Below are 71,728 nucleotides of genomic sequence, written 5' to 3' on the forward strand. Positions count from 1 at the left end.
CTGGCCTCAGTCTTTTCATCTTTACAGGTTAGAAAATGTCAGGGATTGCAAGGATTGGACGGAATGATACGCCAAATACACCCTCCGAAGGGCTCAAGTGATTGCAAAGATTGGATGGAATGTTACATTGACTACACCCTCCAAAGGGCTCAAGGGTTCTTTTGGTGAATACACCAAAAGGCCTATTTCTTCATCCTTGTTAAAACATTGGAAGTGTTAACTCACAACTCTCATAGTCTACCAGCACTTATCTGTAGCTACAGCTTCACCTCAATACATCAAACTCCATCAGGCCGGCAGCCCTCTGCGAGCTCCACAGTATGCATTTGAGAGAAATACAGTCAGTCAGTTCTGAGCTAATGACAATTGTCAATTTAATCTGATGGTAGCTTTTTCCAATAACTGTCAGAATATTTAAGATTTACAACATACTCCAATGACCTACCATAGCATTTCTGTTTAAAAGATTCAAGCAGTGAGAAAAACTGTAAAAGAAAAATTTTAACTATCATGTCTTGGGCCCAGACTTATTTTCATGCAACATTTTGAGAAAACTAAATATCATTTTCCTTTTTTATTTTTTCTTTTTTTTGAGACAGAGTGTCACTGTGTCATCCAGGCTCGAGTGCAGTGGCTCAATCTCAGCTCACTGCAACCTCCACCTCCTGGGTTCAAGCAACTTCCCTGCCTCAGCCTCCCGAGGAGCTGGGATTACAGGTGCCCACCACCATGCCCAGCTAATGTTTGTATTTGCAGTAGAGATGGGGTTTCACCATGTTGGCCAGGCTGGTCTCGAACTCCCGACCTCAAGAGATCCACACCCCGCCCCCCGGCCTCCTAAAGTGCTGGGATTACAGGCGTGAGCCACCATGCCTGGCAATTTTCTTTAAGTTATGCCCCATAGGCCAGGCGCGGTGGCTCAAGCCTGTAATCCCAGCACTTTGGGAGGCCGAGACGGGCGGATGACGAGGTCAGGAAATCGAGACCATCCTGGCTAACACAGTGAAACCCCGTCTCTACTAAAAAATACAAAAAAAAAAAAAATTAGCCGGGCACGGTGGTGGGCGCCTGTAGTCCCAGCTACTTGGGAGGCTGAGGCAGGAGAATGGCGTAAACCCAGGAGGCAGAGCTTGCAGTGAGCTGAGATCTGGCCACTGCACTCCAGCCTGGGCGACAGAGCGAGACTCCGTCTCAAAAAAAAAAAAAAAAAGTTATGCCCCATTTCCTTTTCACAACAATGAACTCCCCCTCCCCTCAAAGTGCTCAATTTGTACAGGGAACCAGTACAGGTTTTTGAAATTTTCCTTTCCTTCATGAAGAATCTGACATTTCTACTATATCAATAACAATAGCAGCAAAGAGTTTACCCCGTATTTGCATAATTAGTTAGAAAGACAAGAATTTCCGTGGCCTCTGAAAAAGGAGCTCTGCATCTTTAAGACTCTGCGAGGCTCCCTGCCCTCCGCGCAGACCGAGCAGACTCTGCCGCAGCGACTCATCCTATCGATAAGGTTCAGTTAGCCAAGGTGGAGGATGGGAAAAGAATGGAACTGTCCCAGCTACTCAATGAGATCAGGGCAAACTATGAAAAGATCCTCACCAGAAATCAGATAGAGACGGTGCTCTCAACAAGGATCCAGGTAATGATTTCATACAGACAGGCACCTTCCAGAATAAGGAGACAGTCCATGTCTACCCAATTCCTGTCCCGGCCTCTCTGAGGTACAGTATTTCCTTTTCGATGCAGCATCTATTGGGGAAGGAATTTAGCTTCTACTGCAATGTGACTGGGACTACAGGGGGAAATACTGTGATTATATTGTTAAATTGCCATTAAATAAGCATTGATTGATGCACTTGATTTTTATATAAATTGTGAGGTTCCTATCATTAACATGGGGTCAACATACAATAAAATGGTGCACTCTAACCTCTTACAGACAATATTCAGGAAGGAAGCATTCCAAATACCCTTCAAAGATATTATGGAGTTATTTACAGAGATAATTTAAATAATATCTTTAAAATGTAAAACCTTTAAGTAAGATTTATTAGCATGTACACTTTCTAGAGATAAATATTTCTAAAAGGTTTCTATCATCTTTTTAACGAGTTCCGTTTTATACCAGATTGTTATAAATAGAAATTATCTGAGTGTGTGAACATGGCATTCAGAAACAATGATATAAATTATGACCATCGAAATTCCCCAAATTGGTAACGATTCTCCACTAAGATTTTTGCTTCTGTACTATAAGATGAGAAACGTTTCTTTCCATTACAAAGCTTGTAATATTTAAGCATTTAAAAAAGAGAAAGAAAGCCAACTTGGATAAGGACTAAATCCTAATTTCATAGATTTAGTTTTAAACTAACAATCACTTTCAGCAATTAAGGTCTCAAGTCTTTAAACAAATTTACAAACAAATATTTTAGAAACAAAGATTAAGAAATTTAGGGGATTTTTTAGTTTACCTATCATATATGGGTTCAAGGTATCTTCCAAGCCCTGAAATACAGCAAAAAGTTTACTTAAGAATATCACCCAAAAGAAAAAAGAAAAAATTAGTAGAAAAATCTCAGGGCTTTATTCCATTAGCAACTCATTTTTAGTTCCATTGTAAATTTCACCTCTAGGTAACATTTTTAGTCTTCATAAAGAATGATCAACATCTTAGATTAAGCAAAGTCACTGGTACATGTAAGCATTGGGATAGTTCATTCACCTTTACAAACAGAAGAAAAAAATAGATGACAACTTCTAAAAACTGTAAACAAAACACTTACCTTTGCAGTAGTAGAAATATGAGTTTAGTTTACAAGTCACGGGGCCAAAATGAGTAAATTCAAATGAAAAGACTACAGTAAAGTTTTGTTTAAAGTGTCTTTTAACTTGAAATTACTTTGGAGGATTTTCTTCCAAATAACTCAGAAAGTCAGCTGAATTAAATTCAAGACAGCCTGATTGTTTAGTTATTTTTTTAAAATTTCTAAATAAGCTATTTTAGTTACAGATTGTTGTATAACACCCCCAAAACTCAGCTGGGACGTCAATCGTCTTGGGGTATGACTGGGTTCACTCGTGTCTGGCACTTTGGCAGGGCATTGCCAAAAGGCTGGCTCTGCTGGGACTTCCTCTCTCACTCCATGTAGCCTCAGGGTCTCTCTCCATCTGGCCTTTCTACAAGATCTCTCCAACAGGGCATCCAGACTTCTTACATATTGGCCCAGGGCTCCCAAAAGCACAGAAGTGGAAGTTATCAGGCTTCCTAAGACTTAGGCCTAGAAGTGGCACAGCATTCCTTGTGCCTCATTCTACTGGTTAAAGCAAGACCCAGGTCAGCCCAGAGTCAACGGAGAAGGGGATCACCCTAGGACTCATCTTGGGAGATGATAGAGTTCCTTAGGGGCCATCTTGGGACGGTAGTTACCAAACAAGATTAGCTGCCAGTTCCATTTTCGAAAGCCACAAGACCAGCAGACACCAGCATTTTTCGGTTTTCTTTTTTCCAAAATTCTTTACTTTATCTTCTGTAGTTGCTCTGGTAGGTGTTGCTTGCTGCATGACTTTGCCAAGTTAACACTAAGAACAGATTTTCAACAAACCAAAAGAAATGTACGAATTTTGTTCTCAAATACCTTGCCCTAAACTTTATTCATAAACTTTCATTTACTTCGTTTCCTTTAAAAAATCTATTGTATAATAAAATTAAATTTTTTAATGTTAAAATGCTTTTTTATAAGAATATTAAAAGTTATAAATTTTGCTTCAAAATACTATAATCAATTCTATACATTGTTCTCACTGTTCCTGGGGCCAAATGTTAAAAATTCTGTCAACAGATACTTTCTTTTAATTTCAACATCAACATAAAAACATTTAAAGCTAAATATAAAAATTTTACTTTTTTTAATATGAGAATATTTAGAAAATAATCCTTAGAGAAGTCATTTTTATTATTTATTCATTTTATTACCCAGATACCCAAAATTAATATGCCTTTTTAAAAAATCATCCTGAAAAAGGTAAATCAACAGATTTTCTTAATAGGGAAGTCTATTTGCGAGCCTTATTGCCTATAGTAACTTAATTCTCTAAATTACCAGTAATGTACTTACTAGCAGAATTTACTCCTGTCCCTACACCTGGCCCCAGGATTGATTAGTTTTGGGGGGTACAACTGTTTATCTGCTTCTGCAAAGCAGCCTACAAGAAAATGTGGGGGGAAATAGCAAATTTTCAATCCTTCCTCCTAATGATCCATAAATAATGAAAAGTTAAGAATCAGAGATCACAAATCTTGGTCCTACAAACTGTTTTCATTCATATAAATGTATTTTTCCTTATTTCATAGATTGTCATAATTGGAAGAGAGTTGTTGAAATCATTTTACATAGAAGAAAATGGGCTAAGAACGCAATGGACTTGCTCACATATTTAATTAGTTAACTAGGCACTAGAACACACATTATAATCTAACAAGTTAAGGAAAAATGTTTTGATTCCTATACAATTTTTCTATAATTGCTCTTACACATCTCATTTTCAGAAGCACTCCTTGTTTTTTGTTTGTTATTGTTGCTGTTGGCTTTCTTATAGCTAGAAGAAGACATAAGCAAAAAAATGGACAAAGATGAAGAGGCTTTGAAGGCAGCTCAAGCAGAACTCAAGGAGGCCCGACGCCAGTGGCACCACCTGCAAGTGGAAATTGAATCTCTCCATGCTGTGGTGAGAATGATCTCAAAAGTAACTGACCCATCGAGTCCTCAGACGTGATTTGATTAAGAGAGGGGGAAGGATGCATGTCCGTTTATTAACCATGAGAAACTGGAAATCAAGGCCACTGAATTCTATCCCTGATCCTAGTTTAATTACTCACCCCTCCCCCCATTGTGGCAGTGGCTGTTATCAACTCACTCAAGGTTTAGTTCAGACCTGTAAAAATGAAGAAATCCTTTCTTATTACCTTGGGATTCTCTAGTTGCTGAAGTTGGGGAATAGAGCATGTGTTATTATCCAAAGTCTTCACAGTGGGGATTCTTTTATCCATGCCACTGAGACATCTAATAAAAAATATTTAGGCCGACACTGTGGCTCACACCTGTAATCCCAGCAATTTGGGAGGCTGAGGTGGGCTGACTGCCTGAGCTCAGGAGTTTGAGACCAGCCTGAGCAACATGGTGAAACCCCGTCTCTATTAAATACAAAATATTAGCTGAGCATGGTGGCACACGCCTGTAGTCCCAGCAACTTAGGAGGCTGAGGCAAGAGAATTGCTTGAACCTGGGAGGCAGAGGTTGCAGTGAGCCAAGATCATGCCACTGCACTCCAGCCTGGGTGACAGAGTGAGACTCTGTCTCCAAAAAAGAAAAAGAAAATATGTTTGGCTTGCGGTTGCTTATGCCTGTAATCCTAGCACTTTGGGAGGCCAAGGCAGGTGGATCACTTTAGGCCAGAAGTTTGAACCAGCCTAGGCAACATGGCGAAACCATCTCCTATACTAAAAATACAAAAAAATTAGCTGGGTGTGGTGGCACACGCCTGTAATCCCAGCTACTCGGGAGGCTGAGGCATGAAAATCACTTGAACCCAGGAGGCAGAGGCTGTAGTGAGCTGAGATCACACCACTGCACTCCAGCCTGAGAGACATAGTGAGACTGTCTCAAACAAACAAACAAAAAGTATTTAAGCATGTTCCTAAATGCCTTTTATGAGCAGTCTGCTCTGGCTTTGATATTCAATATACTATATTTTCTTTCTTTTGTTTTACAAAGCAAAGCCTACCTCTGAAGTATACTTTCCATAATTTAAAAATCAGATAATTCAGAGTGATAATAAGTTAATCACGCTGCAGAAGTTTGTGTTTTTTTGGCAGTAAGAATTATCACAAGATGTCTTTGAAATATAGTAAGATCTCTAGTTAGGTACATAAAATATAATTTTTAAAACATTAGGGGTCACACACAAAGCTGTAAGGAAACACACCTCTTGCATAGGTATAATACAATTATTGCAATCTTTTTAAAGAAAAAAATGGAACATAAAAGAATGAAGACAGCCAGGCACAGTGGCTCAAGCCTGTCATCCCAGCACTTTGGGAGGCCAAGGCGGGCGGATCACGAGGTCAGGAGTTCGAGACCAGCCTGGCCAACATGGTGAAGCCTCGTCACTACTAAAGATAAAAAAAATTAGCCGGGCGTGGTGGCACACGCCTGTAATCCTAGCTACTTGAGAGGCTGAGGCAGGAGAATCACTTGAACCCAGGAGGTGGAGGTTGCAGTGAACCGAGATCGTGCCATTGCACTCCACCCTGGGCAACAGGGCGAGAATCCGTCTCAAAAAAAAAAAAAAAAAAAAAAAAGATGAAGATATTGCAAATCAGATTTCAGAAACACATTCTGTGTTACTGATTCACTGATGAAAATCTATATAAAACAGGAAAGGGGCCTTGAAAACTCCCTACATGCCAGCGAGCAGCATTACCAGATGCAGCTGCAAGACCTAGAGGCTGTGATTGAAGGACTAGAAAAAGAGCTACAGGAAGTAAGGCGCGGCATCGAAAAGCAGCTTCAAGAGCACGAGATGCTTCTCAACACGAAGATGAGGCTGGAACAAGAAATAGCAACGTATCGCCGCCTCCTAGAAAAAGAAGAAATCAGGTACCTAAATCCATTTAGTTAATGACAAGGGGCCAGAAATACAGAGCCACTTATGCCATTGTTGATGTAGTCAGAGAAATTAAATCCAAAAAACCCATCATCATCTTGGTGTATTCGCTGAGTTCATACAATAAGGTATGCACTGCAAATAATATATGAAAGAACCATTTCTAGACTTCCAAAATTAGGAACCAAATAGCCAAAGTCAGCTAGAACAAAATGTAAACAATTCTAGATTACTACAAAAATGATCTTGTAGTCTTGGCCGGCTGCAGTGGCTCACTCCTGTAATCCCAGCACTTTGGGAGGCTGAGGCAGGAGGATTACTACAGTTCAGGAGTTCTAGACCAGCTTGAGCAATATAGTGAGACCTCATCTCTATAAAAAAATTTAAAATTTGCTGAGCATGGTGGCACACACCTGTAGTCCCAGCTACTTGGGAGGCTAAGGTGGGAGGATTGCTTAAGCCCAGGAGTCTGGGATTATAATGAGCTAATCATGAAAAAGACCTTTCCTCAGCTGGGTGTGGTGGCTCACACCTGTAATCTCAGCACTTTGGGAGGCCAAGGTGGGAGGATCACCTGAGGTCAGGAGTTCAAGATCAGCCTGGCCAACATGGAGAAACCCTGTCTCTACTAAAATAATAACAATAATAATAATACAAAAACTAGCCGGGCATGGTGGTGCATGCCTGTAATCCCAGCTACTAGGGAGGCTGAGACAGGAGAATCACTTGAATCCAGGAGAGGCAGGTTGCAGTGAGCCAAGACCACGCCACTGCACTCCAGCCCAGGCGACACAGTGAGACTCCATCTCAAAAAAAAAAAAAAAAAGAAAGAGAGAGAGAGAGAGAGAGACCTTTCCTTTCTCACTTCCTTGCCATTCATCTCTTCTAGGATTAGTCTGTGCCTTCTAAGGATCACCCACAATGAAAGCCTGGAAAATTCAGAATCACCACAATCCCCCTGACCAAGGGCTCACCCTATACCACACATCAAACCCCAAAACAATAATAATTACTATAATGTCATTATATTACAACCATGGAAAGCAATATTATTTTGAGTCATGATTTAAAAGACTACCAGATGTCCTGATAAGAAAAGATATCAAGAGGAATTCTTATTAATTCATACATCATAATCTGTAATGACTTATAAGGTCATATTGCTTTGAGCATGACATAACCTCCAATTCTCCATGAAGAAATCTTTATTCTTGCTTATTTCCAAATTATAAGTCCTTTATAAAACTAGATGAAAACTAGGTGAAACAACTTTAGCCTATAATAAATCCTGATATTTATTAAATCTTTGAAAAAACAGAAACTGAATTAAAAATATACCACTTACTAGCTGAGTGACCTTGGGCAAGTTACTTAACCTCTGTGTACCTCAGTTTTCTCATCTGTAAAATGGGAATACTACTACTACCTACCTCATAGGATTGCTGTGAGGATTAAATGAGTTAATGTTTGTAAAGTGGTTAAAACAATACCTGGCACATTGTAAGTGCTATGTAAATGTGTGTGTGTATATATATCATGTATATACATATATGTATATGTATATATGTAACTATATAGTTAAATGGTTATAAATTTTAATTCCTAATCATTCCAGATCCTATATACATGTAACTATATAATTGTTAAATAAAATGAATGGTTGTGAATTTTATTTAATTCCTAATCATTCAAGATATTGATCAAATAGTCTTTAATATTTCCATAGTAAAACTTTAAAAAAAATTAGGCTACATTTAAGATATACAAGAAAATTTCATAAAAATACAATGACCACCTCTGTACCCACTTCCCCCAGTTTAAAAAGTAAAATAGTTCAAAAAAAAAAAAAAGAATAAAATGTTTCCAATGTTGTTGAACTTCCCTGGACACCTAAGCCACATCCCCCAATCTCATGCTCCTCCCTCTACCTGACCTGGCTTCTGAATTTGATGCTTATTAGTCTCATACATTTATTTATAGTAATATGTATGTATTTCTACAAAGTGTGAAATTGTTTTGCATATTATTCTAAACTTTATAAAACTATAAAACTTTTTTCACTCAATATTATTCTTAGGTGATCCATCCGTAAACATACAGTGTAGCCTTAGTTCATTTCTTTTTAGTTAAATAGTGTTTCTATTGCATGAATATACAATTTATCCATTCTTCTGTTTGTTTTAATTATTTGCTAATACAATATTGCTCTTAAAATATAATTATTTCCGATTTCAGATATTATGGTTGTATCCAAGGTGAGAAAAAAGACAAAAAGCCTACCACAAGTAAAGTTGGTTTTGTTTTACCATCAGGTGAGTTTCTGACATAAACAAACTCATTTGAAAAGTGAAGTACTATTTACGGGGATTATTTTATATGGAAGTTAAACACTCTAAAGTAGCAAAAAAAAAAGCAAGCAATATTTGAATAAAAGTTTGAATATAATTTGTGAACAGTAATTCAATATTGTAATTTAATATATCATAAATAATATTTTCACAGCCATTATAAATGAAATATCTTTTACTACAAAAGTCCCACAAAAGTATGAGAATGAAAACGTAGAAACAGTGACCAAACAGGCAATCTTAAATGGGAGTATCGTTAAGGAGAGCACTGAAGCTCATGGCACTATCCAGTAAGTAAAGAAACTTTGACTAAGAAATAATAATAAATATATGTAAAGAAATTAACTTTGAGTAATCCCAGTAATTACTCTTCTTTGTTTAAATGTTTCCAAACATAGTTTTAGTATACTGTGATTTTTTTTTTTTTTTTTTTTTTTGAGACAGAGTCTCGCTCTGTTGCCAGAGTGGAGTGCAGTGGCACAATCTTGGCTTACTGCAACCTCCACCTCCCGAGTTCAAGAGATTCTTCTGCTGAGTATCTGAGAATAGTAGCTGAGAATACAGGTGCGTGCCACTACACTCAGCTATTTTTTTGTATTTTTAGTAGAGATGGGGTTTTACCATGTTGGCCAGGTTGGTCTCATTCTCCTGACCTCATGATCTGCCCGCCTCAGCTTCCCAAAGTGCTGGGATTACAGGTATGAGCCACCATACCCAGCCTATTCTGTGATTTTTAATCTGACATATATACATAAAAACTCATGGAAGAGTACTCAATCCTTAATTTGCCATTTTTTTCCAAAAATACAACCCAAACATGAGAATTCCTAAAGAGAAATTCCATAGAATTCCTTTGAAATTCTATTCATATGGTTGTTAAAGTAAGTACATTATAAATTCTGTACACTATAAATTATACAAATTTCTTGATTTTTCCATAGATATGAAATACATAATACATATTTTTAATAGACCCATACTTCATTATTAAAAGGTTATTTTATCATTTCAGGACAGAGAAAGTGGATGAAGTTATTAAAGAATGGGAAGGTTCTTTCTTTAAAGATAACCCTCGACTGAGGAAAAAATCTGTTTCTCTTCGATTTGATCTTCATTTAGCAGCCACTGATGAAGGGTGTTTACAGACTAAGCAGGATAATCTACCAGATATAGAAGTCAGGCTTATCATGAGAAGATCATGCAGTATTCCCTCTATCAAACCTCCATCAACAGCTGATTAATCCAAAGATAGTATTTGACTTGATTTGAAAATGTTAGGACGGACCAAGGTGGGCTATACCAACTCCCTCTGTCCCAAAATGTAAGTTATTACATATGTATGGAAAATGTTATGATCAATATGTGGTTCTCTTCAGAAGAAAAAACCAGTAAAGGACATTTCTCTGAATCTAATTATGGAGATAGACATATATGAATGAGAGGGAGTAGCTTAAAAATAAAATCACAAATTCAGTACAGTCTATTTCTTTATATTCTCCAAACAGTCTTCTTTTTCCCTTGAAACTTCATCAGAGACTGTAAGCATTTAACTGGTTTAGTGAAGTCTTTGTAATTTTTTTCAATGACTGAATATGCTAAGGAAAAAAGAATTGTTTAAATAAGATTGTATTATGTTAAGAGTCACACTGAGTTATTCACTGTTATTCAATGTGTGGTTAAATCTACAGTGTGTTCTGTTTTTCAAAAAGAACAATTATAAACAAGTTTTTAAAAGGGGATTCACTAGTCACTTAATGAGGATTCTTCTTCTTGAGATAATCATTTGTATACTGAAAGAAGTAAGAGTTATTTCCATGAGAAATTCTGAGCGAACTATGGAACACACCCCAAGGCTAATTTGAGATAAGTAAAATTAAGTTAATCTACATATTTCTAAAAGATTTTTTTTGTAATAAGTATCTGATTTCCAGAAGATTTACTTTACTCAAAGAACTTTAAAGGTTGTATCCCCCACCAAAAAAAGAAAAAAAAAATCAGAAGGCCAACTGCGCAAACATGAAAAGCGAATTGAAAAGGTATTACCATAGTTATCAGAACAGTTATCCACCATCCCAGGTTTTCCATCTGTAAAGCTAAATGTGATTAGAGTGTTTGCTATGAGCCGTAGATAAGATACTATATGAAGTATTATAAATATTTCTTGCAATCATTTATGTGAACTAAGATAATGGTATTGTTATCTAATGTGAACTAAGATAACGGTATTGTTATCTAAGCTAAGAGTATTTGCAGGATTTGTTTTTAAATTGTTCAAATTGTAATAAATATGGGTAGAAAATATATTTGTGAATAAGTGAGGTATTGTTGCAAAGTTTTTAAAATAACCTAATTTGTTTAATACAGGTATATTTAAGATCTTAATAAATACCTGTTTTAAGACATTAGAAATTTATAAGCTCTTAATTCTTTTCTAAGCAGAAAAAGTAGTTGAGTACAACTCACCAACTTTTTCCCAGCTAAAGTATCATCTAAGGGCTACAGCTATGTTAGCATTTTAGTACAGTCTTTAAAATGTTTCTCTCTCTCTCTCTTCCCTCTAGCTCTCTTTCTCTCCATATATATATAATATACATATAAAATTATATATATTTCAACCAGAAAAATGTATGTTTTAACCAGGAAAATATTATGTTAAATAATCTTTAACATAATACAAGGATATAAAATTTTTAATTTTCTTTCAATTATTTCAGATTCCTTTTAGTCTGGTTTATTCTATTTAGTGAAAAGGGATGATTTTGTTTTGTCAAGGATGTAACAGCATGTTAAGTGCTTATTCTTGCATAAGCATCTGACCTAAAATACATCCTATACATAAAAAATGTTTCATTCAATATTGCTAAATGCTACAAACTTTATTAAAGCTTTAAAAATGCAATCATATAAGTTATTGTACTAAAGTTACTGTACTAAGCAACAGTGATCATAATAAAGCAATATATCTAGCATAATCTATTGCAGTGTTAAAAAAAAAAAATTAGTACTGGGCGTCATGAATGTAACTGCTTGTAGTAATTCCAGTATGCATCTATTGGGTGTATAACATGTACATTTTAAAATACAGTACTTGAATTTATAATGAAGCTTTATTCGCTTTGGGGCATTTTAAATTGGGATATGAATTTACCAAGGTAATGATTTCAATACAATCTAAAAAATGAAACACGGCCAGGCACGGTGGCTCATGCCTGTAATCCCAGCACTTTGGGAGGCCAATGTGGGAGGATTGCTTGAGCCCAGGAGTTCAAGGCCAGCCTGGGCAATATAGCGAGACCCCCATCTCATAAAAAGTAAAAATAAATAAAAATTAAAAATTGAAAAAATTGGCCGGGCGCGGTGGCTCAAGCCTGTAGTCCCAGCACTTTGGGAGGCCGAGACGGGCGGATCACGAGGTCAGGAGATCGAGACCAGCCTGGCTAACACGGTGAAACCCCGTCTCTACCAAAAAAATACAAAAAACTAGCTGGGCGAGGTGGCGGGCACCTGTAGTCCCAGCTACTCTGGAGGCTGAGGCAGGAGAATGGCGTAAACCCGGGAGGCGGAGCTTGCAGTGAGCTGAGATCCAGCCACTGCACTCCAGCCTGGGCGACAGAGCGAGACTCCGTCTCAAAAAACAAAAATTGAAAAAATTGAAATATGAATGCTAAAGCTGCATTGTATGTGAGTTTGAATGCAGTCCTTTTAGTTCAAAAATATCTCCGCATGGTTAAATGAAACAAAGAACTAATTACTCCAATATGGTTAGTTCATTTGGGGAATAAAGAAAACTGCAATCACAGTAGATAGATAATAGTTTTTAACTTGTTTCACAAAAGAGTTAAGAATGGTATATCAATATTTTATTCTAGTTTTTTAAAAATCAAAATAATCACATAATCCCATAAATCTGGGAAAAGTTTAATAATGGCTGCACCATTTGCAAATCACTTACTCAGCTCTAGGCACTGTGTTTATCCGTAATAATCCCTAATCCTTCCTTACAACAATCCTACACAATGAATAATATTATCCTTGTTTTATACATGAGTAGAAATTAATATTCTTCAATCTCTCTGAAATGTTTCAAATGCATGCTTCCATAACAAAATACAAAAATAAAGAGTAATTCCAATTACTAACAATTGTAGGATCCTAGCCCTGGTTCTGTCACTAATTAACCATGTAATCAGGAGGGACTACTTTCAGTTCCTAGGCCTCAAGTTTTACACTTGAAAACAAAGGAAAAGGTAATGCTGGGTAATAATTCCTACTCTGCCTACCTTACAATTGTTTGAAATAATATACAAGCAAAAATATTTGGTAAAGCACTGCTCAGATATACAGTACTATTTGGAAGAAAATTGTCTTTAAAGAATTTGTGGGGGAAATTATAGCTGACAATGATTAAGTAATAGTTCAAAACACAACAGGTAAAGATACTATTTTTAATTTTTCAATTGCTGCCAGAAAAGTTATTCTTTCCCAGTGACTCACCCAATTTGAATTGTTCTGTCATGATAGATCTTAAAGCACAAAAATGTTCTCCATGCCAGGCACACTGTCTAAAGTACAAAAATGTTCTCTATGCCAGGCACGGTGGCTCACGCCTATAATCCCAGCACTTTGGGAGGCCTAAGCAGGATTGCTAGAGCTCAGGAGTTCAAGCCTAGCCTAGGCAATATAGTGAGGCCTTGTTTCTATTAAAAAATTTTAAATTAACCGAGCATGCTGACAGACCAGTAGTCCCAGCTACTCAGGAGGCTGAAGTGCAAGAATTGCTTGAGCCCAGGAGGTGGAAGGTACAGTGAGCCAAAATCACGCCACTGAACTCACAGAGTGAGACCCTGTGTCTCAAAAAAAAGAAAAAGTTTCTCTAAAGATAATAAGTGATTATTATTTTAAGCCACTAAATTTTGGGATAATTTGCTATGCAGAAATATGCGAATAATACTGCACATAAGCATATCTCTTATTCATTTGTTAGAGATCTTTGTATTGTCAAAGTTCAGTTTGTCCTTCAATTTGTTTTCTTATGGTTTTAGAATTTTTAAAAAATCTCTTGACCGGGCATGGTGGCTCACACCTCTAATCTCAACACTTACGGAGGCTGAGGCAGGAGGATCGCTTGAGCCCAGGAGTTTGAGACCAGCCTGGGCAACACAGTGAGCCCTTGTCTCAACCAAAAAAAAAAAAAAAATCAAAAAATTAACCCAGTGTGGTAGTGTGCACTTGTAGTCTGAACTACTCAGGAAGCTGAGGTGGGAGAATTGCCTGAACCCAGGAGATCGAGACTGCAGTGAGCCTAGATTGTACCACTCCAGCCTAGGCAATAGAGTGAGACCCTGTCTCAAAAACGAAAATAAAAATAAAAATCTCTGAAGTCAGAAAATGCTTTCATTAATTTGAAAGTTTCCCCATTGGAAATGTATTATGATACATGAGCTGAAATTAAATTTTAGATAAATAATATGCATACACATTACTCAAATTATCAACACATGAAATCAAAGGAAAGTTTGTCTGTCTACAGGGCAGAATTTGGTCCTATGTTTACAAGTTATGGCCGGCATGTACACACAGATTGCAGTATTTGTGGGCATATAACAAATAAAGGCTCTAAAATAAAGTATATGTGAAAATCAGTACAAGCGTTTCCAAGTTTCCCTCACATGCTTAGACTCTAGACCAGCCTTGGCAACCTGCTCCATTGAAGCCCAGGGAGCAAATATTTTAGGCTTTTCAGGCCGTAAGATCCCTGTAACAAGTATGCAACCCTTCCCTTGTAACCACAAGCAACCAAAGACAATATGTAAATAAATGGAGGTGCCTGTGTCCAAATAAGGGTTTATTACAAAAACAGGAAGCAGCCCAGATACGGCCTGCAACAATCTCGTTTGGCTACTCTGCCCTAGACTCCCAATATTATCAGTGGATAATAGACCCCACACCCCAGATTCTCCAGCTCTATCCTGTTTTCAGTGTTCATCCCTTTCCACACCATGTGGCAACACTCTTGTCCCAAATCCTCGAGGTTATTTTGAGGCCAACACAGAGGTTTCTAAAAGCAAACCGTGCTTTTTAAATTCTGTGAATCACTCTGTCCTGGAAAGCTGCTAAGCTTCAATATTTCACAACTATTTCCAGCTACAAAAAACACAATACCCATAACTCCTTCTGCTTTCACAGAAACAGCTAAGAAATTAGTTTGTTTCATCATTTTGTCTATAACCAGACTTTCATAGGCTATTTGGGTCAGGTAAAGTTTTGTTCTTGCTTTCCCTTGCTTAAGAAAAAAAAAATCCATTAAAAAAGCTTCCACAGACATACTACAAACTCCATGGCTCAGTGGTTGCTTCATAATCTTTCTTGAGTCACGCACCCCTTTGAAAATCTCATGGAAGAATTAACCTTCTATCAGGAAAAAAGCCCATAAGAATTGAGTATAACTTTAAAGGGTTCATAGACCACTGACAGCCTATTCACAGACTACTGGGTGTCCAAGGACTTCAGGTTTCTCCTTATTCTCTCTCATTTTCTCCTTTTTCTTCTTTCTTCTCAGTCCTACCCCTAATTCTGTCTCCATCACCAGTTTCTTCCCACAGCACAATGGAAAGAACTCAAAGATACCTGGGCTTGAACCTTAGCTTACTCACTTAGTTTTGGCTTCCCTGTCTTGGGGAAAGAAGAACCCCAAAAAAGTATGAGTAGTGTCTGGGGAAAGCAGGCCAACTTTCTGGATCTTGCTGCCAGAATGAAAACTAAGGCCTAAGTTAGGCCTTAATTGGGTCTAAGATTATCTCTGGGGTTAACCACTGGGCCCATGTGAGCGCTCCCAACGACCCTTATATTTAGTTTAAATAGTCATATTGATGCTGTATCCCAAGTTTTCTGGGAATAATCACAACTCCAAACATCTGTACTGTAGTTACCGAAATATCCTTCTAAAGGCAAGATCATATGTTCTGATATTTGCTTTAAGGGGAAAAAAACTCATAAGTAAAGTCCATCTTGCTAGATAGTTCACTCTTCAGTTTTAGTTTCTTCAGAACTAGGGAACAGATTATTTTTCTATTATCTCTTACCTATATCCTTCCTTCTTTTCTTTTTTTTTTCTTTTTTTTTTTAGAAAGGGCCTCTGTCACCCAGGGTGGAGTACAGTGGCATGATCACAGCTCACTGCAGCCTTGACCTCCCAGGCTCAAGCAATCCTCCCACCTCAGCGTCCCAAGTAACTGAGACCACACCTGGCTAATTTTTTTTTTTTTTTCTTTTAAGAGATGGGGTCTCCCTATGTTGCCAGGCTGGTGTTTCTTAATTTTTCAAATCTTTGATAAAGAAAGAACCAAGGGAAGAAAATGAGTCATTCATGTATTTACTCCACAAGTATTGAGCACCTAAATGTGCTGTGTACTGTTCCAAAAGTCAAACGTCTCCACTCTGATGGGAAAAAAAAGATGGCCGGGTGCAGTGTCTCACGCCTGTAATCCAGCACTTTGGGAGGCCGAGGCGGGTGGATCACTTGAGGTCAGGAGTCTAAGACCAGCCTGACCAATGGTGAAACCTCGTCTCTACTAAAAATACAAAATTAGCCAGCTGTGGTAGCACATGCTGTAATCCCAGCTACTTGGGAGGCTGAGGCAGGAGAATCACTTAAACCCCGGAGACGGAGATCACAGTGTGCCAAGATCGTGCCATTGCACTCCAGCCTGGACAACAAGAGCGAAACTCCGTCTCAAAAAAAATAAAAGAAAGAAAGAAAAGAAAAGAAGAAAATGAAAAAGACAAAATAAATTCATAAAATGTATAGTATGTTAGGTAGCGATAAGTACTACACAAAAAGTAAAGAACAGGCCATGAACAGACACTGGGGGTTGGGGAATGAGCTGCAATTTTAAAGAGGTCAGGAAACACCTACTAAGAAGGTGACATTTGAGCAGAAGCCCAGTGACAAAGTGTATCAGACAATGTCACTGCTCCACTTAGGTCCCCTCCTTTCCCTTTTCTCCGTTTGTGGGCCATCCCTTTCCTACTATGGTGTGCTTTATTCCTAACATTCAAAACCTGCAGTTTTTCTTCAGAAGACTGCCTGGGGACAACACACAGCACCTCCCCAGCACTGCACTTGCCCAGTCGCCCCACCATAATCTCAAAGGCAGGGAAGAAACCAGGTTGGACTTGCTGGGCAAAACCAGAAAAAGAATGTACTGGAATCCCTTCCGAGGACTTCGTGTATCGTACATTAATCCTTTACATGTCCCTGATGCATATATATATGTGTGTGTGTGTGTATATATGTGTGTATGTATATAGATATATATATATATATATATATTTTTTTTTTTTTTTGGAGACGGAGTCTCGCTCTGTCACCCAGGCTAGAGTGCAGTGGCGCCATCTCGGCTCACTGCAAGCTCCGCTTCTGGATTCATGCCATTCTCCTGCCTCAGTCTCCCCAATAGCTGGGACTACACGCGCCCGCCGCCACGCCCGGCTAATTTTGTTTTTGTAATTTTAGTAGAGACGAGATTTCACAGTGTTAGCCAGGATGGTCTCGATCTCCTGACCTCGTGATCCGCCCGCCTCGGCCTCCCAAAAGTGCTGGGACTACACGCGTGAATATTTTTAAAAAAGCAATTTCATGTACATTTTCTCAGGCACCACTCAAGCTGCCTGTCCAAAGGGCAGACGACCTCTCCTTTAGTCTTTCTCTTGAATATGCTCTTCAATTTCATTAATCTCTATTCATGAGTATAACAATATTGGAAAAATTGGACAGAGTAGCACTTGTTCCTGGCTTTGCAGACTAGAGATGCTTCTATTCCCTGTTGGCACACTCAGGATGAGGGCTAAGGGCAGCCCAAGAATTCAGCCTCTCTCTCTAAATGTCAACTGTTTTCAAGTAACGACAGGTCAGGGGTCCCATCTGTTCATTCTCCTCCACAGTGGCCCCACAATATCCGTCAGGTGTTTATGTATCCAAAGAGGAGGCTACTCACTCCATCTGGTAAACCAACATACTCATGATGTAGTGGAAAGAGCCCCGGAGTAGCACAGGGGGCTGCCTCAATACACACTTACTGAGCGTCTAACAGTGAATGAGTCAAGTCCTTCGCAGGCACTGGCAATGGGAAGATGACCAAAACAAACGGCTGAACCTTGCTTTCAAGGCCTTCATAAAGCACTGGAGATGACAAACACGGTCCGATACAAAGGGTCAGGTTCAGGACTCCAGTCACTATTATCAAAGAGCCACGGGAATACAAAGGAAGGATTTACTAGCGGGGGAAGTTCCTGGAGGGCATCACAAAGAGACCTCTGAGCTGGATCCGGAAGGACAGATGAGTTTAAGCTGAAAGTGGGGACGGTCGTTCCCGCTGGCGGGAACCGAAGGAGCCAAGGCAGCTTTGGGGCGGAGACCAGGTGGCACCCGCGTCGCTGCAAGGACACACAAGCTGTTGTAAGAGGGTCAACCTCTCCGGGCCTTGGCTCAGAAACCTGGGACGATTACACTCTAAAAGCGCTTGGAAAAACTGCAAAACTCGTACTGCTTTTCGCAAAAGCTACTACCGCGCCGCGAGCGCAGGAAGCCCTGCGAGGCGTCTGCGAGGACGCAAACGCCGCGAAACGAGTCCTCCACGCCTCCATCCCCGGCATAGTGAAGTGTAGTCCTCTGGCCCACAGCCGAAAGGAAAGACCCGGGTCGGGGAGGGCCCCTCCAGGGGCGGGCTCAGCCGGAGTCTGCCCGAGCTGCGCGCGGCCACGGTGGTTCCGCGGCCTGGCGCTAAGTGCCTCCCGCCGTCTCCCACTGCAGCCCCCACCGCCCCTCCGCAAGGCCCGGCGCCTCCCGCCACCTCCTCGGTTGCTGCGGCCGCTCCAGCTCCTCACAGCCGTTAAACCCAGGCCTATCCCGCGGTCGGTTCTCTTCGGCTCTCTTCGCCGTGACGAATCGGCGCCCGGCTAGGAAAGTATCCAAATTCGGGGAGTTTTGAGGAACCAATGGGGCCTGAAAAAAATCCCAGAGTGTGCTAAGCATCACCGCATCCTCACTAGAAGGTTTATTTTTTCCAAAGAGGGTCGGGTGGGGCCCGGAAAAAAAAAATTAAGAAGAGTGTGGAAAGTGCGAGTGCGGAAGCTCCGGACGCGAGGGGCGGGGCGTGCGCGGGACAAAGGGAAGCGAAGCCGGAGCTGCGGGCGCTTTTACTGCCCGCGGGTGAGTGTTTCCAAGTGGGCCGGACCGGGTCGGTGGGGGCAAGTCGTGGTGTCCCCGCTTGGCTGAACTCCGAGTTCCCGGGGGTTGCTGGGGTTCAGGCTTGGCCGTGGGGCCACAGCCGGGAGCCGGTTGCGGCCTCCTTGAGGCCTAGCAGAGCGAGGGTTGGAAGGGAGTCCCATCTGGGGCCCCCTCCTTGGAGGCAAGGCCGGTCACCCGAAATTGGTCAAAGCACCTGTGCATACCTTGTTTTAGGGGAGTTGCTAGTAAAGTACGTTCTCCGAGACAATGAGAGCGACCTCAGGAAGCCCGCGGGCGAGGCAAGTCCGTGGTTCTCACCCCCAGGAATAAGGTTCCCCCATTGGTTCAGGCAGCGACCTGAGGACTCAAGATGTGGCTTATGGAGACGAGCAGCGCTCTGAAATAGTTTGGCCTGGGTTTGAAACCCAACTCTGGCACTTCCTGGCTGCATATGGCTTCAGACAAGTTGTTTAGACTCTCCGAGACTCCCTTGTTTCATCTGTAAAATGGGGATAGCTGTACATATCAAGTACTTGTGACTGTTAAGCGAAATAGGGTCCTAAGCCTACCCCGTATAAAGTATTTCTTGAACAAATATTTATCGGGTATTTATTTTTATGCCAGGCACCAAGGATGGATCCAACGGTGGACAAATGTACAAGCCCACTCTTAAATTTTATGTTCTAGCAAAGGAGAACCCTAATTTTAAAGTATTAACAATGAAGTATAACGTACAAGGAGCTTATGGCAGTTGTCAGGGTCCCCTGCAGCGAGGCCTGCTGGATGTTGACAGCTCCCTTAATGTGAGCAGAAAGGAAATCTACACCAGAGTCAAAGGTTTCTGACTGTTCTTTGAAAGACTCAGGTTGGACCATTGAGAAAATGAACTGTTTCTTTCCACACCAGGACTCATTCCTTACGCTCCAGGGAATTTCCTTAAAATGAGTAATAGAAGTGAAAAATCGGATCTATTCCACATAACTTTGGATGCAAATACCTCCAATAGTCATAGAAGTTTATTTGCCTTCTTTCTAAAGATGAATTTTTGTCTTTTTGTACCTCACTATTTGTGATGTATGTTGATGTAAAGAACAAGCTCACATGGGCCTGATTATGTTGTGAGCTGGTAATACTAGGAAAAAATTTCCTAAGAATTGAGCTGGGTCCTGCCATGGTCCCTGTTTCCAAGTAGCATACAATCTAGCCATATTGACAAGTTAAAAAAACTTACAATAATATCATAGATCTGTGTAAACTGTATAGGAATACAGATGGGGAAGCAATTAATTCTGCCCAGGTAATGTATCAAGAAAGTTTCATTGAGAAGAAAAAATTTGAAATGGGCCGTGAAGGACGAGTAAGAATTTTTCAGGTAGACTCTCAAAATTTATTCCCAGCATTTATGAAGCTTTTTACCACTCTTAAGAGAATGTGAAGTTCATTGTCATACCAATTACCTTTTGCACTGCTTCCAGGAATAAAATGCTGCCAATTTTAATAAAAATTGTTATCCCAAAAACATAGTACAGTTGCTGATCAAGGAGCTGTCAGTATCTGGTAGGCCTTGTTGGGTTGGACTCTAATACATCACTTTGTATTCTCATCTTTGTATCAGTCCGATGAAATGTTTACATGGCGTCAGCAAAATGTTTTCCATACAAGAGGTAGCTTAGTATCCCAAGAAAAAACCTGAAAGTACATTTCTAAATATCCCCAGTACTTTATTTTAGTCATTTAATTCTAATCAACCAAATCTCCTATAAGAACTAGTTAAAATATGCAAAAGGCTTAATTACTAGGAATTAAGGTGAAGTAATTTTACTCAGAAATACCAATTAAATTACCCTATTCATTAGGAAAACATTCTCGTATGCTTGCTGAGTTTTGATTCTCTTTTTTTTTCCTTTTTTTTTTATTTTAGTGTCTCAGATTCATTCTTAAGGAACTGAGAACTTAATCTTCCAAAATGTCAAGTAAGTTTCAATTTTTATATTTATCAATCTATGTTAATAAGAGACTAATGCCCTAGCAAGTGGGAATTCCAAAATACTCTCATTTTTTTTTTCTTCAAAACAGGACCATTGGTAGTTTTGTTGCATAGTATTATATCTCAGTTGTTTACAAGAAGTTATTTATTTTCTTTCAAACAGAAAGACCATCTTATGCCCCACCTCCCACCCCAGCTCCTGCAACAGTAAGTTTTAATTTTCTTGTTAATGTAATAGCCAAGTCTGGCCTTGATACAAAAACCCAGATGTCTTCCAGTGACAGTCACTCAATCATCACAGCAACAGGATGAAATTCAGCTTAAAAGAAAAAAAAAAAAAAAAAAAAAAAAAAAAGCATTTCCTACTAAATAAAATAATTATTTGCATCTTTCCTTGAACCAACCCCAACATTTAAAGAAACAATACTGTAAAACTCCAACCTCCTATGCTCAGTTTGTTTTGTTTTTTTCTTTGCAAATGGGAAATAAGTGAAAGTTTTACCATTTCTTTCTTATTAATCTTCACTATTAAGAGTCTTTAAGTTGTTACTGAATGAATGCTCATTCTGGCTTTTTTGTTAAACCTAACCTTCAACTGGTTATGTTTTTCTCTCCTTTCTTGTCTCTCTATAAAATTGTCCTATTAAACGATAAAGCTTCTGAAACTATACTCATTGTAAGTATTTTCAAGCTGTTCAAGTAAAGATTTCGTTATCCATGGGTCAGATCTTGCTACTGAATCTTTTTCCACTCCATAAATTATATTTTATTGGTTTGGAAGTATGTATGTTTTGAGGTATTTAAAAAGTAGTTGTGAACATGTTTTTCACCCAGCAAGCTCTGGCCCAGCTTGGTCAGCATGTAAAATAATTTTCCAACCTACAAAACAGATTTAGCAGTAACTGTTCAGGTCTTGCTGAAATGGCTTCCTTGTTGGTTTTTTGGGAGGGGGGGTTTTGTTTGTTTTTTAAAAAACACTGTTAACATGACCAAATTCTACAAAATTAGTTATTTAATATTAATCCTTCCTTCCATACCCCCTACCACCTAAATTTCAGGCTAGTCTACTTTTTACTACTAATTAGGTCCTTGTGTAATTTTGTTTTCTCCGCTAGAAAACTATTCATATTTACTAACCCTCAGATGTATGTTTTAGTTACATTTATCGACAATTTGTTTTTCTTTAGTGAGATACTTTTAAAAAGAGATACTGTACCATATGTTCTCATTTCAATTTATATCATATACAGGCTCTAAAGTTAATTCCAGTAGACCGTAAAGTCCTGTGCTTGGTTTCTTTTCTTTCTTAAATCAAAGAACATTTGTTATGACCATCTCCATGGCATTCCGCTAGTGGCTATACAGGTGGAGCTGAACAATTGAGAGTCTGACCTCAAAGAGCTAACCATGTACTTCAGCTTTGGAAATGGTATAATTACAATGTTTTGCTTTCCATTTTTTTTTTTTTTAGTTCCCTTATTTTTATAACATTATTGCCTCATAATGTTGAACAGTGATTCTTATTATTTATGCAAACTTTGAAGGTGTCATTTTGACATAAATACTGCCTCTGACGATGTGTCATATCTTGAGGACAAACTTGATTTTTTGAGATTAAAATATTTCAAAAATGAAGTGTCCCCTTATAACTTACTATGCGTAAAAAGGATTTTTTTTGCCTTTAGTTATATTTTTGTGCCATTATAATTTCACATTAACACACAAAATATAGAAAACTAGGGATTAAAACATCCAACAGAATGGATACTAAATTAATTATTCTCCTTCCTTCTTTCCATTACTCCTACCACCACCACCATCACCACCACTACCAACACTATCACCACTATCACCTCCGCCACCCAAATGTACCACTCCAAGTAATATACACTTCTTTCATGCCTTTGATACTTCATCTGTGTTTTGCCTACTTAAATATGCTTAATTTGCGTCTTTTCTAACTGTATAGACTAGAAATTGATCAGCCGTTCTCTTTTCTCCTAAAGAGTATCAAATGTAATATCTGCTTAAATGTCTTTCTTTTGGGTACTAAGGATATGTGCAGCGGCATGTTTTAGGAAATTGTGTTTATTTTGTAACAGCTACAGCTTAGTTGGAATGTGTTAAGTGTATTTTACATTATACAATTAAGGACCGATATTGTTAATTGCATGTAAAAATGAAATTGTCACATATTTTGATTGAGCTTTACAAGGTAAAATACCCGAATTTTGGTCTCTCTCTACTATATTCTTTCTATACATTATGCCTTGGTTCTCATGAACATTGAGTGTCATTGTATTAGCCCCAAGGCCACTGCTATCTAAGAGCCCATTTGTGATTACATCAACACGTAATTCACAAAAACCAAGAGTTCTGTTGCTGAAATGAGCAGTTGTGTTTTGAAAGGGTGAGAGCTATCAGGAAAGTAGATGAAAAAAAATTCAAGTCTATCAACTAGAAAAGTAGTTCACATTGAGACTAAATGCAGAAATGTTTTCATGATTGACCTGTGGAAGATGGATCAAAGAAGAGATGGAAGAGAAATCCTATAAAAGAATGACCGGGTTAAAAAGATCAGATAGTACCCCAGAATGAAATCCATGCATTTCTTACAAGTCTTTGTTTTAAATCATGTATGTGACATCCATCAAATCCAGCATATGTTCTTTTCAATTGACAAATCCTGGCTTCCCGATTTGAGTCTCTTCTCATTTCTCACATTATATAAAATGATTTAAAACTGTCTTTGAAATCAGATCCATTTCTTGTTTTTGTTTTTAGTAGATGAATACATTGGTGGCATCCACATGTCAAATAAATTGTGTTTTGTTTTGCATGTAGTGTTTTCAGAGTTCTAGTTTATCACACTTTAAGCCTTCCTATCTCAGTCTTCATATATTGCTAAGTTGTTATATCCTGTTGTTGACCATAAAGTAAATCCTGAATGTTTTAAACACTTCAGTGTATTGCTTTCCTCCAGAAACACAACACACATTCACAGTCACACAAACACCCCCAGTCCCTGCAAAAAAGAAAGAGAGAAACAACCAAAAGACACTGCAGACAGGTTTCTCAATGAAAGAAAAATATTTAATTTCCTCAGTGGAAAAAAAGAACAATTACAACACATCATTGCTTGTTTAAATTCAGGTTGCTTTTGCATGCCATATGCAGATCATTTTTCATTTCTGTGTTTTCCTCGTTTGAGCTCATTTCTCATTCGTGTTTTTGTCTCATTTGTTTCCATCAGCAAATGCCCAGCACACCAGGGTTTGTGGGATACAATCCATACAGTCATCTCGCCTACAACAACTACAGGCTGGGAGGGAACCCGGGCACCAACAGCCGGGTCACGGTAGGAGAATCAACTATTACAGCATCCGGCAAACAACTGGAATTGACCAGAAATGCCTTCAGAATTAGGTCTTTTTGAATCATAAGCACAGCCATTTAAAAAAATTTTTTTAACCTAGCTTTTTGACTATTTTCAACATTCATTGTAGCATCTCACACTGAAAAAATAAATAGTGAGATCTGGAATGTATATGGAAGAAAAGAAAAATCCATTCTGTTTGGTGGTTGGTAGGGATAAAGCCTTGAGCACTTGATGCTTATACTGTATGTAAACAAACAGAATTTCTTCTGGTAAAAATACCCTTTTTGGCATAAAGAGTATTTTTCGTTTTTATAAGGTGATTGGCATTAGTCTCAAGGATTCAGTTTCTAGTAAAGGCTGGGCTTTCAGACCTGGCTTTTTCAGGGCTGGAATGCTTTTGGCTGATATACCATTTTGAATCCCTACCCATAGTTATTTGTCTTTTGGATTTAATAGTTGACCTTCTAACTGAGACTCATTGCTCTACAGTGAAAAAGAGAAAAACGTTTTAATGTCACCTGAAAGAAATGCAGAATGAAGATTGAATGAAATTAATTTGAAGTATCAAACTAAATACGTACAACGAGAAGTGCATTTCTAATCCTTAGTATAAGAGATATGATTTCTGAAACTTAGGATGTTTCATTTAAATGATCAGCCTAAGATTTCAAAATTGGATGATACACTTCAAAGCTTTTAGTTTAGAATCATCTTAAATTTCATTCAAAAAAGTTTAAGTGCCAAAAAAGCCAATAATTATAAAAATGACTTACTAAAGATAAAAAATCCAAAAGTCAAATACTACATGGAATGTAGTGTTGCTGAGAATTTATATAACCCAGAATGGCTGTAAAGTTTTTAATACCTGGTTTTTGTTTGCTGTATTCATAAATAACAAGTGCCTTCTATTAATGTAACTTCAAAAAAGCCCTCTCACCCTGTAGTCAAGCTAGAAATGAAAGTTTGTAGCTATCAAATGAATGTCTATCTTGATAAGCATATTGCTTAGCTTGATAGGTTTTGTTTGTCTAAATTTTTCATTGTTTCTGCATAATTTGTACTTCATAAGCATATCAAGTTTTATGTGCCATGCATATTTCATGGTATCTGAAAAGAATTCTGACAAAGTGTGTGTATGTATGCATTTCACAATGCATACAATTTTTATGTGCATCAATACATGTTTTTCCCTGGCCTAAATGTGTTGTTTCACAAGTGTAATGGGTGGCAAGGTTTGCAGATGATAAAGAACATTTTAATTTAATGAACAGAATCAATCTTGGATCTTCATGTTAATGCAGAAATTTTTTCACGGGCAGTAAACAAGAATGATTGCATTTAATAGCTCTATACAGTCACCTCTTGATTATCTATGTTAATGGAATACAAATGGTAACTATAATATTACAATAATTTGTCTTTTGGTTTTGTGTAAGCATTTTGTTCTTAACTTGGATGTAGCTGTGGAGGATTCTCTGTTAAAAATGTGAGATTGTTCGATGGAGACTAGGAAGAGAAAGTGCACTCCCTATCTGAAATCACTCATCTGTTTCTTCTCATTCCTTCTTGGCGAATGTTAAGAACTGAGCATTTGGCGTGGACACTAGCTACATGGTAGATGAAGTGTAGAGAGGTGCGGGGCATGGAAAATTTGGTGTTTTGGTCCTTTGTGGAGATTTACTTTGTATTATTGTCCTCTTAACACCAGGTTGAAGTGTAATCAAACTGCTATATGAAGAAGGGCCTAGAAAATGTGGAGGTTTTACACTACTTGCCCTGTTTTCTGTATCTAGTTTAGGCTGTTAGGACTCAGTGGCTCTGATTTTGACCATAATAAAAGCATTTCAATTTTAATAAAAGCATTGTGACCCTAGATGCATTACTTTTAGGGGTGAGGAGAAGCTCCCGTTTGGTATTATTGTGTGCATATTGCGTTAGTGGTTTTCAAGGAATGAGTCTGTGAAGCCCTGTCCAGTAGCTCCTGGTAGGCTGTAGAGAACATTGGGTTTCCCTGGTGACTCCGGTATACTTGGATAGTTCTCAGACAGTAAATACTTTATATAGCATGTCAAGACCTTTTGGAGTGCTTATGATAGCTACAAGATGGAATTCATTCCTAGTCAGTTCTTCATTCAGATGATGATTAGCATTCTCTTAAGTACAGGTGTGAAAACACATTGAGACAAAAATGTCTTTAAAAACAGCCTGTTTCTGTACATTAATAGAAATTCTGTCCCAGAATAAAGCTCTTAAATAAGTTCCTGCTAGAGAAACAGCTGAGAATTACAAAAGAAACAACAACAAAAAACTGAGTAGCCAAGATAAATTTCACAAAATCGTGAATTTTATTCATAGGCAATTTCCTAAGACCTTGCTCTTCTGTAAGCCCAGTTCTACCCACCTCTCCGTTGGAAATTGAAAGCAGAAAATTGAAGAGTTGCTGCTAGAGGTGGATTTCCTGATAGTAGCAAGGAAAGAAACAGTTCAAAAATGGAAACACATTCTCCAAAAGCATAGCCATAGGCCACTGAAGGAGCCAACAACAGATTTTCGCATTTCACACACCCGACAGAGGGTTACAGCACAGCAAAACAGTGGTTGTTTCCAATTGAATCTTATCCAGAAAGGGTCTAAAGTATGTTCAACTTTTTTTTACAGAAATGTTTAAGACATTGTAGAAAGATGTCTGTCTGAGACATTGAATAAATTGGAGGTGTGTAATGATATAAATCTTTACTATCCTGCAAATCATCTGGAATTTTAACTTTATTATTGTTTTGGGGTGTTTTTTTAGTTTGGGTTTTTTGTTGTAAGTTGACTGGTCTCAATATATAGATGATATGTGTACCTTTCTTTGGGAGAAAGAAGGAAAAATAGCAAATCCATTAATGTAAATGTGATTCTTTGAAAAATATCAAAGCAAATACTACTATGTTTTTAAAGTGTTTTAATTCATACTTAAAGCTCGAAAGCATAGGCATTTTGGAATTCTTTACCTCTTTAATTTCAAAAAAATTTTGACAGTAGTCTTAACCACCTCAGTTATGGGCATAATTCCAACCTTATTTGTAACCCATTTCATGGAATTCTGAAGGTTTGTGTTGGTTATGAGTTGGAAATGCTTTCTAATAACTATGTGTGAAGAAGCAGACTTTTGTGTGTCTGTTCCTCTGAATCCGTAAGGTTAGTCTTATAGGAATTCCCTTTCCCCTTAAAAGAACTTGTACAAACCCTGATACAGGTTTCCCTTTATTGGCTGCTACCCCACCACTTTTGATAGTTTCCATGCCCCCTGGCCATCTCACTCTCTTACCCACTGCTGGCCAAAAACAGTGTCTGTCTACCTGGGCACTAGCATGAGGTGTAGTAAGAATGCATGGAAGGAATGGAAAGAGAGGAAATACTGCTTCCAAGGCGAAATTCTTTCTAATAACTTCATATATGAAGAAGTAGAGTTACAGGGATGGAGAGAGACCCTTGTAGGAAGAGGAAACATTTCTTGATCATAGTGGAAAAGGACACAAACATGCTAATCCCTGAGCCCTCAAATGAAAAATAAGGTTATGATTGGGGTCCCAGCCCAGAGTGGAGGAGTATCTCTGGGGTTTTATCATAGCAACAACAGAAGGGGAAGCGAACAAAATGTTACTTTAGTTTTCTTATAAGGATTTGCCAATCCTGTCTTTTGATAATTAGAATAAAGCCAGCACTTCATTTCTCCAGCCTAGCAGGGAGAGTCAATATCAGAGGAGATCTCCTGAAAATTTGCAAATTGTCTGAAATAGCAATGATTTTTCTTATTCTGGGTCTTTAATCAAATGCAGTCATGTATATTAAGAGGAGACTAAAAAGTTCAGAAATAAATACTTTTAGATGGGTGTTATCTGGGTGGTCTACCAGAAGCTGTCTGAAATCTCACCTAGACTTTAGACCACAAAAAAAACTGATCACTTTATCTTTCTCTTTCCTTCTTTTTTTATTTTTTCTCTCACCTATTTTTGCTTTACCTTTTTAAAAAATATTTTTCAGTCTTCCCTCCCCCTCCTTTTCTTCTGTCTCTCTTTTCCTGCACATCACATCTTTCCTTTTCCTCTGTCTTTCCCATAAAACCAAACATTTTTAATGGAATGGAACTTCTTGGTACAACACCTCAAAAATAACAATCAGGCCCCATATCTGCCACTTCTCTGTTCTGGCTAAACTTGTTTGCTTTTACACTGTGATTAGGACTAAGGACACAAAAAGGTGTGACTTTCATTCACACTTCTCCTTCTTTACAAGAAAACCACTAGGTAACAGACAGAACCTTAAGAGAAATAAAATCTCTAGCCTGGCAAAGGAGGTAAAGTGGTTTGTTATTTCACTAATTGTTTTTGAACCTGAGAAGTTGTTTTTGTGGTGATATTGGGAGTACATTCCTGACATAGTGCTAATAGGTTAAGGCCCCTGTAGACAGTGTGAGAATGGTAAGTGTTAAGGGTTCAGATCCTGCTGCAGATAATCAAGTGTTGACTGTATGTGTAATGGTAATTGAGCAGAATAAGAGGGTGCCAGGTAATGTCCTGAATGTGAGACGGTTGATATATAACCATATATTTTCAATGTATGGGTTACTATGTAATATTTTATTTGTTCCTGCAGCCAGGTTGTCAAAGCATTGGCAATAAACTGCTAAGTAAAACATTTAAAAAGTTTGTGCTTAAAGTCATTTTCTTTTGAACATTTCTGAATTTGCAGTGATAGCTATTTTCAGTGGAGAAAATATTTGGACGAGTAGAAGAAAGGCGCATTAGAATTTTTTAAGGGACTCTCTTTTCAGTTTGCCGGTGAACTCCTTACAGTTGAATAATGAATGTATTTAACTCTTTTGTAGGCATCCTCTGGTATTACGATTCCAAAACCCCCAAAGCCACCAGATAAGCCGCTGATGCCCTACATGAGGTACAGCAGAAAGGTAGGCGCTTAGGACCTGGAAAGGAGTGAGGACACTGTCTTTGCTGCTTCTTTCTTTGCATCCAATTTTAGATTGGCTTAGCCAGCTTTTCTGTGCATATTCAGAGGAAAGGACCAAAAAAAATACAGTTTTTAAGGCAATTAGTTCTGATTTCAGAATTCCAGAACTAAAATCCAACAAGAGGAGCATGATTAAATAAACTGTTAAAACCCTTAAGATAGAATGTTCTGTGGCCATTAAAGTCATGTCTTTTGGAGAATATTTAATGACATGAGGAAAATATTAAGTGAAGGAGGACTACAAGACTACATGAATTAATATCTCATTTTTATAAAAATAATGGCAACCACATGTTAGTTTGAAGGGGGGAAACACAGAAGACAGTGGTTATCTCTAAGCAGTAAGCTTATGGTAGTTTTTATTTTCTTTTCCTCAAGTTTTCCTTTTTTTTTTTTTTTTTTTTGGTGATGAACTTACATTACTCTTAAAATTTTAAAAATAGCCAATATCTTTATTAAAAGGCAGAGCATTATAACCATTACCTAGAAATTTTAAACCTTTTGATCTTGACTATTACATTGGTTTTTGATAATATGATGTATTGTGTTATGCAAATTAAGCACTTCTAAATTCACGTGAACTTTTAGTGACATAGACTGTGTTATTGAAGTAATTCATCTTAAGTGTCTGTAGTGATTGGAGATATTCTTGCATATCACATTGAAGTATTTATAAGTGAGTGACATGATGTCTGAGATCTATCTTAAAATAATCCAGTAGGGCAAAGATAACCTGAGGTTGGTCAGTCGTTGATCATTGTTGAAGTAGGCTGATGAGTACATAGAAATTTGATACTGTTTTCTCTGCTTTTTATGTTCAAAAGTTTCCATATTAAAAAGTATTTTTAAAGGTCTATACATTTAGACATCAGTATTAACATTTCATCTGTTTTCTTTTTAAGGTCTGGGACCAAGTAAAGGCTTCCAACCCTGACCTAAAGTTGTGGGAGATTGGCAAGATTATTGGTGGCATGTGGCGAGATCTCACTGATGAAGAAAAACAAGAATATTTAAACGAATACGAAGCAGAAAAGGTAGGATAGGGGCTCACAGTGGGATAGATAATGTGTAAAGTACATAAACATTGGCTTACTATTTATAAAAGAAACATAAGATTTGGTCAGAAGGCTGATGCTGTACTGAGGCTCTGTCTACCTGAGTCAAGTCAACTTCTCAAGGCCTCAGATTTCTTGTCTGTAAAAAGGAGATAATTATCCGAACACCCTGTTTACATCATATCTTTTGATATTCAAATGAGATAACATAAGTCTGCATTATAACCTGCAAAATGTTAATTATAAAACCAAAAAACATTTGAATTTCAGATAGAGTACAATGAATCTATGAAGGCCTATCATAACTCCCCCGCGTACCTTGCTTACATAAATGCAAAAAGTCGTGCAGAAGCTGCTTTAGAGGAAGAAAGTCGACAGAGACAGTCTCGCATGGAGAAAGGGGAACCGTACATGAGCATTCAGCCTGCGGAAGATCCAGATGGTAAAAGAAAAAAAGTGGGGTTTTGTTTATGCTTTCTCTGAGAGTTAGGATATAAGTAATCTCTTAGGTGTGTTTTATTTCTTATCCTAAATGGAAAAGAAAGCACAATTTATGTGTCATCTCAGTATTTTGGTTATATTGAGTAAGATTTGTATGTGAATTTCCCACAAGAAAAAGAAATATCCTTTTGAGTGCAGAAACTGGCAAAAATTATTTATTGTTTATCAAAATCTTTGTACTCAAAATTCATGAAAGGTTTTTAAATCACAATCAGGATTTTGCCTCATCTGCTTTTACAAAGCTAAATGCATTCTAGTTATATCCTGTTTTCTTACTGGTTCACTAAATTCGCTGAATTAAAGGCTCTTAAGGGAGAAGCTAATGAGTATGTGGAAGCATTATGAAGTTTCCTTTCCATTTAATTCAGAAATCCAATAAGAATGTATAAATATAGCGCATGCTACTGTTTGTATGGGTGTACATGAGGGTACACCCATACAAATTTTATACATGCACACAAATAGCAGAGCTTCCTAATTGCCATTCTGTATGAGTAGTTAGCAGGTGTGCTGATTGTTCTGGTCTTGTGCAGCCAGGCAGGGTCTGAAGCTGCAAGGAGACCCAGAGATAGCCACTTGCAGTGTGAACACACTCAACCACATATCTAATGTGCTGTATAAATACTAATAGTTTCTCTGTGTACTGCTATGATATGCAAAAGGTTAGAAGCTCTAGCTACAAGTGACAAAAACAGCAGGAAAATGATTTAGGATCCCATCTTAAAGTTGCAGTAACAAAGAGGAAGGCTATAAGAACTTTAAAGACAGAATCAATGAGGGAGGAAGCAATAATAGCACCTGAAGACAAGAATAAGTTGATAAAAGTGGGGAAAAACAGAAATCATTTTTTTAAAATAATGGACTGGAATATTGTCAAATGTTCTCATAAATACAGACAGTGGAATGTAACACTATAGAGAATAGAATATGGAATAGAAACAGTATTGAGTGTTAAGCAGAATCAGCAGTGCTAAAGACACACTAGCATTCTCACACTTTAATTACTCAAATGGGATGATTAATGCAAGAGAAACATACAGAAGTGAAAAACAGAAGATGATCCAGGCTACAGATATTGGGAGGATGGGGGTCAGTACAAGAGGAAACAAAGGCTAGCAACATAAGTAGAAAATAACTAAAGCTTTCATTAACACCATGAACATTGAGAAGGACTGAAGAGATTCACTCAGAAACAGTCTCAAACTTGGGCCTATTATGTTTTTAACTTTAAGGGTGGGTCTTAAAGTTGCTAGTAAGTAAGTTCAGGTAGTAATTAAGATGCCAGTATGAGAATGTCTTTAGCATGCCAGTATGAAAATGATTAGAAAGAGGAAGACTTGGGAGGTGGAAATGTATGTCAAATGTACATAAGAGAAAGGTGGCATCTGCATGAAATGCAGCAGCTACTGTCTTCTTTAACAGAGGACTGTCAAAAGATAGACATGACCAGGCGCCATGGCTCACGCCTGTAATCCCAATACTTTTGGAAACTAAAGCAGGAGGATCGCTTGTGGCCAAGAGTTTGAGACCAGCCTGGGCAACACAGCAAGACTCTATCTCTACAGAATACTTAAAAATTAGCTGGGCATGGTGGCTTGTGCCTGTAGTCCCAGCTGCTCCAACTGAGGCTGAGGTGGGAGGATCAATTGAGCCCAGGAGTTCGAGACTGCAGTGAGCTATGATCATGCCACTGCCCTCCATCCTGGATGACAGAGCAATACCCAGTCTCAAAAAAAAAAAAAAAAAAAGAGGGCATGTGCAATTATCCACACAAAACAATGAAGGCTTTTGTTCAGTGAGAGCCTCTTCATGGGATAAATAGCTGTTCAATTAGATCATAATTAGAAAAGCCATTCCCCAAAAAAAGGAAGCAGATGACTTAATGCAAGGAAGAACAAGCCCAAATTCTTAGACCTTATTACCCCATCTGTGGTCAACACTGGGGCCATATAAATGAAAGAAGAAAATAAAAAATAACAACAAAAACAGATAACTTAGAGGTAGCACAGATATACCATATATAACCCTAAAGGTGAAAAACTCTTAAAAGTAGAAAGGTTACAGTTTTTAAAAAACTGTATCTTACCTAATAGTTTTAATTTCAGAAGTTTATTTCCTAAAGAAATTACTCAAAAGGAAACAAAAGTAATTTTTTTAACTGTTTACAAAAACAACAGTTTTTAGCTGTAGTATTTATGATAATGAGAATTTTAGGAACTACTTAAGTGCGAGACAATAAGAGAGGTGCTAAACTGACATAGGAGCACCACAAAGGCCTCTAACAGGGTTCCCTCTGTAACAGGCTTCCCTCTGTAACAGGCTTCCCTCTGTAACAGGCTTCCCTCTGTAACAGGCTTCCCTCTGTAACAGGCTTCCCTCTGTAACAGGCTTCCCTCTGTAACAGGCTTCCCTCTGTAACAGGCTTCCCTCTGTAACAGGCTTCCGTCTGTAACAGGCTTCCGTCTGTAACAGGGTTTCCTCTGTAACAGGCTTCCCTCTGTAACAGGCTTCCGTCTGTAACAGGCTTCCGTCTGTAACAGGGTTTCCTCTGTAACAGGCTTCCCTCTGTAACAGGCTTTCCTCTGTAACAGGGTTTCCTCTGTAACAGGGTTTCCTCTGTAACAAGGTTTGCTCAAGTATGGTTCCTCCCTGTCTGGTGGGACACTGAGGTGATTAAGTGGGTCAAAAAGGAGCATTTGTTTTAGTATGTATTGCTACAGAGAAAGCTTTTTTTTTTCTCAATGAGTTAGTTTAAAGAAAAATATTAAGTAAACAGTAGTACAGGCTGTTAGTAGATATATGAAAAACTATGAAGGCGATAGAGCAAAGACTGAAATTAAGGAAACACTAGATACCTATTAAAAATAAGTGTATAGGATGTGCGCAGTGGCTCACACCTGTAATCCCAGCACTTTGAGAGGCCAGGATGGGCGTATCACGTGAGGTCAGGAGTTCAAGACCGCCCTGGCCAACATGGTGAAATCCTATCTCTACTAAAAATACAGAAATTGGCTAGGCGTGGTGTCATGTGCTTGTAATTCCAGCCACTTGGGAGGCTGAGGCACAAGAATCGGTTGAACCCGGGAGGTGGAGGTTGCAGTGAGCCGAGATTGGGCCACTGCACTCCAGCCTAGGTAACGGAGTGAGATTCTGTCTCAAAACAAAATGAAACAGAAGCATATAAACCAGACCCGTACAGCTGGCTAAGTGTAAACTGACAAAAATTAAATTTGGAATCAAAACATTTATTTTTCTTCTATAAAATTCCTTGAGGGCCTGGGAAACTGAATATTGTTAGAGATGATGTTTCCTCTGCTGTGATAATTTTACAAATTGGCATTTTCATAAAGTCACTGCCCAGTTCATATGTTGTTCGTTAGTTGTTACATGCCTTAAGTCACTACCAAAAAAGTGAAACATTGGGCAGAATTTCAATTACTGCCATCACATGCAGCCTTCACATTGATTCCAAAGCCAGAAGACATGTTGTATCTCATTTATGTTTTAGCCAAAGCCTTCTCAGACACACATCATCACTTAAAGACTGTGAGATAAATTAGTACCTTGGCCAGTGAACACATTACGTCCTCTGTATGGTTTTTATCAAGTAACTGCCCAGTGCTCCCATGACGCTGGTCAGGTCCCTTTGTTAGGCCAGCAAGGGCCATAGTTCTTTGATAATTAAGTGTTAACATGTTACACTCCTTTTTATGGTTACTGGTGACCTACTTTGCAGAACAATTTGTTCATTCCAGATTATGATGATGGCTTTTCAATGAAGCATACAGCCACCGCCCGTTTCCAGAGAAACCACCGCCTCATCAGTGAAATTCTTAGTGAGAGTGTGGTGCCAGACGTTCGGTCAGTTGTCACAACAGCTAGAATGCAGGTCCTCAAACGGCAGGTCCAGTCCTTAATGGTTCATCAGGTAAAGTCATAAAACATTCATTTCAATAAAATGGGCCTATACCACAAATCCCAGCTGACATGATTCCTACACCATGCCTAAATGTAGCTGTTAAATATGTCAATCTAAACTGTTCCTGATTTGGAGAAGAGGTTTAAGGAAGTGGACCTTTCCCAAATGTTTAGCAAGTTTGTCATTAAAAACTATAATATAGAACCTTGTAATGGAAGGTATATTTGTTAAGAAATACATGTGAACTTAAGAATTTTGAGGCGTCCTATCAGTCTTTACTGCTCTGCTAAATACTTTTTCCAAAGGAATTGCTCAGGCCTGAAACAGTATTCTTTAACATTTACCTATTGATCATAATCATTTCTTTGTGCTGCATTTTGTATTTTTTAAATCTTAGCTAGACTCATGGAATAAATGATCTAAAGTTCAAAACATTATTTGGTACACTGTTTGAAAGTATGAACCATTAAAACAGGAGACATAATTGTGAAGCCTGATCCTGTCTTGCAGCGAAAACTAGAAGCTGAACTTCTTCAAATAGAGGAACGACACCAGGAGAAGAAGAGGAAATTCCTGGAAAGCACAGATTCATTTAACAATGAACTTAAAAGGGTATCTGTTTAATATGTTAACTATACTTTTATCACCATACCTGTTACTTTATTTTTCCTCATTCTTTTTTCCAAAATAGTGTTTTTATTGAATGTTGTTCACTTTGAAACAGGGCTAACTTTACTATATAACCTGCAAGATCTTTTTTTAATATAAAATTATTCCCATTCTCTTGACAAAATTGCAATAAATTTGAAATATCATGAAGTATATGCATATCTACTAGGCCTATAAATGCTAGAGCCCTCTGATATTTTAAACTCCCATACAGTCATTAACTACTTTCATTTTATTGTGATTTATTCATCAGATGTCTTCATTAAATGTAATTTATAGTTTGCACTTTGCATTCAGACAAGGAAATCTAGTTGGTAGCCCAGAATGTAAAATGGAAGCCTTATGTATACCCCAGAATTTTCACTATTTTGCCTCACCAGCTACTCTGAAATATCCCGTATTATATGACTGCTAGAGCAGTTTTCATTTCTTGTAGACCCAAGAGTTTCAGAGAAGACCTAGAACCACATTTTTTTGCGCACATACACAGACACACAGGTGTATAGATATATATATAGTTTATAGGCAAGGAAACCAACTTTTGAAAGAATATATCTGGCTCACAAATTATAAGGAAAAAACATTACCGAGTTCTGTTTTTTTCTGACTAGTTGTGCGGTCTGAAAGTAGAAGTGGATATGGAGAAAATTGCAGCTGAGATTGCACAGGCAGAGGAACAGGCCCGCAAAAGGCAGGAGGAAAGGGAGAAGGAGGCCGCAGAGCAAGCTGAGCGCAGTCAGAGCAGCATCGTTCCTGAGGAAGAACAAGCAGCCAACAAAGGCGAGGAGAAGAAAGACGATGAGAACATTCCAATGGAGACAGGTAACACACTAGCAACAAACGCAAAGGAAGTGCTAAGACTTTGTATGGCTGTCTTTAATTTAGGTTTTCCTTTCTAAGTGCAGGTATTCTGGTACCTGCCACTGAGGGTGATTCCGAGTACTAGATTTGACATGATACTGACATTCAAAATTTTAACCTTTAATGCTTACATTATTTATCAAGATGTGGTTATTACTGTTAAGATTAATTGTCTTTGGTGTCCTAGGACAGCATTCTGCAAAGTAATACCTGTAAGGCAATCCTGCCCATCACTTGTTTTTGTAAATAAAACTGGAACACAGCCACACTTGTTTGTTTACATACTGTCTGTGGCTGCTTTGGGGCTACAACAGTATAGTTGAGTAGTTACAGCAAAAACTGCCTGACCTGCGAACTCTGAAATATTTTCTGTCTGGCTCTTTACAGAAAAAAATTGCCAGCTCTGTCCTAGAAAAACCCTTACTTCTAGGTATACTGATTTTCCTGATTAAAAGCATCCCTCAAGGTAAAAAAATAAAATTAAAAATAACTTGTATAAATAAAACTTACATAAAGTACTGATTACATTGATCATCACTTGTAATTTTGAGATCACCTTACCTCATAGCACTGTTTTGACACTGCCTAGTACACTGTGTAAACAGGACTAAGCTAAAAGTAGTTATGGAAAACAAAACCAAAGGCTTCCTGGAGCATCGTTGCAAGAAGTGGGAGGAACAGTAGTGATACTTGGTTCTCAAATGGCAACCTCCGAGTGCCATACTTTGTACTCAAATGACAGCCATCTGGAAAACATGAATGGAATATAGATATCTTTACCAGGTATTTCTGCAAAATTTAATCCAGCAGATTAACATTTTAAATAGTCATATTTTAAGTTTCACTATCTGAGTCTCTTTCTGTTTTATATGAACGTGAATTCATTCATCTTAATGAATTTGGAGCATGAGCACATTTTTGTGGTTAAAACAAAAGCTTGAAAATTAAAATACTGATTTTTGCTAATTTTACAACTAGATGAACACTTAGTCCTTTGCCTCTGTTTTGGCATCTATGAATGGGGCATGTCTTATGCTTAAGGTTTGCAGGTCTTTACTCAGGTTCTGTCCTCCTAGTTCAAGGAAAAAACCTGAAGAAAATTGTTTGAGACTATTAGAGCTAAAACCTCAGGCTTTTAATTTCTTACAGGAAACAGCCCAGCATGACTTTAAACAAAGTGTCTAAAAGGTCAACCTTGTATTATTTCTACAACTGCTTTCTCCTTGTTTAATCCATAACACTACAGACTAACTCTCATTCACTGTCCAGTAGAAATAAAATGCAAGTCACATGTGAAATTTTACACTTTCTACTAGTAACATATTTTTAAAAGTTAAGCCAAACAAGTGTTTTAACAGTATGTTTTATTCAACATATCTTAAATAAAATTATTTCAACACAGAAGGAACATTTTTAAAATCCGCTTTCCTTTTTTTAAATAGTCTTCAAATCCAATGTATATTTTATACTTTTATACACATCTCAAGTCAGAAGCTAAATTTTCATCAGAAGTATTTGATCTGCATTTATTTAATAAATTTCATTAATTTACAGCTAAAAAGTAGATTTTTCATACACAAATTGTTCCAACATTCTTAAAAGTTCTTTAGTCACACTGGCTCATTTCAGGGGTTTAATAACCACATGTGGCTAGTGGCTACCATACTGGACAGCACAGCTGTATACTGTCAGCTTAACTAGAGTAGAATTTCATCTTGGAACTGACAGTGACAGATGTGTGATTACAGAGGAGACACACCTTGAAGAAACGACAGAGAGCCAACAGAACGGTGAAGAAGGCACGTCTACTCCTGAGGACAAGGAGAGTGGGCAGGAGGGAGTCGACAGTATGGCAGAGGAAGGAACCAGTGATAGTAACACTGGCTCGGAGAGCAACAGTGCAACAGTGGAGGAGCCACCAACAGATCCCATACCAGAAGATGAGAAAAAAGAATAAATGTTGCCTTGTTTTATGTGTTCTAAATACTTTTTTAAATGAAAAAATGTTTTTTGGTTTTAATGGTGTTATGTGGTTTGTGTATTAATTTTTTTCTTGTCCATATCACACCACCAAAGGCTTTTGGACCATTTAGCATCATGAGCCTACTGGCACAGTCAGTCACCTTTCTTAAGTGTTGTGAAGATGGCTCTTTTCTTTGGATCTTGTTTCTAGCCCTCAACTGCTGAAAGCCTCAGAATTTAGGTTAATTGAGAAAACACCCACCTCTTTTAGAGAATTATCCTTTGATGCTGCAGAATCTACTCTTACAATGCCTTCCTACAGCTCACTGGGGTGCTTACCAAAGCCATAGCTTTAAACCTTCCCAATCCCCATCAACAGCTTCCTGAAAGTTTCCTCTCTTGTTTACTTCTGCAAAGGGTAGCTTCTTAAAAACGTGATCATGTATGAGTAAGTATTTGTTCACTTACCCTTTTTTACTTTTAATCAATGTCAGATACCAAGAGTTGTGTTAAGAAGTTGAGTGTAGCCTGCAACTACGCGTGGATCTTACTGATCCAGAAATAGTCCCCATAGTTAGAGTAGTTACTTATGAAATGGTCATTAAAGTGAACACAGCACATATACATTATCTGTACTGCTTTTTGTTATGATTAATATTGGGTATGTTCTGGTAAATCCATCCTTATTGTATAGAAAGAAAATTACTTTTTTACCAGGTTTTCCAAAGACAGAATAGATCACAAAGCTCAAGGAATTTAATATTCTTGTAATGGACTAGATAATTCAAACTGATTAGCCCATTTCTGAAGAAAAACAGCTGGGAATTAAGTTAATCCACTTGAAATTGTTTTACAATAATCAGAACATTCGAAACCTCAAGGCTCAGGATCCCATAGATCAGAGCCCACCTTTTTGATAAACTCTTAAAGTCTTGGAGACTAGAAGCAAGACAGTTTGTGACACATATGCTTCCCAAAAACTAGAATAGATTTTTACTGAATAGTGGTATATCTGATGGTATATGTTTCTTAAAGGTCCAAATGTAATAAAAAAAAAAAAAAATGAAGAAAAAGGTCTCAGTGTTTTTAATGTACTACGTAGTTGTATGCAAGACAGGCATCCAGTTTTTTTCTGTAATGCAGTGACAGTGTGGAATGACCACTCAGCCATTATGAATTTGTGTACTCAGGGCCCTTGTCTCACCCAAGTGTCTCAATAAACTGCTGCAATAGTTTATTTGTACAAGACACTTGTGAAAATCACTTTTCTTACATTATAGTCAATGTCACATACGGAAGTTGGTCTTTGACTCCAAAAGTAAAGGGAATATGGAGAAATCTGTAACGTTTGAACTATCTTTGAAAAAATGGCTATGTAACAAATGTAAGTCCTGTGCTTATATGGAGAGAACTCTGTGCCAGCATGAGTTAATTTATAGTGAATTCACTGCTATTCAGTTCATAGCACATTAGTGACTAGGAATCTATGTTCAGCTTCCTGAGAGGAGGGGAGGAAGCTTCATGTTGGGTGGAAACAACTCTTGACATCTGTTTCTTTGTGCTTCAAAGAACGAATTCGTATCAAATCTGTTGAGCTTTGGCCATTATATGGCTAAGAACTTCAGCCATCTCAACTCAGACGAATTGGACAGCCTCTTTGATACATTTTCTAGTAGTCAAAATGGGCAGATGTAGTATAATATGGGTGGAAAACAGTGCCCCAGCAAGATACCAGGTTCTTTACTGTGGTATGGAAAACTCTAAGAGAATGGAAGTGGTTCTTTTGCCTAGCTGGAAATAGCACTGGGAAAACAAGTGTATCCAGACCAAGCCTGCCCATACAACACTGGCAATTGGTTGATGAGGGAAGTAAGTCAGATGGGAGATGGGATTTTTTTTTTTTTTTTTTTTTTTTTTTTAAGTTGGAGTCTCCATCTGTTGCCCAGGCTGGAGTGCAGTGGTGGCAATCTTGGCTCACTGCAACCTCCGCCTCCCAGGTTCAAGCAATTCGCCCTGCCTCAGCCTCCAGAGCAGCTGGGATTACAGGCTCTCGCCACCACGCCCAGCTAATTTTTGTATTTTTTAGTAGAGACAGGGTTTCACCATGTTGGCCAGGCTGATCTTGAACTCCTGACCCCAGGTGATTTGCCCACCTTGGCCTCCCAAAGTACTGGGATTACAGGCATGAGCCACCGTGCCCGGCCTCAGTTGGGATTTGACAGCTCTGAACCTCAGCAGGGGCAGACTGAAGTAAAAATCCACTTTGTCAGAGTGATATATGTAGACTTGTTGTTTGAGATTGTTCTCAGTTTAGAGAATGTGGGATATAGTAGAGGTCTTTGTTTTTTTTCCCATGTCCCAACAGGCACTGGGGCAAGTTACTTAAACTCTTGAGCCTGTTTTAATTATAAAATAGATCAAACTGCTCTCTTTCTCGGTGCCCTAACAGCTCCTTGATTTTTAGTGCATTTATTTTTAGTATGAATGCAGAAAGTCTGAGGGCCTAAATTTTATTAATTTTTAACAAATGGGAGAGGGGAATCCTTGATAGTCCCCCAATCAACTTTCCTTTTGTTTTGAGAATGAGTCTTGCTCTGTCGCCCAGACTGAAGTGCAATGGCACCATCTCGGCTCACTGCAACATCCGGCTCCTGGGTTCCAGCAATTCTCCTTCCTCAGCCTCCTGAGTAGCTGGGATTACAGGTGCCCGCCACCATGCATGGCTAATTTTTGTATTTTTAGTAGAGTCAGGGTTTTCCTTGTTGGCCAGGCTGGTCTCGAACTCCTGACCTCCTGATCTGCCCTCCTCTGCCTCCCAAAGTGCTGGGATTAGTTTTCTAACAGGAATTTTAAAGTCTGTAACTTCTCCTATCTATAAATAAGGCTGTCTTTTTAAATGACTCTCCTACAGGATGTGATAATTATGTATTCTATAAAGCCGAGATATGGAGAGAGGTAAATAGCTATTTCACATTAATACAATAATGTAAATGCCCTATGGAAAAGATACAATACTTGGACTATGTTTTAAAGGGGAATCTGGGGTCTTGCATATTGAAGTTTAACTAGATCCCTCCAGATTTTTGGTTTTGATCCTACACTTTTAGATACTAGTTTTGGATTTTAGACAGTTGGTGCTGACGGTGTGAAACTTCTATTGCCTGCAGTTAAATTGAAGCTTTGGTTTCTCATGTGAACAGGCAGTGAAGCTGGGATCATACTTTAAGTCCTCATTTCAGAAATAGTTTCCCTCCACCCGCAAGCACTACCACACATGGTCTCCCCACCTGGTTTCAGCTAGTGCATTAGTTTTATCTTGTTTTTTACCGCTGGGCAAACCTTGCTGGAACAACAACTGACTTCATGATTTGCACATTTGGAGGGCTTAATGTCTTTGCAAATGAAAAATCCACTGTGCAATAACAAGCTCAAAGGAACTCGGAGCCTTTTTAGAAGAAATCATCCTCAATTTTAATGTGTGGCTTACTGCAATGTTTCTTTGATCAGGATGGAAAGGAAAATACTGAGTTTAGCAGAACACTTTTTGGTGTCTAAATGTATTTGTAATGATACAATTGTTTATCAGTGTTTTAGATTGAACCATAAGACATTGCCAGTGTACGATTTCATCTACAAAATGACAATTTCACCTGACTTAACCTAAATTCTGCATTTTGTACTCCAAGAATAAGCTCTTCATGGCAGCTCTCTAAGTGTGAAATGATGGAACTTTCTATTTGCCAGAATGACCTACACTTCTCTAATAGTTTATCTCATATTGTTAGCCAAACACTGATTAAAACGCAAATCTCAAACTACTGAGTTTTTAAGAGCCTGATGTTTAAAATACACTGTGGTGAACTTATAGTTAAACTAGCTCGTTTATGTTCACACATTTTCTCATTTAGCACCAGAAAGTTTCTTACAGCTCTTTTGCATGCATTCAGGAGTAAAAAGCATTATATGGGGAGGGGAAATTCCCAAATGATAAAAGCTTTTTACCTAAAACTGAGACAGTAACTGCAGATAATGGCTCCCTTTGAGGAGCCACTTGAAAGAACGGAAAGGCTGCCTTAAACTCCTTGACTTTAAGGGGCAGCAAGGACCCTCGGTCAGCCACCTCCACACCCGTCTAGCACTTGGTCCCAGGTACCCATAGGCATCATGGCTCTGCTTAAATAAATACCTCTAGTCCTGGGGAGTCCATCATCTCTTAAGATAGCTCATTCCTTCTTTAGTTCACTAAAGGTATTTCCTCTCACCGAGCTAAAATCTGTCTTCCTATAATTTCAGCCACCCTCTTACACACCTTGAAGTCAATTAGAGTACGTGTCACCACCTTCCAAGTAAAAGATCTTCAAATATTTCAAGACATGTGCCCCTTGAGATCCTTTCAGAAGACAATTTCCATTTTCTTTTTTAGAATTTTTAATTTTTTAATGTCCAGAAAAATTTGGAACATAGTTAGTTTACATTCTCATTGTCCTGTTGTCTCCCCTGCAATGTGTCTCTCCTGGGATAGAAGGACTGTTTCTTTTCAAACACGTTTTTCTCTAATCTGGTAAAGTGTTTCCTCCCCAGTGTATTGTACTTGAGACACAACATCTCCAGATCATGGAAACCATCTGCCTAAAATACAGGGGTGGTCCCGTGATGACCTCAAGGTCCTGTACAGCGCAGAAGTTTTGTAACTGTACTACAGATTCGAGCTCCATGAAATGAGCGTTGACGAATGTTTTCAGATGTAGCACGACGAGGAGCACACAGGTTCAGTTCACTGAGTTAGTACTTCTCAAACTCGATCATTTGCATGCCACCATCACAATTTTTACCGTTTCTGGGTACGACTTGTGCTATTATTACTTAGCAACTTTCTTTGAATCAGCTTCTTCCACTTGAATGACTTATTTTAAAGGGAAACTGTGTATCAGCATAAATGTTAAAACCGTTGTCTTTTGTCAAAAAAGAAAATAACCTTAACACAAATATTTTAGTAGTTCTGTTTAGACTTAAATATGTACTATGTAAAAGAGTATTATTTAAGGCCAAGTGTGGTGATTCATATCTGCAATCTCAGCACTTTGGGAGGCCGAGGCAGGAGGATCATTTGTGGTCAGAAGTTCAAGACCAGCCTGGGCAACATAGCAAGACCCTGTCTTTATTTTTTAAATAAAGTTTAAAAAAAAAAAAAAAAAAGAACATTCTTTAAATGGTCTTTGTACTACCCAAAATCATCCCAAGAATCCCACATGGTGGTCTGGATAACACACGTGGGAGAAGACAACAGTAATGGGAAGGGCTATGTCCTGCTACCTGCAGTTGCAGGAGGTTTGTCTTTTTAGAAACTATCCCTGGGTCAACAGCGGCTTATAACTCAAGGGGAAATTCATGAAAGTTAATTCCATGATCACCTAATAATAATAAAAGCCAACATTTGTTGAGCACTTAGTATATGCTCATGCACTTTTTATACTTTTTATTTTCTAATCCCTGAAGTTAATATTAGAGTAGATCACTTTACCAATGCAGTTTATATTTATGATCTTGGGCCTGAGTTGATCAATCAACTCTTACAAACCATTTTTCCTGGAGAGAGGAAAATTAGCCTCAGGCTGTTGTACAAGATATTAAATGACATCAAGATTGAACATCTGTGCTAGGGATTTCATCATTGTGGATCAATAATTCAAAAGACTCAAGACAAAAGAATCCACTCAGAGATCAGTGTTCTTGCAATAGGAGATGTATATGGAAAAACTATTCCCTTTGTAATCCTTTCCTTCTTCCCTCCAAAGCTCTCCATACCACCAAAATGAAAAAGTACACACACACACAAATACACAGACTTAAAAAATTTGTGTGTCTACAATAATACAAAGTACTGTGCTACATAAAGAACTACTCTCATGTCTGATGTCTGCTATGTTATGTGTGCATTTTACCCCTGTTGTGGTTTCCTGTCAATCAGTGAACAGTGGGAAATCTTTTAAAAGACATCCCTGGTTGGGTGTCAAAAATTTCAGGAAGTATCAAATCAGATGGATGTTATGCAGAATAACTCTCTGACCTTTAACCACCTCTTCCTGGTGTGTGCTGTGGATGCCTCTTCCTCCTCCTCAAAAAACACATCACGTATTCTGGGACAATAGCCTTAAAATACCTCCTCGAAGCCATCAAATATCAGTCCCAGTCTGGGTGGCTGTGGTTGTGGTTCTCTGGCGGGTGGTTCTCAGACTGAGTACAGAATTTCCCGGGGAAGCTGTGTGAACCCCATCCAAGCCTACTGAATTAGAGGGTACCAAGGTGGAGCCCAGCAGATTAGCACGCCAAAGTTTGGAGAATCACTGATTTGGTTTAATCCCTTCATTTTACCAAAGGGGAAACTGAGGCCCCAAAAAAGAGAAGGGAATGACTCATCTAAGATCCAACTGTCTCAGTGCCAGGGCTGGAATTGTTCTTTACAGCATCTTCTGGGGAGAGCAGAGCCTCAGGATATTTTTAAAAACATGTTCAAACCCTAGTTGAACTGAACTTTGCCCAGAGTTGGACGTTCTTCAGTGTGCAACACTTTCCAATGTTATACTTTTTAATGACATATGATGAATATCATCTCTGTTTTAAAGATGGAGAAACTGAGGTTTAGAAAAGTTAAATAACTGTCCAAGATCACACAGTTAATTTACACTGGAGACAGGATTCCCACTTGGGTCTGTCTGACTCCAGCTCTGAGTGATAGGTACCCCACCTATGACATAAAAACTCCAACTGACAGCCAAGTGACCTTTCCCCCTTCTGCAAATCTTTAAAAGCACTGGCGCTTTTCTCATAACCACTCCAGTTCTTAAAATTATTATTTTTTTTTTTCTGAGACAGAGTCTCGCTCTGTCGCCCAGGCTGGAGTGCAGTGGCCCGATCTCAGCTCACTGCATGCTCCGCCTCCCAGGTTCACCCCATTCTCCTGCCTCAGCCTCCCTAGTAGCTGGGACTACAGGCGCCCGCCGCCACGCCCAGCTAATTTTTTGCATTTTTAGTAGAGACGGGGTTTCACCATGTTAGCCAGGATGGTCTCTATCTCCTGACCTCGTGATCCGCCCACCTTGGCCTCCCAAAGTGCTGGGATTACAGACGTGAGCCACCGCGCCTGGCTTTAAAATGATTTTTTTTAAGAGAGCGAAGGGCTAAGGAGCAAGTGGCTTCTCTTAATAGAACAGTAATAAAGGCTGGTATCCTAATAGTCATTTTCCAGATATTTGTGCAGATAGAAACATTCACAATGATGACATTCCAAGTTGTAAATACTAGCTTTGTGGGTTTTGAAGGGTTTGTTTTGTTTTGTTCTGTTTGAGACAGTCTCGTTCTGTTGCCCAGGCTGGAGTGCAATGGAGTGATCTCAGCTCACTGCAACCTCCGCCTCCTGGGTTCAAGCAATTTTCCTACCTCAGTCTCCCGAGTAGCTGGGACTACAGGTACATGTCATCATGCACAGCTAATTCTTGTATTTTTGGTAGAGATGGTATTTCACCATGATGGCCAAGCTGGTCTCCAACTGCTGGCCTCAAGTGATCCGCCTCCTCAGCCTCCCAAAGTGCTTGGATTACTGGTGTAAGCCGCTCTTCCTGGCCTAGTTTTGTGTTTTTTAAATCATTTTGTGGGTGTTTTCAGCCAGGCACTCCTTACAAAACAGTGTCCACGGCGTACCTAATAAACTGCAGATACTACCCAAAGTACGTGGTTTAACAACAAAAGGTGGGCAAGTGAAAGAATTGGTAAATGATCTGACTGTGACGTTATCTGTTCTAAACACTTTGCAACAGAGTTGAACACATCAACAGCAATATACGTAATGCACCAAAGCAGGGGGCTGATGCATGTGGAGCCCCTGGCAACCTGTGCATGTCAGAAGGGCGTGCTGCCTTGCTGCTGGCTTTGGCCAGGTAATGCCCAAATTAGGATCTGTGTGGGTCTCCTCTCTTACCAGATTATTTTTTCATTATCACCACCCACTTTGAAAGTAAATTTCGTGTTTCCCACTCAATTTCCCAAGGGAAGTGGATAGGTCTATATAAACCAGGGGAAAATGGACAGTTGATAGACCACTTGAAAAAAATGGATGGGATTCAGGCCCAAAATATGGCACCTTGAAAATAGTGGATGTTTTAAGCTGAACCAATTTCTGAACTTCCCTTGAAGCAGGTCATAAGAACCTAGGTGACAGGTGCCCTCCCTATACTCAGGGTAAAAGCGCATTTTTAGCTGTGAAAAAGAGAAACTGGGCTAACAGGCCTTGCTGAGCTTCTCCCCGCTTTCCTACCCTTTGCTCATCCCCTCTGTTTCCTGTCATATTCTTCCATGACTTTCCACTCTTCATCAAACCCCGTATAAAAACACTCAGGTTTAAACATTTCTTTGGGTCTTCATTTCCTTACAAAAGCCCCTGTATCATGTAAAACATGTATTAAATAAATACATATGCTTCTCTCTTGCTAGCCTGACTTTTGTTACAGAGATCCTGCCAATAACCTGGAAAGGCAGAATTTAAAAATGTGTCCTCCCCTACAAAATCAAAGTGATTTTTTTTTCTCTGTCCTAGGTTGTTACTAGGTCAATGCAACTGGAGCGTCCTGCTATCAGGGTAGTTACAGCCAGAACACATTTGGAGCTTGACAGCCTGAAACAACCACAATTCATTTATACATGATTTGCTTTCTCAGGATGAAGAAACAGAGACTTGTCTGACACGGTCACTCCCTCTTGGAAACAAGCATCAGTTTCCTGACACCAGCGTTTCCTGGGGGAGGGTTAAGGAGATCCGCTGTTTTCTAACCCGCTCCTGAGTCTGATGGTGTCCGGGTGACGTGATATCTCCCATCTGGGACAGCAACTGCTCTATCCATCTGGCACCTGCCTCCTGAGCTTTGCCTCCAGCGCCCTCTACAGGAGCTTGTTAAGAACTGGATGCCGAGAACTAGGAGAAAACCCCTGTCCCTGCTTACCTGGGACTGACAAGGGACATCCAGTGATAAAACCCGGCAAGTCCCAGGAAAACTGAAACAAGCTGATCACCCTGATAAACACCCTGATAGCACTACAGGCGGTAGCTCATGCCTGTAATCCCAGCACTTTGGGAGGCCAAGGCGGTTGGATCACGAGGTCAGGAGTTCAAGACCACCCTGACCAAGATGGTGAAACCCCATCCCTACTAAAAAATATAAAAAACAGCCGGGTGCAGTGGCAGGCGCCTGTAATCTCAGCTACTCGGGAGGCTGAGGCAGGAGAATTGCTTGAACCCAGGTGGCAGAGGGTGCAGTGAGTCGAGATTATGCCATTGTACTCCAGCCTGGGAGACAGAGTGAGACTCCATCTCAAAAAAAAAAAAAAAAAAAATAGACCTATGCTGGAGGGTCTAGTGGGGACCCTGCACTATTAAACCGTTGTAAATGTACGGTTGAAGTTGGAGAATGGGGAGGGTATCTTAGTCAAAGTCCCCAAGGCCTGTGAAGCAGCAGCACAGTGTCAATGTCAGATTCTGCAGCCCAAACTGGAGCAAGAGGCTGGTGACTTACGGGATTCCTCGTGAGTTGTCAATCACTGAACAAACAACTACTAAACACTTGTATATGCCGGGAACCCTCCTTGGCACTAGTAACAAAAGATGCAGTATGGCATGGTCCTTGGTAGAGGAGGTGTCTACACAAGTGGCAAGCGTCCAGTGTGCAAGTGCTCCCTGCTGACAGGTGGGAGCTCCTTTCCGCAGGTACCTGAACACAGCAGGAGCCATTTGGCAGGGGTTGGGCCAAGCGCTGGGCTGAGGGGTAGGACATGAAGACCAGTTGGGTCTAATCCTGTTCCACGGCTCCACTTCCTGTCTGCCGCAGTCCCACGGCAGAGTCCAGAAAAGACAAGCAAACACCTTGGTTTGAAAGGTAAAAGAAGTCATTAAATTTTCAGCTGTAGGAAGTTGGCTGAGTAAATTATGATCCTAAAGGAATTTGTGCTTTGATGATGATGAGAAAGATTATGTAGCCACATGGGACCGTGCATATGCTACCAAACTAGGTTTCTTCAAAAAGTAAATGTATGTTAGGATCATGCAATTAAATATGCAATCAGATGAAGACTGATTGGGAAAACAAACTGGACCCGATGTGTTCAGTGTTAAGATTCTGGGAGATCTTTTATTCTTCTCTTTTCAAAACCGGGTTTACTACAATTAAATCATTTTTATAATAAACAAGGGTAAATGTCATAAATGTTATAAAGGTCATAAGTACAAAATTCTAATGAAAAATACATTAAAAAAATTACTGCCATAAATTAGACCTGTTACAAAAGGAAAAGAGAACAGCTCTGAATTATATGCTACTATGTACTCATAAAGCAATTTTTTTTTTCTTGAGACAGTCTCTGTCGCCCAGGTTGGAGTGCAGTGGCGTGATATCAGCTCCCTGCAACCTCCACCTCCTGGATTCAAGCGATTCTCCTGCCTCATTCTCCCTAGTAGCTGGGATTACAGGCGTGCGCCACCACACCCAGCTAAGTTTTGTATTTTTTAGCAGAGAGGGTGCTTTGCCATGTTGGCCAGGCTGGTCTCGAACTCCTGACCTCAAGTGATCCACCTGCCTTGGCCTCCCAAAGTTCTGGGATTACAGGTGTTAGCCACCACACCTGGCAAAAAAATTAGTTAATTAATTTTTAAAAAATTAAGTTACCCAGGAAGAGGAAAAGAAAAAAGAAAAAAAAGAAAAGGCTACACAAGGGAATTAATTTTAATTCTCCTTTCAGCTCATGGGGCGTAATTATTTTGTGCATCTTCCCACCCTACTGGTGCCAGAGGTGGCATCAGATCTCGAGGCCAGAAGGGACTCCACCACCCAAATAGAGCCGGATTAGCTGAGCTGCCTCCAGGCAGGCTGGGAAACGTAATCAGAGGCTGGTGTCCTTCCAAGAGACGATCTTTGAAGGATAACAAACCCAGGCTGCCATCAAAATGAAGAGATGGGGACTGATTCAACAGCAGGGCCAGGCAAGCAGCAGCGCCTCACAGCACAGGTTGTGCACCACAGCTAAGGAAGGAAAGCGGCTGCGGGGGCAGGTTCTCAGCTGCAGAGGGCCCAGCGCTCTCGGGATCAGAGACGGGTCCAGGGCTACCTCACAGCACCTCACACCACCGGCCCCTGCGACCCCAACTCCTGGATATTTCACAAAAGGCTTGAGATTGTGCAAGTGTTAAAGACAGGACACTTCCTGTTTGTCCAGTTTCAAACCTCTACAGATGTCAGTTAAAATGACAACACATGAAGTTCCCCACCCAGGGCCCATCCCAGCACCTAAGGCTTCTCCCCAGGGATGGCTGGGCCTTGATCGAGGAAGAAGATATTAACTTGTGGGAAATGTGAATGGTTGTTAAATCAACTCTATTTGGAAACATGGTTCTTGGGTCAGAGGTGGCTGCTCTTGGAGGTGGTCCCATCCCTTCACTCTGTATGGCTTACCCTACTCTGTACCCCCAGAAAGAAGGAGATGGAATACATCTGTGTAGAATTTCTTCTGGCCTCACCCTGAAAACCAACTCTGTCCCAAGCTGGTAGACTGGGCAGATTTTCACACTGCCAGAAATTACCAAGATTTCTACCCCCTTTCTCCTGCTTCAACCAGCAAACTGGTCTGTCATTGCCAGGTGCCCTGGCTGGGTGCCCCTGAGCCCACAGTCCTGATCCTGATGAGATTTCAGCTCTTCCAGACTCCTGGGAGGAATCTGCTATGGACGCTCCTTCCAGCTCTCTCCCCGGCCTATTCCCGGAAAGCAAACAGCCTCTTCTCCAGAAAAGAAGATGGGAGACAGAGGCCATCCTCTGAGATCCAGTGATAAAGCTTTTCCTTGTGTTCATGCAGTGCTTACTGATGGCTTAATGAAGAGCCAAGTGATGAGGGAAACTCAGAGGTGAAGGAGACCTGGGTTCAGCCCCAAGGAGTGAGAACCTTGGAGACAGATGAAAGAAATGAACCAAAACCCTCTAGCAGGTGTCATATGCATGGCCCCCTGAACCAGGGCAGCTCAGAGAGGGAAGACAGGCACTCCTAAAGGAAGGCCTCATGGAAACACAGCTTCTGAGCAGCTGGGAGAGGGCAGTGGAAGTGGAGAGAAGGGGATTGTATGAGGGAGCGAAGGCTCTGTGGGGAAAGTCCAGGGCAGAGATGGGAAGGAGCCGAGATCAGCCAGAAGGACAGGAGGGGCTGGCCGGTGCAGGCTGGGAGACACTCAGGTCTCTGATCCGCAGCCCAGACTGAATCTAGGATCAACTCATCACACTTGTCTGAGAGGCATAAGAATGGGCCTTGGAGTGCATGAGGGGGAGAGGAGCCCTGTATACCCAGGTCCTACAACGGCTCATTTTCAGCCCTGCTGATATGCCAAATGGCCCTGTGCTTGATCTCTGCCAAACAAAGTGAAGACTGCCCCTTCTCTCCTGGCATCCCTGATCCCCGGCTTCTCCTCCAGTCCCAGTTTCCCAATCCCCAGCCAAAACTCCCAGGAGGCAGGAGAGGACCACCTAATCGCCCCTTTCCAGGAAGTCCCCTTTCTGTTCTCAGTTCAACTAAGCCACACTACCACCTTTCCCAAAGGGCAATGGGAACAGGGACCTGAATTCCTGGGACCATCTCTATTTCAAATACACTGGTCCCCTGGCACCTTGGACCTTCACGCTTGCCCGGTTGTGTGTTGCTGATTTTTAGTGCAGAGCATGAGGTCACCAGAGCAGGGGGCCCTGGACCGGGAGACTCTGCTCTGGGAGACTCTGCCCTGGGACTGGGCATCAGGGCTCCAACGTGCAATGGTGAGGTTACCTTGGTCCCATCTAGTGCTCCCTCTCCTCCCCTCCCCACCACCCTTCCATTCTATGCTCACACCATGTTTGTGTCCATGTCTGTCTGCATCAGGAGAGTTGCCGCCTCTTGGGGAGCAAGGGCTCCATCTCATTTGCCTCCAGATTCTCCCTGCTTCCCACCGACCAGTTGCATATTTAGAGTTGTCATTGAAATCTGTTCAACAAGAAAAGTTGGAAACGTGCCTACTGGACTCTGGGGAAGACACCCCTGTCTTATCAGTGGACACTGCAGTTGGGAGCTCTCAACTGCGAGGGTTTGGGCCTTGGAGCGGGAGATCTCCGACAGCCAGGAGAGTCCTGTGGTTGGCAGAGATCAGCGGATGCTGAATCAGTGCTGGGAAGGCCAGCTCCTCTGCCTTCTGTGGCCGAAGGGCTCCACCCAGAGGACAATCAGCTTGATCCGTGTTCACACAGACCTTTCTCCACCAGGTGTAGAGGAGCCTCTGCCCAGTTTTCCTGAAGAAACTCAGCAACCCCCAGTGCCTCACCAGAATGACTCTGCAAAATACCTGCTTCTGCCAGCAGAGCCAGTCCTCAGCCCTTCCCTCCAGCCCCAGGAACGCCCCCTGTCTGCAAATCAGAGTGGAACTGGGGCAGCTCAGAATTCTGCTCCCACCTGGGGGAGCTCTGAGAACCAAATGAGGCCGGCTGTGGATGGGAACAAGCTACAGAAAAAAAGTACAGAGCGCTGTTCAAACCCTAGGGGGTTTTTGGTTGTTGTCTGCAAGGCAAGAGGTGCTTTAAGAAAATTCTCCCCTCCTGTTTTCACTTCCTCTTCTCTCTCTTAACCCTGGGAAGGGGAAAATCCTACAAAGATTAGCAGCTGATGTGTGAAAGAACCAAAACAATATTCTTCTAGTTGCATTTTAACAGTATCTTCTGGCAGCCACCACAGGACTGGGTTCTGATGTTCCCAGCTCAAGGCCAGAAAGAATCACTGGATCAGAATGAAGTGTGCAGTTGAAAGAGACCTCAAAGGCCCTCTAGTCCAATGCACCAACACGCTGCCCTGTTAAAGGGCGTCAAAGTGTGCCCTGGAGCATGGCCACCTCCAGGTGAAAGGTGAGCACTACCATATCGGCAGCTCTGTGGAGGACATTGGCTCTGGGTTACGCTAAACCACATGGGCCCACCATCCACTCCCCCGCAGCAGGGGCTGTGTTGTATTTCAATGGCACAGAGAACCCAGGGATGCCCTCATCCTGCCCAGCCTTGTTGTGATCCTCCTCTCACAACAAGTTCCCAGGGGAGCCAGGCCAAGGAGCTCATGAGAGGAAATGGGAGTCAAAGTTCTGTCGCAGTCCCCAGCCACACCCACATCACGGATGTCGCTGAGCTCTGGGAACAGTTCCTAGACTAACTGGTATTGATCGTAATGAATTTTTGTGTTACACATGGTGCAAGGCCCTGGGGTGAGCAAAACTGGGAGCAACTAGTAAGAGAGAAGGACACGTTCAGAGAGTCTGGGAAGTAGGAAAACGAGGTGTGAAGAGTGTAGCTAAAAGGTAGCCCCAGCAGGCCTCTGCGGGAAACCAGGCCATGACACACACTGACACTTCGCTCCGGTGCTGCCTCACACCTCCCCAGCCTGATGAACGCCTGCCCTGCGGTCAGGATGCAGCCCAAATGTGCCTTCCTCTGCAAAGCCCTTCCCAGCATCTCCACTTCCAGAGAGAGACTGATGCTCCCCCGTCTGTGGCTTGGAAGTCTGCGTCTTCTACCAAAGAAGGTGTTTCCAGCCTGGTCACCATGGTATCCCCCAGAGCCTGGCTCATGATGGGTATTAAAGAAATATTTTTTAATTAATTAATTAATTTTTTAACAATAGGGTCTCACTCTGTTGCCCAGGCTGGAGTGCAGAGGCACAATCATAGCTCACTACAGCCTCCAACTCTTGAGATCAAGCGATCCTCCCACCTCAGCCTCCCAAGTAGCTAAGACTCCAGGTACGCTGCTCTGTCTGGATTTATTTTTTAATTTTTCATAGAGACAGGGTCTCACTATGTCACCCAGGCTGGTCTTGAACTCCTGACCTCAAGGGATCCTCCTGCCTCAGCCTCCCAAAGTGCTGGGACTACAGGTGTGAGCCACTGCACCTGTCCTGAAGGAATATGTGTTGGCTTTCATCTTTGTGACCCCAGTGACTAATACAATATATTACCAAATAGAAGCTGGGCAAATATTCCATGAATGAATGAATGAATGGATACTAAATGGTTATAGGGTTCACATATGGCCAGCCCTAAGGACAGGTACCCTATCTCCCACCATTTATGTTTCCCACAGAGCTTCACAGAGAAGCAACCACTTCACTGGAAAGACCAACTCAACTCAATAAACATTTACTGATATTTACTAATATTTACAATAAATATTACAACTCATCCAATAAATATTTACTGAGCTCCTACAATGCATCAGGCTCTATTCTAGGTGCTGGGGACACAACAAGGTACAAAACACAAAGCCCCCGCCTTAGGAAGTTTCCATCCAGTGGAGAATGAGGCCGACTGTGCCTGCTGTGTCATGCACACTTGCTCTTTCCGCTCACACCTTCCCCTCTCCACCCCAGGACCCGCTTGTGATCCTGCCTCCTTCCGAGAGAACCTGCACCTTGATTTCCCCTTCCCAGCAAGTCCCCTGACTGTTCTCAGTTCAACCAAGCCACGCTACTGCCTTTCCCAAAGGACGATGGGAACAGGGACCTGAATTCCTGTTCTCATCACCCTTTGGGCATCTCAATTTCAAATATGCTGGCCCCCTAGCACCTTGGACCTTCACACTTGCCAGATCGTGTGTTGCTGATTTTTAGTGCAGTGCATGTGGTCACCAGAGCTGAGGGCCTTGGACTGGCAGACTCTGCCCTGGACAGTGTCTTCCCGAGGGGTAAGGGATGAGTAAGTCATGAAGGGTAACTGGAAGCGGGTAATGGGGTCATTGCAGTCATCAGTGGCAGATTCAGAAGAGGTGCTACTTTTGCTTCCTGGTCCTCAGATCTCACTCTGCATCTGCTGACAGCATCTTCTGCCTTTGGATGGAACTGGCCCTCCTGTTTAAATTAAAGTGAATTAAATAGAATCAGCTTTCATAACTGAATGATGCAGAAATGTCCTGACAGTCACCCTCGCCCGGGGCACCTTGCCAGCACTGGGCCTTTGGAGTGTCCTGATCCCCGGTTTCCTCCTCAGGTGCGTCACTAGCTTCTCTGGCTACCTGGTTTCCAGCAAGAAGTCTGTTAGTGCTCACACCTGGTTTTTTGCAAGCGTTTAGAGAGGAGGTTGCCAGGCTCCAGGAAAACAGTTCGCTGGAATGTGGGCACTGTTCTTAGGAGCATTGCCCACTTTCCTGGGTGGCATGACTACCTCACTAGGCACTGGAGGCGGGTGCTGAAAGGCTCTGAGAAACTCACTTGCACAGAATGAGGGGGTGTGTGTCAGCTTTAGAGACTTGGCCAGTATGGTTTTCCCACAAAGAAAGGCACCCAGCACATTCTCAATAAAGACTCATTAATTTGAAAAAAAAAAAAAAAAAGATACAAAATGCATGAGAAGAACTGTCTAAGTAATCATGTGGTGAATGGTTGCAAAACGATATTATAGCAAATGATCTTTTAAAAATAAAAACTTGCTTCTTTTTATTTAATAATATACCTTCTAGCAAATGACCTTCTCTGAATTAGGTTTTCATGACGTGGATTTGTTAAAGGTTTGAAGTGAATTGCATCCTTCCTGAATTACCTTTTCCTGCATCCTCGCTAAACTTGAGAGGCTGGTGGCTCCTGAAAGTAGCAATCATCTTTACATAATCCTTTTCATAACCACAGCACAAAGGAGGGGTGTCAGTATGCTCCCACACCAGAAGAAAGCCTTATGATTCTGCAATCATGGGGAATTCAAAAGATAGCGTTGTGCTGTGCGGTCCGCGTTTCATAGTTAATAAGTAATATCCTCTTCACTCCTTTTCTTTTTCTGCCAGTAAATTGAGCTTGGCAGGCCTGTTATTTTCCTTATAATGCCAACTGATGAAATTGCCTCCCAAATGCAAGCCATCGTCATTAACACAAGTGTCTCGGAAGGAGATGCAGAAGATGGCTCCCTCCCCCGCAGCTGGGGAGAGACAGCTGCCAGTCCACATTAAAAAGCCAGCTCAGAGAATCAGATATGATAAAGTGTTAGGTTGAAAACTTTCACAAGGACATAAATCTTGCTCTTCAGGGCACCAAGCGGACTCATGTGAATAGTCATCACTGTTCCCAGTCGATCTTGGGTAGAATAAATCCGTCCCTGGACTCCTGGACTCATTCGTTCAACAAAAGGGATCCGGTAAGGCTCCTAAGACTCTATTTTTCATTTCTCCTAGTTAGTTAACTAGTTAGTTAGTTAGAGCTAGGATCTCACTCTGTTGCCCAGGCTGGAGTGCACTGGCTCAATCATAGCTTACTGCAGACTCCAACTCTTGGGCTCAAGTGATCCTCCTGCCTCAGCCTCCTGAGTACTTAGTATTACAGGCAAGCACCACCATGCCTGGCTATTTTCTTTTTAATTTTTTTGTAGACATGGGGGTCTCACCATGTTGCTCAGGCTGGTCTCAAACTCCTGGCCTCAAGTGACCCTCCTGCCTCAGCCTCCCAAAGTGCTGGAATTACAGGTGTGAGCCACCACACCCAGCCCAGACTCCTAAGACTTTAGAAATAGTTGCCTTGTCCTCTAATAAGAAACCCCCAAAGAGAGCTGTAATTCTGACTGGTTTTCTCACTCGGGAATGGTTGTCTTGGAAGTAGCGTTGCAGCTGACATCTCTGTATTTCTAAACTGCTTGTGGGCTTTCTCTATCAAATCAGAAGTCACTGCCACATTCCTTTTCTCCCACTTGCACAACAGAGCAAATGAAACCTAAGTCTCTGCTGGCTTTATAAACATAACTTGAAAGCCTCAGTTATTGAAATTAATAGGGATAAACATTTTTTCCCTATTGAATCATCTATAGGATCATTCAAAATTCACAGTGGGCAAGGCACAGTGGCTCATGCCTGTAATCTCAGCATTTAAGGAGGCGAAGTCTGGAGATCACTTGAGCCCAGAAGTTTGACATCAGCCTGGGCAAAATAGTGAGACCCCATCTCTTAAAAAAAAAAAAAGAAAGAAAGAAAGAAAGATTAGCTAGGCATGGTGGCGAGAGCCTGTATTCCCAGCTACTTGGGAGGCTGAGCCCAGGAGGTCAAGGCTGCAGTAAGGTGAGATTGGGCCACGGCACTCCAGCCTGGGACTTGTGCTCTCTCCCTGCTCTCTCTGCCTCTTCTCCCCCCAGAAACCCTCCTGGTCCAACCTGAACTTCTCCTTTAGATCCTTCAGTCTTCAGTGTGAAACAAGGTGAGTCTTTATCACTAAGTCCCTTTCCCGTTGTTTTGTTTTACCAATGATTTCTCCTCATCTGGGATGAAGGGTGAGGAAGGAAAGAGGGGAGTGAGGGAAATGAGTGATGGGAAAAGCAATAATCACTCATCACTAACTGTCACTTATTAAAAACGAGCATCTCAATTAAAACTATAAAACTATGTTCATCGAGTTCAGCCTCACCCTGCAAAATCAGATTTTGACTTTCAGTTGCCCCCGTAGGGTCTAGTTGAGACTGATTAGTCAGACATAAATCATGGAGCTGGCTCATTCTTGGGACCCTTCAGGACTTCTTAGAAGCAGCAGCGCTCTGACGTCCACAGTCTATTTCCCTAACCACCCCCGACACGCACAAAAAATTACGTCTTCTTATACGTGTAATCGATCTTATTCTGAGAACTGTTCTGATTGGCTGCAGCTCACTGAAGTGTAACCAACTACCGTGCCCTTGGAGTTCACATCGTTCCCTCCCATGAGGCTGCTACTTCTCCACCCCACTCTTGGCTAATCAAAACCCCACTCTCCACTGGTTAAACACATTCAACACACCCTTATCGTGGACCACGAGGCAGGCATTAAAAGTGATGTTGTGGTAGATTATTTAATAGTTCATGATATATTTGTTATATAAAAATAGCTGTTTATAAAACAATAGGTGTTATAAGTATAAACCCATTTTAAGATTTTTTTTCATGGACAGATATGGTCATCTCCAAAGGGTTCTTATTTTCCCTCTTGTGCTTTTCAACATTTCACAACATTTTACAGTGAGTACTTTTGGGTTTTTTTATTTTTTATTTTTTGAGACAGACAGGGCCTCACTCTATTGTCCAGTCTGGAGTGCAGTGGCACAATTACAGCTCACCGTCGCCTCAATCTTCTGGGTTGCTCAAGCAATCCTCCCACATCAGGTCTCCCAATTAACTGGGACCACAGGTGTGCACTACTATGCCTGGTTAATTTATGTATTAATTTTTGTACAGACTAGGTCGTCCTATGTTGCCCAAGCTGGTCTCAAATTCCTGGGCTCAAGCAATCCTCCTGCCTCCACCTCCCAAAGTGTTGGGATTACAGGCATGAACCACTGCACCTGGCCACAGTGAGTAGTTTTGTAATGGAACAAATGTGAAAAGAAAACATTATATCTGTTACAGGCTTCATTGTGTCTCCCCACTCAAATTCATATATTGAATTCCTAACACCTAGTACTTCATACTGTGACTATATTTGGAGATACGGCTATATCAGGAGATAAAGAACACCAGCCATATTGGATTGGGGCCCATGGATATGACCTCATTTTACCTCAATGAAGTCAATGGTGGGTTCTCATCCAATATGACTGGCATCCTTATAGGAAGAGGAGATTGGGGCTGGGTGTGGTGGCTCATGCCTGTAATCCCAGCACTTTGGGAGGCTGAGGCAGGCAGATCATGTGAGGTCAGGGGTTCGAGACCAGCCTGGCCAACAGGGTAAAACTCCATCTCTACTAAAAATACAAAAAGTTAGCCGGGCGTGGTGGTGCAGGCCTGTAATCCCAGCTACTCTGGAGGCTGAGGCAGGAGAATTGCTTGAACCCAGGAGGCAAAGGTTGCAGTGAGCCAAGATCTCGCCATTGCACTCCAGCCTGGGCGATGGAGCAAGACTCTGTCTTGGAAAAAAAAAGGAAGAGGAGATCAGGACCCAGACAACCACGTGAGGACACAGCAAGAAGGTGGCCATCTGCAAGCCACAGAGAGTGGCCTCAGAAGAAACAACGCTGCCAACCTCATGATCTTGGACTTCTGGCCTCTAGAACTATGAGAAAATAAATGTCTGTTGTTTAAGTCGTTGAGTCAGTGGTATTTTTTACAGCAGCCCTAGGAGACTAAGACACCACCCACCTTTCAAAGACCAGCTCCAATGCCAGCCCTGCCACGAAACCGCCCGTTCCCAAACTTCCCCTCCACCCAGCCTTCGGTGGTTATGGTTTTTTTGTCATTTGGCCTTGTTTAGAGTAAACTTTGCTCACCCTTCTCCCCTGCTAGGCTTCCTGAGAGTGAGGTCTGTGATTCATTTGTCTTTTTTAATTCCACCACTACTTGTCTGGATGTCTGGGAGGGCTCATTAGAGGCTGTTGGAAACATGAGAGAACAACTTCCCTGGGATGCCAGGGGGGGAGGGGGGGCAGTGGGCGGGGTCAGACCACAGAGATGTTTCATGGTGCTGATGCTGGTGGTGGTGTGTGTGTGTGCCTGTGCAAGTATGTATATGTATGTATATATGTGTACATGTGTGCATATGTGAGTGTGTATGTGTGTGTATGTGTTTTGGGGGAGGGTGTGGTCGTTGCAGGAGGACGCCACCTCTTACCAATTGTGTGATTTTTGGGGTCAATCACACTTCACACCCAAGCCTTAGGAGTTTACAAAGCATTCTCATGTGTATTATCTCATTTGGTTGCCATAACAATCTGCCAAGGTTACATATCATTTCCTCCCGTTCATGGGTGAGGTAACCATCCTCAGAGTAGGTGCAGAACAACACGTTTAAGGATGGAAACTTCACAACGATAAGGGCAGGAACGTGTTGAGTGCCTGGTGCCACATGGCTATGTGCCTTGTCCCCATTCATCCTCATGACCAGCCCGTGGAGAAGGAATATTTCACAGATAAGGAAACTGAGGCTTGGAGGGGTTGCCTGAGATCACACAGCTCAGAAAGGATAGAGCTGAGACTGAAACTCAGGCTGATAGATCCACAGCCCACACTCAGAATCACAATGCATGCTGTCCTCTTCCCACGTAAATAAGTCTATAGAGGGGGCTAAATGTGGGGCACAAACAGATATTGCTCCAAAATTCAGAGGCTGAGTTGGTCTGGAAAGGCTTCTGACAAGGTGAGAGTTGACACAGCTGAGTACAGAGGATGCGGTGGGGCCAGCCTGCCCTCCCCCAACCCCCCCGCCCTGCCCCCAGTGCTCTTTGTAGCGAAGAGTCTCGCAACTCAGGTTTAACCACCCAATCCAACTCCCCACACCCCGCAGGGCGCCCCAGCATGTACTGGCCACTGCACTGGGAGGTGCAGGGACACAGAGAGGATTAAGAGAAGGTCCCTGCCTCTCAGGAGCCATCTCCTCAGGAGGGCAGGTGGGTGCAGAATAATTGATTCATGACCTAAGCAGACATGAATCAATTACACTGCCATTACTTTAATGTTCTACCCAGGGCTTCAAGGGAAAAGCTCTGGTCCCAATTCTGCCACTATTTGCTAGGAGACTTTAGGCAAATCACAGCCCATCTTGTGGCTTCAACTTCCCCACCTGGAAATGGAGTCACTGAACATGTACTGCAGAATGACTTCTGTCGGGCAGCTTCAATCATTTACATCCAGTTTCCATTCTCCCACGCCCACCTCCCGGTTCCACACCATCAAAACCTCTAACCCTGACAATTAAATTTTTTTAAAAGCAGCCTATATCTTGAAGAAGGGGGTGGAAATAGCACTGATCGCCAGCTTATACCCCAAGCCATCCTTGGCCCCAGGGTAAAAGACCCAGGAAGGCCACAGCATACCCTCCTGGGCTGCATGAAGTTCTCGGAGGAGATGGTGTAAATGGATTAGCTACAGGCTCCAGGAGAGCACCACCCCTCTGAATTCAGTACCACACTCTGTGGGCCTCTCCTAGCTTTGGCTCCTCTTCTTGAACACTCTCCTCCTGGAAAAGGTCCCTAAGAGGTGAGGGAAAACCTCTTATTGGTTTATTTCTTGTTAAGACTCAAGAGTCAAGAGGGAGTCTTAAAGAACTGGCTCAACAAGATTTTCTCACTTAAGGCCGGACACAGTGGCTCACGCCTAAAATCTGAGTGTCAGAGGTGTTCCAACCAGAGCAACTCCATTTTGAGTGAGGGTTAGGAAAATAAGGCTGAGACTTGCTGGGCTACATTCCCAGAAAGTTAGGCATTCCGAGCCTCTAGATGTTTATAATTAAGGGAACAAACTAATAATGTTTACTAAAACAGACCCAGACTTGGGAGTGTCCAGATGTCCTGATATCTGGAGAACAAAGGCATTCCTAGTTTTGCTTTAAAGATAATAATATCGAGTCTTGCAAAATATAGTAATTAAGAAAATTAATCCTTTATGACAAACCCTTACAGCAGAGCACATCTCCCCATATAGACAAGCGTTGTACCTAGGGTGGATGTGTTCCTCCTCTAACTTTCGGGAACGTCCTGCTCTGTCTGTGGAGTAGCTGTTCTTTCGCCACTGAACTTTCTTAATAAGCTTGCTTTTGCTTCGCACCGCGGATTCGCCCTGAATTCTTTCTTGCGCGAGATCCAAGACCCTCTTTTGGGATTTGGATCAGGACCCCTTTCCTGTAACACTAGCACTTTGGGAGGCCGAGGCAGCTGGATTGCTTGGGCCCAGGAGTTTGAGACCAGCCTAGGAAAGGTGGTGAAATCCCATCTCTACTAAAAATACAAAAATCAGCCAGGTGTGCTGGTGCACACCTGTAGTCCCTGCTACTAGGGAGGCTGAGATGGGAGGATCACTTGAGCCTGGAAAACTGAGGCTGCAGTGAGCCATGACTGTGCCACTGCACTCCAGCCTGGGCAGCAGAGACAGACCCTGTCTCAAAAAAAAAAAAAAAAAAAAAAAATCTCTCGTAAGTACACAAGTTGAATAAATGGAAATATTTCCCTAACTGGATCCTGTTGACCAATGCAAAGTGGCTTTACATTCTAGAGCACATTTAGCACCTTGGTACAAATTTGGTTTCTTTTCTTCATATTTTTTTTAAAGATAGGAGAAAAACTACATGCAGAGGAAAATTCTTTCTGTGGACTAAGCCCTTCACTTTCTTAACCTCAGCTTTCAAGTTTAGATGTCCAAAAACATTTTAAGAAACTTCTGCTACAATAAGATGATCCCCTTCTCTGAAGGGTAAGAAGTGGGGGTCTCCTCTTTCCATGGGTTCCCCATGCTACAATCCCAGGGCTGCCTAATCATTACAGGGTCTCTCTTAATGCTCTCGAAGTTGGATTTCTACAACTCACCCAGCATCTCCAGGGGCTGGGGCTCTATTTTAAAAAACCTCATCTTCCTGAGCAGCTACAGAACCCAAAAAGACGTGGTGAAAGACAGATTTCCCAGTAGCTGTGCCCACAGGGTTCCGGGGCCTGCAAGCTGAAGCCTATAGCAGGTGAATCTCCTGTGTGAGAGCCAAGCCGAACAAGCTATCAATGCTGCCATTCACCCCATGCACAAAGAAAATGCACCCAAGTCTCCATCATGTGCTCATCTGAAAAGGCGGTGACACATCTGTCTGCCCAGCACTGTATTCTTCACTGGGAGTTCAAAAATGAAAAGACAAAGTTCGTGTCTCTAGGAACTCAAGTTCTAGTCGGGGAACACAGAGGTCTCCAATCCTCCTCACCCTTCACCTCCACCCCAACCCTGCAACCCTGATATCAAAAGGTGAGACAAGCTGGGTTGCATCAACTTGGAGAAACCATGGGGCTGGCATGTTGGATACCATTCGGGCTAAGAATCCAGCAGAATCTGAGTTTAGGATTTGCAGTCTTCGTGGTAGCTTCGGGCAACCTTCTATGCAGCACTATTTGGGGTTATGTGCCTAGGAAAGGACAAGCCTACAAAAGGCTGGACACACAGCCTGCTCCCGCCAAAGAAATAAAACGATACAGACAAAGATGCAGGCAGCAGAAACCCATGCTGGGACAGGCAGCCAACTGGGGAAAAGTGTGAGTTCAGGCTCCAGGCTCTGTGTACAGGCCTGGAGGTCTGTGCCCAGAAACCAGAGGTGGAAACTGTTACCACCTGTCTTTTTCTGGCTGCAGGGGTATGGAAGGTGAGGGGTAGACTAAACTCACACAAACCTCATCCTAGCCCAAACGACTTGGTGCTAAAAAGCCCGATCTGATCGGGTCTGGTCGGGTCTGGTCAGGCATGCAGCTCGAATGCCACCCATGCTCTAAGCAGACTAAAAGTCAGCACAGGCACCTGAGTTCAAGCTACAACACTGCACCTTGCTTGCTATGCCTCCTTCAAAACACCTCTGCTTCTCTTTAAGTTTTAGCTTCCTTGTGTGTAAACTGGGGAACATTCCCAATGCTCACCTGAAGGGTTGTTGTGAGGCTAAAATGAGACAACTGGTACAAAGCACTTGGACAGTGGTACACTGTTATTATCAGCCACATAGACCCCTTCCAATCCTCTCAGCTAAAAATGGCCTCTGCCCCATTTTGAGCTCACATCACAGCCTGGTTCTATCTTTCATTTACTGCCCTTGAAGGGAAGATCCCTGTTTGATTCAATCCACAGCATCTCGTTAGAATTCAAATGATGAGTGAGGATTTAAACAATTCTTGTGGGGGGGGGGAGCGGGGGACAAGGGGAAGAAAGAACTTAGAAACAATGATGCTATTGGCAGATTGGCAGAAATAGGCAACTACAGCCAGCTACCAAAACAAGAACTGTAGCAGACTGAGTAGATTGGAGCTTGGATCCAACTTGCAAGTTCAAGGGAAGGACAATTCAACACAGGCTTGCTGCTACTCAAGGCGTGGTCCATGGACATCGCCTGGGAGCTTGTTGGAAACGTGGAATCTCAGACTGTATGCTGGACTTACCAAATTCGACTCAAATTTTTACAATATTCCTGTGCACTCCAAACTTTGAGAAGCATTAGGCAGACTTATGGTTCTTTTTTTTTTTTTTTTTTTTTTTTTTTTTTTTTTTTGAGACAGAGTCTTGCTCTGTCGCCCAGGAGTGCAGTGGCACGATCTCCGCTCACTGCAACCTCTGCTTCCTGGGTTCAAGTGATTTTCGTGCACAGGCATACACCACCAAACCCGGCTAATTTTAGTATTTTTAGTAGAGACAGGGTTTCACCATGTTGGCCAGGCTGGTCTCAAACTGACCTCAGGTGATCCGCCCGCCTCAGCCTCCCAAAGTGCTGGGATTACAGGCGTGCACCACCGTGCCTGGCCTGGAATCATCTGAAGAGCTTTTAAAAATGCTGATGCCCAGGCTGTAACCCAGAACAACTGGCGTCATGTTGATTTTTGCAGCTCACCAGGTGATTCCAATATTCAGCCAGGGTTGAAAGCCATTCATCTAGACCAACCTTCCAATTTGCAGGTCAAGAAACTAAAATCCAAAGGGGTAAACTGACCTGCCCAAGGTCATACAGCAAGGGAATAATAGTGCCTGGGACCTGAACCCCAGTGCTCCACCCCTAGGGCTCTCTTCACTGGACCTCACTGCAAAATGGGGCGAGGTGGAGCGGAGCACCAGCGCTTCCTTTCTGGTTTGGCTTCTTCATGGTTGGGTCCTCAGCTCAGATCCCAAAGGAGGAGCTTCCCAGATGCAGGTGGCCTTACGCCTTTGAATTCCCAGATGGACTATGGCCATAGAGGCCTCACCCTCTCAGGCAGTAGGTGCCAGAAGCCTGGGGCCAGATAGGACTCTGCTTCCTCACTGGTGGCCAGTCTCTAGGCAGGAACAGCCTCACACCCTCACCCAGCCAGCATGGGCCTGCCATTCCCGCCCACCCCCCACGATCTTCCCAGAGAGACGGAGCCCTCAGGGACTGTCCCACCACAGTTCTCAGAACTCAGGTGAAGTTTCTGAGCCCCCACAGCCCCAGGTCCCAACTCCTCTCAGAACTGCTGGGACAGGCCCGTTCTCAATCAGCAACCGCGACCGTCTTGAAACCATCAGAGGCTCCCTCATGACTTGTTTTTGCTCTCTTGTCAGGGTTTTGGGGGGGGCGTGTGTCTCAAACCTCTGATTGTCTCCGCTTTGTGACTTTTTCTGGTGTGTTTTTGAAGTGGCTTTTTGTTATTCTGCCTCCACTCGCTCATCTTTCTCGGCAGCCGTGGAAAACACTCTCGGCCTGTTCTGCTCTCCACTGAGCACTTGGATTCCTTGTAAACAGCTTGCCTGGTGGCCTGGACCAGGCTGAACAGATAGGAAGGGCCTGGGTCTGTCAAGCCCTTGAAAATAACCATGCTTCACAGAGCTTTACCATGCTCAGGGAGGAGGATGGGGTAGACACGAGAAAGCAGAAAGAACTTTCTAGGCACAAGATTACTCTACTGATGGCCGAGTGAGGTCTGTTCCACCGCCCTAAAACAGGCAAGAACAGAGGCCTGCCCCTTCCCTGAGCCTCAGGCCTGCTAGAAGGAGGGCACCCATCTGCAGAAGCCTTTCCTGAAAAAAAAATAATAATTTTTGAAATAGAATCTCACTTGACCGCCCAGGCTGAAGTGCAAGCGGCATGATCATGGTTCACTACAGCCTTGACCTCCTCAACTCAAGTGATCCTCCCACCCTAGCCTCCCAAGTAGCTGGGACTACAGGTGTGTGCCACCGCATGCCTGACTATTTTATTTTATTTTTTTGTAGAGATAGGGGGTCTCACCATGTTGCTCAGGCTGGTCTCAAATGCCTGTGCTCAAGCAACCCACCTGCCTCAGCCTCCCAAAGTGATGGGACTTCTGGCGTGAGCTATCGCACTCAGCCCTCTCCTGAAATGTGAGAGGTAGATCTTAACTTGTGCTGCCCAACATAGTAGCCACTAACCACACATGTGACTACTGAGTACTTAAAATGTGGCTACTTTGCGAACATGGTGGTGGGCGCTTGTAGTCCCAGCTACTTGGGAGGCTGAGGCAGGAGAATTGCTTGACCCCGGGAGACAGAGGTTGCAGTGAGCCGAGATCGCACCATTGCACTCCAGCCTGAGTGACAGAGCGAGACTCTGTCTCAAAAAAGAAAAGAAAAGAAAAGAAAAGAAAGTGACAGAGCGAGACTCTGTCTCAAAAAAGAAAAGAAAAGAAAAGAAAAGAAAAGAAAAGAAAAAAGTGGCTACTTTGACTAAGGAACTGAATTTTTTATTTAGTGTTGCATAATTTAAATAGCCATGTGTGGCTAGTGGCTACTGTTAGACAGCACAGCTCAAAAGCAGGTTTCTCAAACTTGGCTGCAGATTAGAATCACCTGGGAGCTTTAAACCACTCTGACACCTGCAGCCATCCATGGTGACTTTGATTTATTGCCACTGGGTGTAAGCAGAGCCAGAGTTCTGAAAGCCCCGTGCATGATTCTCATGCACAGCCAGTTTTGCAAACCTCTGGCCCAAAGGACTTCCCACAGCTCTTCTGCCTCTGACATCCTACATATTGATCTGGTTTCTACAGTTTTCAGAATTTAAGGAGCAAGGAATTTACTTAGAGAATCAACTCAAGATGGTGGAAAATGTTTTTCTATGTTCTAAATGTAATGCCTGTTCATTGTAACACATGGGAGAAAATTGAGAAAATTCAGAGAAACGAACAGAAGAAAGTCAAAATCCCCTAAAATCCCACCACCTAGAGAAAAAGGGTTAAAACACTTAGACATATATCCTTCCAGGCATTTTTCCATGGATAGAGCCTTATTTTCCTTCAAAATTGAAATCCTCCTATGCTTCCTATTTTGTAACTGTTTTTGTCACTTTGCTTATTTGATTAACAAATATATCATCAATTGTAATGGCTACATGACATTCTATTGCATATAAACCACTATTTATCCAAATTCATATTAATATTGGCCCCATTTTTGCTATAATTTTTCAAAACATTGCTACGAAAAAATACTAGCAATGTCTTTATGGAAAGCCATTCACTAACTCCTTAGGAGAAAAGAAAAAAAGAATTAGGTCTAAAGGCACAGAAAATTCTGAGACTTCTCCTAAATGTTTACCAAAAGTTGAAACAGTTCACATTCCCATCAACAGAGCATGAAAGTACCTATATTTATATGCATGTTGGCAATGGGGATTGAACTTTTCAAACTTAACAAGGTTTGAAAAAAAATTTTTTTTACCACCAACAGGCAACCCATTGTTTCAACGTTCAGCACGCCTTCAATGAACACTGACTATGCACCAGATGTCACCTTAGGTGTTGGTGATAAAGATGAATGGAACGCATGACCTGCCCTCTAAGAACTCAAGAAAGGAGAGAATTAACAACTTGGCCTTAAATCAAGGAAGAACAATATAGATGCTAAATAAAGGTACCAAAGTCACACTGGGAGCGGGAAAGAAAAGCCCACAATTTTTCACAGCAACGCTGGAGAGTCTGAGGGGGTGGCATTTGAGCTGGCTCTAGAAAGGTTGGGTCCAGGCACTGGTGAGAGGTAGGAGGTGATGATATTTGGCAAACACCAAAAAATGCCGGAAGGCTCAGGGGATTGGAAAGTTATCGCTTCCACCCTCCAGTGGCTCCTATATTTATCAACTGTCTATGGTCAGGAAGCTTCTCCTTGAGTCTCTCCAACAGCCTCCTATTGCAGCTTAAACCCCTTCCTCTGCTTATCTGTAGTGGGAACAGGAGGCAGCTTGAATGCGTTCTCCATAAATTCACCTCCAGAGACTTATAGACCAAGGCAAACACCAAGCATGGTATGACATGTTTTCGCTGATGAACTGGTCCTTTTTGGATTATTTGCTCCTTCAATAAAAACAACATTGACTTGTAATGTCAATATGTCCATTTACCAGCCTGGGTAATATAATGAAACCCCACCTCTACAAAAAATAAAACAATAAAAAAATTAGCCAGGTGTGGTGGCATGTGCCTGTAGTCCCAGCTACTTGGGAGGCTGAGGTGGGAGGATCAATTGAACATGGGAGGTCAAGGCTGCAGTGAGCTGTGCTCATGCCACTGCACTCCAGCCTAGGTGACAAAGCAAGACCCTGTCTTAAAAATAGATAGATAGATAGATAGATAGATAGATAGATAGATAGATAGATAGATAATGTGTGTATATATACACACACACACACATATATATATACATATACATACGTGTGTGTGTGTGTGTATATATATATATATATATATTTTTTTTTAAGTTGCAGAACTCAAGACCATAGGGCAAACATCAAGGTGACCTGAATGGTCCCTTCATGGTTCCCAGGATACTGGTCGTTAGCCCAACTTTCCCCCTATTATTAGGATGGCCAGTGCCAGCCCTATATAGAGAAGGGGGAAGCCGGTTCAAATCCTGGCTCTTCTGCTTAGGCCCTTGTGAATTCCCTTGAGTAAATTCACTTTTCCATCTCCCTGGGCCTATAAGGCATGGATGGTATAAATAGTGAAAAGTTAGGTTTGGGGAGGCAAGGGAAGCCTTTTGTTAATAATAATCACCTGTGACTCCCATCCATGTGGGCTCACGTCAAGTGGGCCAGCCCCTTGCTTTTTCTTTCCTTGAGTCTCTGTGATCCGCAAACACACACACACACTTTCAACTGAGTCTGCCATGTATTTCAGGAATAACACGTTTCCGAAGATGGCCTTTCTTGGGAAACGCACTGAAAAATGAACTCAGGGACTTGCCCAACTGTGTCTCGGGGCAGGAGGTAAGAAGGGCTTGACAGCCACGGGACCTTTTCCACACATTGACCGACACTCCCTCTTTCCCCAACTCTGCCCTACAACGTCAGAGACCGGATCAAATTTCCCTACTTGCTCTGTCTTCACCTCACCTTTCTCCCCTGCTCTGTGACGCATCATGTCCCTGGAGAGTCCCCCACATCATCACAGAACAAAAACAAAAACAGCAGAGAAAAAATACCAAACCACGCTCCCCCCTGCCCCCTCTACTACGAGTCGCCCACACGATGAGGGTTCTTGGTTTCAAATACTAGAAATGAGATGGCCTTTTTTTTCTTTTCACTTCTGCTATTTACACAGAAGTGCCTCGGTGCTAACTCCACTATGATTCAAGTTTATTTTTGGATTTCTCAGCTGTAGAAATCTACAGAATGCCAAAATGGGCTGAAGCAACTCTGTCAATAGGAGGAAGGAGAGGGTGGAAGGGAATGAATGTTGTCGAGAACCTGCTGCGGGCTGGGGCCTTACTGATGAGATTTCGTTTCCTCCTTACAGAGACTCTTAGAAGAAACCCTATTATCAATTATCTTTTGAAGATAGTGAAACCGAGATTCTGTGTAGTTAAACAACTTGGTCTAAGTCGAACAATTTGTACGTGGTGGGACCTGGATTTAAAACCAGGACTGACTCAAAAGCCAAACTTCTTTGGTCTCAGCCCTCACTCCCACCCACGTCCGCGCCCACCCCTTCTCGCTCCCACAGCGAATTATCACGTGCCTTCTATACCCGTGTGTTTGCACTCTCTCTGCCCCAGCCACCTCCTGTACTTTGCCCTTTTCTGCTTTGGAACAAAAATAGGGCCAACCAGAGAAGGTTCTGGAAATTTATGGTTTGGTTTTCTTTCGTTTCTCCCCAAAGCATAGTACATGTCTGATTTCAACCCATTTAAGTAACTGACTTCTTGCCCTCTGGGAATCCTGTTGGGGAGGAGAGCCAAGGTGGACAGAACTCTAATGGCAGCATGGAAGACGGCCAGACTTGAAGCCACATAGATCTGCGCTGGAATCCCAGCTTGGGCACTTAAGGCACTTAAATGTTGCTAAGCCTCCACTTCTTCAACTATAAATTGGCAATGACATACCCATCTGGCCAGTAGCTGGGAGACCCAAATGAGATGATGTGAAGGAAATGGCCCAGGTCAGATTCCAGCACATAGTAGACATCCAAGACATTTCTCCCTCTCTTCTTCTCCCACATCCTCAGGAAAGGGGTTCAGGGCTGCTACCAGGGAGCCTGGCCTACAGAGAGCTTTGGTAACTCTCTGAGGAAGCACAATTAGATTCATTTAGGCCTGTCTCAGATATTTGCAGGGCCCAGGCAAGAGTACAAACAGAGGCCTACACACTACATGCCCAGATAGTTACATTATAAATAGAGCTAACAGACTTATAAAATAGGTTCCATTTCATAATGAAACTATACATTTTCATAATCACCTAAAGGGCCATGTTTAAATTTAGAATTCTCAGACTCCTTCGAGAACTCTCAGACTCACCCCTCAGCTCCCCTTTCTCTACACTCCAGCCTGCATACCTAAGCATCATCTACAGCCACCATAAACAGCCAGGACGTGGTCATCAACAGAGTATAGGGGTGCATACCAAGCTGTGCAGTCTACCCTGTGGAGGATTTTCCCTAGGAAGAGGCCCATGCAAGCCTGAAAGTGGCTGAAGACTCTTTGGGCAGGGAATACTGGGTCCTGAGACCTGGAGTGTGACATAGAAGCGGGGACATGGACCAGTCCTTCACCTGACAAAAGTACAGTCTGAGGAAGGCCAGAAAGACCTCTAAGGTGTGGGTTCCTCCACCTGAATCTGAGGGCAGGCTGCATTTGTTCAGGTGCTATTTACCTGTCACTCTAACAGGAATTCATGCAGTGAGCTGGAGTCACAATAGTGAACTCATCCATCTTCCTGAGTTAAGCCCTAAATCAGATATCGAAAGGAAATTATACTTTTGATCATTTCAATTTGTTTTCAATAATCTTTCTCTTTCTTCATTCCCAGGACAGGAGCCAAGGAGGGGGAGATTCCAACATGCATACATTGGTATTTACACATAGAATCTCTTCTGCTCCATTTTTGTTCTTTGCTTAAAAAGTCTTTGTTCCAAAAACTACAGACAGAAACCAGTTCAGTGGTTGTGAGGAGCTGAGGGTAGAGGAAAGGGTTGACAACAAAGACACATGAGGGAACAGTGGTGTGTGATGAAACTGCTATATACCGTGTCTTGTTTGTGGCAGTACATAACTGTATGAATTTATTTTTTAAAAAATCCTAGACCTGTACACTAGAATGGGTAATTTTTACTACGTGTAAAATTATACCTCAAAAAAACTATGTAATAAAAACTCTTTGCTCTAAATCACATTTTAAGAAAGGAGCATGATTTTAAAAGGGGAATGTGTTCGGACATGTAACTTCACTTCCTATGGTGTGATATTTAGGGTGAGTCGGTGTAGTGGACACCTGTCACATTCATGGTAGCAGTTCATCATCTTATGGACAGCTTTTCTTTCTGGAGGAAATTCCTTTATTATTATCCTGCCTCCCTAAATAGTAGTCAAGAACTCAAACTCCCGGCATCCCCTGCAGCTAGGACTACAGGCATGTGACCTGTCCTCCACCAATCAGAAGCACTCATGTAACTGCTAATTCACAAGTGAGGACTGCATAGACACGAGGGCTACATGAGGCTTCCATTTTGCTGGTGTGCAGACAACAGAGGCATTTGACTTTGGGGCTTTTAAAAGAAAAACCTTAGGCAAATTAAATTTAAGAGTTTGGTGGAGCAAAAAGCAATGTGTGAGTCAGGTATTCACCTGAGCCACAGTAGGCTCAGAGACACACTAGCACAGCCACTTGGTGGGAGATTTACAGACAGAAAAAGGAAGTGAGGTATAGAAACAGCCAGATTGGTTACAGTTGGCATTTGCCTTATTTAAACACGCTTTGAATAGTTGACTGCCCTTGACTGGCTGAAACTCACATACTTTTGTTAAAAATTTCCTCCTTCTGGTCAGATTCTCACTTAAGTAAGAGTGTGACCAAAACTTCAGCCATGAGCTCCACTCTCAGTTACTATCATTTTGGGTTTTCAGTCTCAGCACATCGTTCATAGGTTACAGTGTCCTTATGACAACATAATTCTTTGAGTTATTGTCATTCCAATCTAGGAGAGACCATTTGACATTCTGGAGATGGCTACGTACAAACATTTAGAACTTTTGAGAGAATGCAGCATACCAGGGAGATTACAATTACGACTACCAGGAGGATAATACCAGGAGTTTGGAGTATGCTCTGTATCCAAGTTCTGCATGAACCAAACCAACTAAAATCAAATAGATCAAACAATAAACTAGACAAAGAGTCTACTCATTTCAGCCAAGCAGCCTGTTCATTAATCATC

General features: G+C 41.5%; 2 protein-coding genes across 6 annotated transcripts; both read left to right on the plus strand.

Annotated features, from left to right (window-relative positions):
• The first annotated feature begins 1,471 nt into the window (after window positions 1-1,471).
• On the plus strand, window positions 1,472-11,984 carry KRT222 (keratin 222). 2 transcript variants are annotated; one of them, XM_008012778.3, is made up of 6 exons: window positions 1,472-1,640; window positions 4,601-4,729; window positions 6,440-6,660; window positions 8,903-8,979; window positions 9,170-9,305; window positions 10,028-11,984. In XM_008012778.3, exons 1-6 carry the CDS (start codon window positions 1,545-1,547, stop codon window positions 10,254-10,256), a joined length of 888 nt encoding a protein of 295 aa, XP_008010969.1. In that variant the 5' UTR covers window positions 1,472-1,544; the 3' UTR covers window positions 10,257-11,984. The 2 variants fall into 2 exon arrangements, with proteins under 2 accessions (XP_008010969.1, XP_008010970.1); XM_008012779.3 differs by having other exon boundaries at window positions 1,532-1,722.
• Window positions 11,985-18,454: 6,470 nt separating this feature from the next.
• On the plus strand, window positions 18,455-39,662 carry SMARCE1 (SWI/SNF related BAF chromatin remodeling complex subunit E1). 4 transcript variants are annotated; one of them, XM_037993718.2, is made up of 12 exons: window positions 18,455-19,225; window positions 21,165-21,216; window positions 21,394-21,437; window positions 24,484-24,588; window positions 29,483-29,563; window positions 30,525-30,656; window positions 30,948-31,119; window positions 34,934-35,106; window positions 35,608-35,709; window positions 36,378-36,588; window positions 37,015-37,093; window positions 38,376-39,662. In XM_037993718.2, the coding sequence occupies exons 2-11, from the start codon at window positions 21,210-21,212 to the stop codon at window positions 37,077-37,079; spliced, it is 1,092 nt and encodes a 363-aa protein (XP_037849646.1). In that variant the 5' UTR covers window positions 18,455-19,225; window positions 21,165-21,209; the 3' UTR covers window positions 37,080-37,093; window positions 38,376-39,662. The 4 variants fall into 4 exon arrangements, with proteins under 4 accessions (XP_037849646.1, XP_008010971.1, XP_072861430.1 ...); XM_008012780.3 differs by lacking the exon at window positions 37,015-37,093 and having other exon boundaries at window positions 18,456-19,225; XM_073005329.1 differs by lacking the exon at window positions 24,484-24,588 and having other exon boundaries at window positions 18,459-19,225.
• The last annotated feature ends 32,066 nt before the right edge of the window (window positions 39,663-71,728 follow it).

The sequence above is a fragment of the Chlorocebus sabaeus genome, chromosome 16 (genome assembly GCF_047675955.1).
Source record: "Chlorocebus sabaeus isolate Y175 chromosome 16, mChlSab1.0.hap1, whole genome shotgun sequence".
NCBI classification, from domain to species: domain Eukaryota; kingdom Metazoa; phylum Chordata; class Mammalia; order Primates; family Cercopithecidae; genus Chlorocebus; species Chlorocebus sabaeus.

Coding starts and splice junctions, on each gene's coding strand:
- SMARCE1 (XM_008012780.3), top strand. Junction 21,438..24,483: donor CCACCCCAGCTCCTGCAACA/GTAAGTTTTAAT, acceptor TGTTTCCATCAG/CAAATGCCCAGCACACCAGG. Junction 24,589..29,482: donor GCACCAACAGCCGGGTCACG/GTAGGAGAATCA, acceptor ACTCTTTTGTAG/GCATCCTCTGGTATTACGAT.
- KRT222 (XM_008012778.3), top strand. CDS start 1,545: ATGGAACTGTCCCAGCTACTCAATGAGATCAGGGCAAACTATGAAAAG. Junction 4,730..6,439: donor TTGAATCTCTCCATGCTGTG/GTGAGAATGATC, acceptor TATATAAAACAG/GAAAGGGGCCTTGAAAACTC. Junction 6,661..8,902: donor CTAGAAAAAGAAGAAATCAG/GTACCTAAATCC, acceptor TTCCGATTTCAG/ATATTATGGTTGTATCCAAG.